General features: G+C 36.7%; 3 protein-coding genes across 4 annotated transcripts; 1 reads left to right on the top strand and 2 right to left on the bottom strand.

Moving 5' to 3' along the window:
• Window positions 1–20335: 20335 nt before the first annotated feature.
• On the bottom strand, window positions 20336–25889 carry LOC134754135 (uncharacterized). 2 transcript variants are annotated; one of them, XM_063690214.1, is made up of 6 exons: window positions 25555–25889; window positions 23943–24086; window positions 23418–23600; window positions 21711–21840; window positions 21090–21250; window positions 20336–20700 (listed from the first exon to the last, which is right to left on the bottom strand). In XM_063690214.1, the coding sequence occupies exons 1-6, from the start codon at window positions 25769–25771 to the stop codon at window positions 20474–20476; spliced, it is 1062 nt and encodes a 353-aa protein (XP_063546284.1). In that variant the 5' UTR covers window positions 25772–25889; the 3' UTR covers window positions 20336–20473. The 2 variants fall into 2 exon arrangements, with proteins under 2 accessions (XP_063546284.1, XP_063546285.1); XM_063690215.1 differs by having other exon boundaries at window positions 23418–23582.
• A 5352-nt stretch (window positions 25890–31241) lies between these two features.
• LOC134755187 (thioredoxin-like protein 1) lies at window positions 31242–41035 on the top strand. The gene is made up of 6 exons (XM_063691698.1): window positions 31242–31422; window positions 31506–31662; window positions 33113–33223; window positions 33643–33792; window positions 36156–36289; window positions 37821–41035. The coding sequence occupies exons 1-6, from the start codon at window positions 31325–31327 to the stop codon at window positions 38029–38031; spliced, it is 861 nt and encodes a 286-aa protein (XP_063547768.1). The 5' UTR covers window positions 31242–31324; the 3' UTR covers window positions 38032–41035.
• LOC134755168 (ubiquitin carboxyl-terminal hydrolase 39) lies at window positions 41028–53787 on the bottom strand. The gene is made up of 10 exons (XM_063691672.1): window positions 53645–53787; window positions 53415–53572; window positions 50839–50953; window positions 50282–50457; window positions 49346–49571; window positions 47496–47619; window positions 46798–46957; window positions 45402–45592; window positions 44667–44819; window positions 41028–41162 (listed from the first exon to the last, which is right to left on the bottom strand). Exons 1-10 carry the CDS (start codon window positions 53688–53690, stop codon window positions 41057–41059), a joined length of 1455 nt encoding a protein of 484 aa, XP_063547742.1. The 5' UTR covers window positions 53691–53787; the 3' UTR covers window positions 41028–41056.
• Between the last annotated feature and the right edge of the window lie 18302 nt (window positions 53788–72089).

Here is a 72089-nt window from a genome sequence, read left to right as displayed (position 1 = left end):
GTCCTATTGGGGCACGACTTTTAGAGTATTGCCGTACCAGTGAATCTCCATGACTATCACATTATCATTCTGTCGTGCCTACACCACGTAAAGTACCTACGAACAGATTTAGCTGGTTGCTATTTATCTGTGGTCGAATTTATTTGCTCGCCTCGAATTCCAATATTTCCAATCTGTTGTCCGATCGGTTACTTCCGTTCAAAACTGGCAAAACAAACCCTTTTAAGGATAATGCACCTAAACTTCTTTGTGCAAAGTAGGTAGTGCTAATTATTAAAAATCATTCACTAATATGAAATGCGTTTTTGTTTGGCGTCATAATTTAACGATATATCCCTGAAATCGAAATGTTTAGAGTTTTAAACGACTCGCTACATACAGACAAGTTCATTATTCGTTTTATCTCAATGGAATGAAAAAATATGTATTGCTTATCATCGACTACCTACTTAATTATATATTACGTATTAATCAGACTTCCAATAGTTTGCAACCATTTAATTGCAGTAGGTAGGTAAATTCTACGTCAAGCTGATATGTGCAAATATAGCACTTTCTCTGGTAACTTTGAATAATTGTCTCGTCGGTATGCTGTGGGTGTCTGATCCGAACAATGCGGCGTTAAGAATACGTCCTGTATTCTTTTACTAGAAATGATCGCAATGTTAGTCTTGCATGCATATTATGAAGCGATATATAACTCAGTAGAGTTGTCATGTGAAAAAATTGAATATTTACCGTTACCATTACCGCAATTATTCCTATTATTTCTAAACATTTCGTGGGCGACTAGCCCTCTAATGCGCCCTGATATGCTGTAGCACACACATTTTATATTCAGAAATATTAAACGACTTATCATACCTATAGTATTAAGCAAATAGTTATTTTAGCAGTAACAGTACTTTGTATAGGTACTTTATATGACTAACACAATAACCGTCTAACATACTAATTGTATGTTAAGCTTGCAAAAATTACCTCATTGTGCGAGTTTTAACATGACAATGACCATACTGTTATCAGCCGTGTGTCATATCTATTATACCAATAAACCAAACACTGAATGCAGTCAAAACCTCGTCAGACACAACAATTTATAACGGTAAAGCAACGCGGTTACGTCTCTCGCGATTCGTCACAAATATAACAATAATGCTAGCTCGAATCGACAAGGCATTATGCGTTCGTAGGTCTCGTAATCTTAAGCCATTCTACGATTTATCGTCGTGTGACAAAGATACTATGTCGATTTCACGGCACCATCGGTATGGGGTATGGGGGAACGTTCGAAACAAAAGCGTGCGGCTGCGGGTGCTACTTATGCGCGATCTGGATGGATATGATGGTTGCAGTTTTACCGTCTATCGCGTCATGTGTCACTCGCAACATACTATTTAGAAACGACAAAAACGATGACAGACGAGAAAAGCGCATCCATATTAGATCAGCTGGTCGTGTATTCTCATGATAGCGCATGTAAGTTCTCCCGCTAACCGGTGTATATTTACCTCAAGATCCGTAAACGAATGCTTAATCTGAGAGTTCTCTTATACTGGTTCTAGCAATTCGAATGACCCCAGATCGATGTTTGACGAGAAAGCTCTTAGACGGTGTATGCGAAGACCTTTGCGTAAGCGTTGCGTAAGTTTATAGCTGTAGAGGTGTTATGATTGTTTTTAACTGTGGAACTTTTTGGAGATGGGCTTTAGCGTTACAAAACCACTAGCATCCTTGCGAAAGGATTGGTTGATTAGATCCTAGGTAAAGTATTCATTGATTATATTTATCGAGTCGCGTAGACTGAGATGTATATCGGATAAATACTAAATAACACGAACTCTTATCATATTTCCATCAATACTTCTTTCTTAAGAAATTATTTTGCCCAAGACGATTAAAAAAATAGTAGCGCCGAAAGGAATACATTAGTTTATTTTGCTAGTAAATTGGCTGCATTTGTTTCGTAGAAGTATAAGAAGCTATAAAGTTATTAGGTAAATTTTGGTTATACATAAGTAGTAATAAATAGGTTTAGGATCCCATGCTGGTACTGTCTACAACCCCGACTCTGGTACAGTAAAATCCCTTAATACAGACGAATCAATTAATAGCAACAGCATTGCTTCAACGAGGAAGTCGCATAGCCTTGAAAAATCGCACCCAAGAATGCAATTCGAAGTACGAATTGCATCTGTGTTCATGATTAAAGTATAAAGGATGACTCACGTTAGACCGGGCCGTGTCCGGGCCAGAGCTTCCGGCGCTTACTTTTCTATGACATGACAGGTGATCACGTGATGCCTTCCATAGAAAACGAAGCGCCGGAAGCTCCGGCCCGGCCACGGCCCGGTTTAACGTGAGTCACCCTTTAGTCACTGAAAAAGGCTAGTTCTCACATTTAAGGATATTTGGGTCTTCATTTTGTAATTAATATTTCGTATTTGAAGAATTAAAAAAAATTATATTATGATATTAGTTCTTATTTATTCCTAGTCACATTTCACCTGAAAGTTTAGTGTTACCAAGTGTTACCTACTTATTTGAAAAAAGTTCAAGATTATCGCTGTACAGACTCCCTCGTCTGGTTCTAGGTCCCTATTCCCTAGTAAGAGTTTGAGTTTATTAATCTAACTTTTATATGGACCTACCAAGTTCTATCAGGCTTATTAGGGTTTTTGATTATTCACGTTTAATTTAAGAATGTTATATTTTATAGGATGTTTGTTTGTCTGTAGTTGGTCAAACCAATTTGTCAGTCAGTAACAACCAGGATAATTATACTCATCCCTTTCTTTTGGGTGCTAGTACTAGTGTAAGAAAAAGATAGTATGATTCTCTCTGTCTATGTTTGAAATGAGACAGTCCTTTGACAAAGTATAGGTAGGTATAACTCGCTTCGCTCGTGATTCATTTATAATCTTTCGCTTTCTCGGGACTCAAAATAAACACTCGCAAGAAAAACCAACTTTCCTCTCTTGTTGCACAAATAACTATTGTTTTGTTTTTCGATTTTTTAAATGTATTTGTACATAAAATGTAAATGTTATTGATAAACTTGTCACTTAAAATGGACTTTTACTTTTTTTTTCGTAAAACTAAAGATAGATATAACTCCGTAATAGATAGATACAGTCTAAGGAAAAAACGTGCCTCGAAAATCAAGAAAATTTGATTCTCGTTCAGAGGGCGCTACTAGTTTTGGCCTACAGTCGTATAGATGGCGTTGACGGTTTCGTTTGTTATTTAACAATTTTAACGCATATCAGTGAAAGAACATGGGTCAAAATCATAAAAATAATTAATGCAAATAAAAAAAAAAACATTTATCTATAAATATAGATAAATGTTTTTTTAAATAAATACATTCTATCGTATTTTTATAAATCTACATTTTTAGTTTTAAAGTGTGTCGACAGATGGCAGTGAATTTACTGGGGTTACAAAATTTACTATGACAGTACCGCTCTAGTATAAGTTACTCTATGGTAAAACCTAGTTTTTACAAAGTATTACTTGTCACTTTTTGACATCTATCAATAAGGATACTTTAGTCTACGTCCCATAACCAACATCGCCATCAAAAATGCGTTTTGCACTATGTAACAATAAAAACTTGTTTTTTAACCGACTTCAAGATTTCAAAAGGAGAAGTTTCTGGTTCATAACTGACCATAATTAAATCTCTATGGAAATCGTTACCGCTAGTCGCTACAAATTATTATTTTTTCACAAAACAAATTATGAGTGCCTAATTTAAAATGATACTTTTCAGAAATGCAAATCGCCACACTATGATTGTAAAAACCAAACATGTCACAAAAAATTACATATTATTTTCATTTATTGTGCAATAATCAGTTTTTTGTATGAAAAGCTATAACGATTATTTCAAAAATGACTTCCTCGTCTATACGAAAATGATATATAATATAACTTGCCCTAGTTGCTTAGAATAGGAAGAAATATAACGTAAATTGAACCTCGGGAGCCGACCCTCTCCCTCTTCTTTTTGGGGGGTAAGCACGGTACGATTTCCGGGCCAAATCAGCTGTGTTTAACCTAAGGAATAATCGTCCCGAGGGGCGTCGCCTGAGACAAAAGTGCATACTGCTCCATACCATACTTTTCTTTTTATATAATAAATAAATAAATCATTTATTCTGGCGAAATAAACCCTATTTTAAATTTACTTATTCTGCCAAACTGCAAGACAGTTTGTTGGCAAATGGGACTCCCTTAAAACAGATACATTTAATACAATTATGGTTTAACGGCATTACAGCAAACACCAATGCGCCGATGGTAGATGGGTAGTCTTAGCTAATTACATACTAAGTACATAGCCTACATAGGTACATCTTAGTGTTTACGGTAGTAACTTCAATTTCTGCACCTTACTTACCCTACTAGCTTAGCTAACCTGTGCTCAATCCAAATTTAAACTCCGTGCGACGTAATTAATTGTCAACCACGTCATGCCATTAGGTTCATGCTCTAATTGACTACATTCTTGCCCGCTGACCAATTGTCTTCCTAGCTAACTTACGTACCCAAGTGCTTAATCATCTAATTATGGTCACCCATTTATGAAAAGGAAACCTTACCGCTTTCTGATAAAGGTGAAAACTGCATAGTTATATGTGAGGCAGGTTTAGCTACGCTGTTCACTTCAAGGCTAATTTCAGCGTATCGACGGTTTATCGTACGATTGTAAATCCGTGTGGTGCTCAACTAAACTCGACACGTAACTATCACCAAAGATAGATATAACTCCGTAATAGATGGATACAGTCTAAGGAAAAAACGTGCCTCGAAAATCAAGAAAAATTGATTCTCGTTCAGAGGGCGCTACTAGTTTTGGCCTACAGTCGTATAGATGGCGTTGACGGTTTCGTTTGTTATTTAAGAATTTTAACGCATATCAGTGAAAGAACCATGGGTCAAAATCATAAAAATAATTAATGCAAATAAAAAAAAACATTTATCTATATTTAAATACATTCTATCGTATTTTTATAAATCTTTATTTTTAGTTTTAAAGTGTGTCGACAGATGGCAGTGAATTTACTGGGGTTACAAAATTTACTATGACAGTACCGCTCTAGTATAAGTTACTCTAAGCTATCACCATTTAAGGATAATTTTGTAACTGCATAAGTAAGTTGGATACGAGTTGGAGAAATGAAGCGGTAGGAATCTAGGTATGATATCTCCGTCAATGAATCCAGTTGCAGTGAAAACTGCATTCGATAATCCGGTGGCCTTGTCTTGTAACTATTTGTATGATTACTAATAATATATTTGTTTTAGAAGGCTCTCTAAACTTATGTTTGATTGCTGTCCGGCGGATGTCTATTTACAGAGTACCTATTTAATAGTATAACCTCCTCCTTTTTTTATGTCGGTTAAAAATGCGCTTAAGGTGAAGGAGTGTACTGTACTCGTAGTACGCTCAAGAAAAACAAAATTTAAATAAATTGAGCATCACAAATATACATACGAGTAAATAGTTGACTTGTATGCTTTTACCTACCTCTAAAGCCATCTGTAGGTACCATATTATAGACTTAGAGGAGAAAAATCGACAATTATTCTTTCTTACACCAAGAAATACTGCACGCAAACAAACTAACTGATAAACTGGGTCCATATTAACTAACTCGTAATTCAAATTGGCATAACGTATTACGCATAACTTTTAAATCACATAACATTTATTTAGCATAACTGAGTACGCATAATGTTAATGCGCATAACGTAAATTTCCAAAACGATGACTTGGGATAAATGTAATAAGCATAACGTTACTTTGCATAATTATTAAATGGTATAAATATAAAAGTAAATATTATGAAATGTGAAGCGATATCGGATATATAGAAAATGCCATGTAAAATAATAAGTGACTGTAGCACGCACTACTTATACGGTCTTACCCAATTTACTATCAACTTCAAACTTGAGGCAGCGAATTCACTATCAGAGGAAAAATCTAGTTGATTTTAAAGACCCAGACAATGTTGATTTTTAATTGAGAGTAGACCTAATAAAGCAATTTGATTTCGAAAGGGATGTTAGCTAATTCATTTTGTGACGATTAAAGTTATAGTAAATAATGTTATGCATATTTCAATTATGTGGATTGATTATTATGCGCAATAAGTGTTATGCTATTTTATTATTACGCCTGTTCAATGTTATACACAATTATGTTATACCAAATTTGTTATGTGAATTTATATTAGGTATGGCAATTAATTTTAAGCGTATTAAGGGGCACCCCAAATATTTACTTAGGTTTATTATGAAATAATAACTAGTCTTTGTCGATATTATTATCTACGTAAAAAACTTAACAAATTAAGGTGTAAGTATCTTTAATTTAATCAATAATCAGTCACTTCGTTACCCATTTCCGGGTATAAGCCATAAGGTTGGCTGTGTAGAGCATGTCCAATCAATGTCTTAAATAATTTATGTGTTAAGTAATTTAATAACGATCATAAAATCAGACGACACAAGGGCGTGATTAAAACAGAAAGTGATCGTAGGCGTCCTGCATTGTCTACCAACAATAGAGGCATCTGTGCAATAAATCACAAAACTGCTGTCAAACTTCAACTCTCATCCTACTGCTTGAAGTTTCAAAATCGTTATCAATTAATTTTTGAACTCAAAATAGTCAACACTTAAAATCTGCAATATAAACACAATCTTAATCTGAAGCATATTAAGTCTAAAGTCGATGTCAATTAATCTGCTTTTCGTCTTGTAGACTAAGCCGGGTGCCAAAGCATATTAAGTCTTATGCAAATGAAATTAAGATGTGTGTAGGTAATAATATATATGCAGTTGCATCACTGCATCCGACGCAAAGACGCATTAGTCATAGGTGATGAACACTGCGTACGAGTCGTAATAGATATCGTGAAATTCCAATATGAGATAATGAATAAAACTGAAATTATTATGTATTATCTGTCTAAAAAATGATGTTCCTTTTGGTTGTAAAACTATGTCTACACGCGGAATTCTAAAAACGGCACGGTAATGCCCCCGCCAAGTCGAGCAAAACAAAGAGGCACGGCCGTACCATCCTCTTCTCGAAGCCATTCAGGCCATTTTGTACGTCCTGTAATTTTGTGCTGGCTAAAGCTAGAGCCCTGAATTTTCAGTGATATATAGGGCATAATATGGCTTAGATATGTTCCCAAGAATATTCAATTTGAACTCGTATTTAAGACACTCACTCACTCACTCACCGATCATCATAATTCTAAGGTACTTCTAGCAGACCCACGAGCTTCAAATTTTAAACATAAGTAGTTTTTAGCTTACCAAGCCAAATAAAACTTACAAATATTATAATGACAGTCACGTTTGAAAGATTTAAGATCTGCATAAGTAAGTTTGTAGTCAGATATAAATATATGCTATTACAAAGTTATTTTTGCAGTTTCTACAAATAAAGTCTGCAACGATTTTGATAGCACATTTAGTAGGTAAAGTAAAGGTCTAAGATGTACGATGTGAGTATGAAGATGTTTATAGTATGAGTATAATATGGCTACGAGTATGGTAAGGAATGTAAGGATATGAATATGGTACTTATAGGTATGAGTACGAGTATAGTGTGGGATGGGTATGAGTATAAGCTTTGAGAAAAGTGATAGCTGACGTACGAGATCCCACCAAAAACATTACATGTAAAAAGATGTAAGTCTCGCAACGCAACTCTTCTACTACAAAGTTTTGAGATGTAATGTGAAACCAAGTCGATTATTTTAGTCAGTGTCAGGGGATGTTAAAACCGTATCCAATATTAGATATCTTTAGTTTTTAATACATATAATGACTAGGCCGGCCTTCCCCTATATGTACTATGACATAATTTTTGGCTAGATGAGGCTTGGAACTCGCTAAAAGTTAATTGGTAGTAGTGGAACAAGCAATTAAGTTTTTAACATACCTTCGACCTCGCAGGTCCATCCTTTACATGCGAGTCAAACCAATTATTCCCAAAATGAACTGGATGGTATTGAGCCGTGATCGATTCTGGACAGGCCGGCCTTTGCTGTTTTTGTCGAATGTAGATAACATTATTGCTATAATTAAGACGCAACGGCAGAAGGACGAGTTTGACCGATGATTATTATTTATTCACATCATCCTTATAAAACAAACAGCGTGTGTCAGTCTGTAGGTATGTATGTATGTTCGCGATGAACACAAAAATTACTGAACGGATTTTCAGTTTATTCTGTCAATAGAGTGATTCTGAGGAAGGTTTAGGTGAATAATTTGTTAGGCCAGGTTAGCTGTGTTACAGATGCAGTGCATAATTGTTTGCCATCGTATTAGTACTTATTGCTTACCGGGCGGCTCCATCACCTAAATCATGGCATTTAGGTAATGGAGCCGCCCGGTAAGCAAAAAATTGCCTGTGTCGGGAGGCACAGCTCTTCCCTAGGTTAAAGCAAACTATTTGTACAAATTAAAATTTAAAATCTAAAGATTAATTTCTAAAACTAAAACAACAAAAATGACCATTTAACTTACACTAAATTTTAACAAACTTATGATATTGTAACTTAAATAATTTATAATAATAACTATAAATGCATGAAAAACGTGTGTGTGTGTGTGTGTGTGTGTGTGTGTGTGTGTGTGTGTGTGTGTGTGTGTGTGTGTGTGTGTGTGTGTGTGTGTGTGTGTGTGTGTGTGTGTGTGTGTGTGTGTGTGTGTGTGTGTCAATATCATATTTTTAAAATCTGAATGCACCTCCGTGTTCCCGTCCCGAGTCGTTGCTCCCGCGCACTCAGCGCATACAGAGCGGCGGCCATATTACGAGACTAGCAAACCTGGAGGCCATTCAAAATTATATCGACTGGCATCATTTAGATGTCATAATATAAGTTTGAATTAGCCTCCAGAGTAGATTCAAACAGAAGTCCATCCTCAAATAACGCTCGCGTCGCGCTTTAAAAACCAGGAAATACGATTCAATACGATAGTTCTTAAACTGCCTGAAGGTATGTAAGATTGTATGACCTGTCATTGCAAGATTTTGCATCACTCATTATTAAACACTCGTTACCAACGAATTCCTTAGCTGCTCAGCCTTGTGCAGGTTTAGTAATGACATTTGCCTTACTTCATTAGGGTGTATGCACATTATGCACTTAAATATTAATAGTTATCAACTTATCAATTGGATAAGTTGATAACTTCGACAGTCTGCAGAAGAAGTACGTAATAACTACGTAAGGTGTTCTGAATTATTCAGAAAAAAACAACAGAAAGAAAAATGAAAGCGATTAGCGGAAAAGTCGCTTAATTCTTTATCTTTAAATTTTATCCAATTGATATTTTTATATTTTGTGGGACCCAATTGGTTCTTAGTTGTTACTTTAGCCCACAAGTCGTCTGGCATCGGCATACGGCAGCAGAAGTTTCTTGCCCAGTCCCATTTCATCTTAGTCGGCTGTTTCACCTCCGTCACTTATTAGAGTTTTGGAGTGTCAGCAGTAGCGGATGAAATAACGCGTCAAAAGTATCTGCCATACTGGAATTATTTCTCAAATATCAGATAATATCCAACGAGCTGCAAGTGTCTATTTGATATGCTCATTGCCTTTGCAATAACATTGGCTCCTCGATACATATACTCACTTCGATGAACTAGTTAGTAATGGGAGCAAGTTATTCAAGTATCAAATACGGCGCCCATTGATATAGGGAAAGTATTTATGTAAATAACTATGCTTGTTTACCTTATGTAACCTTGCTGCCATTAAGATGTTTAATCTTGTTTGTTATTTGCAAAATATTATAATTGTTTTACTTAAAAAGGATAACAGATTCCATAATTTGTACTACTTTCATGGTTTCAATTTAGTCCTTCTACTTCTGCGTAATAAATCTGTCGCTCAAAGCTGAAAAGTTAAACTAGGCGATCTTTTTTTTTCGGTGGATTTTAACTGATCGGTGATTGGCCCTAGTCACACCTGATGGAAAGTGAAGACAGGGCCTACTTTCAGTTGAAATTATTTAGTACCTATATAAGCGGAGCTCCAGCCAATCTGGCCAACAGCTATTGATGTCACAAAAAACCGGCCAAGAGCATGTTAGACCATGCTCAGTTTAGAGTTCCGTCGTACCGTTCGTCACAATAAGCTGCCTTGAACTGGCGCTATTAGTGAGCATCATGTACAGTTAGATTTAATTTAGAGGTGACGATGTATATGCGTTTGTATTATATTTTCATCGTATATATAAATTCAATATTCACGTTAGATAAACGTTTAGCTTAGCATACATATTCGTATATATGTTCCTAAATCCAGGTTGACTACGGAACCCTAAAAAGGCAGAAATTGAAAAAAGCGTCCTACACAGATTGGTTGGCATTACTTTTTACACACAGTGAACTGAACTATTAGCAAGTACTTAAATGCATCAAAAATGTAGCTGTAGGTAATCCTGTAAAAAAATTATGTGATCTGATTCCACTGGCCTTTAAGCAATTGGGAGCATACAACAAAGTATCTTCTGGACTTCTTAGGGCGCTTTTCTTGTTGAGTTGTGACATCCGAAGGTCGCGGGCATCCATCGCACTAATGCACCTGACTTTGAAATCACGAGCGTGCGTTTAATTGAGTATTAGAATGCAAGAAGGTAACGCGAGGTAACGGTGTCGAGCCCGTGTGTGGAATCGCCTCCTACGGGAGCTTGCACCGAATTTTAATTTCTACAAGCAAATTAGGACAAATAAGGTCTAGCTGGTATAGTCTACTTTGGAAATAACTGCGCTTCACCTTCGTGATGTTTCTAAGTTAAAAAAAAATTCTTCTGAAATAAATTCATGTTCTAAAGCATACGTACATGAAATCAATTTTTTTACTTTTGTTCCCATCCCGTTAATAGTTTACATATTTAGAGAAATATGAGTCTATTAAAATATGTACGTCAGCTCAGGTGAAAAAGGATGCTAGTGTTATATGGAACTTATATCCTTTTTAACCTGAGTTGCGTTAGACTTATACCAAAGAAGATATAATAGGATAGAGCGGTACTGTCATAGTAAATTTTGTAGCCACAGTAAATTCACTGCCATCTATCGACACACGATTAAAATTAAAAATTAAGATGTATTAAAATCAGGGACCGGCCCGCTATCCCTTATCCGGGTTTTATAAGGGTATTGATTGCATAAGGCTTAACTCACCATACCCTTTGCCAGACGAAACCCTTTCATTTTGCTTTTAAAAACCCTTATATAAAGCTAACACATTTGAGTAATCGCTAGCCCAAATACCCTTACAAACACCTTGCATATTGCTTATAAGAGTTAGGCTTCCCTTTTAGCATATAAGCGTGCTAATTTAAGTCGTCTACCTTGTTCATAAAGCACACATTACTTCGAATCCGAGCGATCGTCGGCGGCGACGGGGGCGTTCTTTGACTAGGCACGTATTTTCTTTCCTTTTCATACACTAGCGTAGATATATACTAATCCTGTCTCTTTCACGCAAAGGGAAACCTTTATAAAAAGCGCTTAAAGATAAGGGTAACCCTTATTAAGGGCTAGCCTTATTTTTGGTTAGCTTTTCGGTAAGGGTTAGTCAAAGGTATGAATGGGCTTGCAGTTCAAAAGGGAAAGTCTTTCAATGTGTTAGCCGTGTTTAAGGGACGCCCATTTAAAGGGTTTTATCGCGGAAATGGTTGTCCGGTCCCTGATTAAAATGCCATAAAATGTATTTATATATAGGTATGGATAAAAAAAATTATTGCATTAATTATTTTTATATGATTTTGTTCCATGTTCTTTCACTGATATGCGTTAAAATTGTTAAATAACAAACGAAACAGTAGGCCCTCGGAGCAGGATTGCGGGCACGCGGCGCAATCCATTAGGTGCTTGCGCAAACCGTGGCGGTTTGCGGTGCTATAAGGGGCCCACAGACTATCAGTCCGCCGGACGATATCGGCCTGTCAGTTGTTCGGAACTGTCAAATTTTTGTTCTAACTGACAGGCCGATATTGTCGGGCGGACTGATAGTCAGTCGGCCCCTTTACGTTCGAATTGGCCTGTAAGAAATTGTAACTGAAGGGAGCCGTGCACTAGCGCCATCTGTTGATTCTGTGAAACAAGGTTTGTTAAAAACGTCTTCGGGGAAGTGACAATCGTTGATAGAACACGCCAATTGAAAGTGAAATAGTGTATGGAAATGATCACACAGTCACCCCGACCCGAGACATTTTCTTTTCGATATCGGCTTCTGTCGATGTACGATTGTCACTTTTGCACTTACGTACTTGTTAGAACGTGACAGGCATGGTGACAGGTTTTACTTACATTCCTTCCTTTGTTAGTTACGTAAAAAGTGAAGCTAACAAACTGTACATTGATTTATGTTATGTCCGTATTTTTCAGTCTCATTCGTTTATGGAATATTCAAATTTCGAATTAAATATTCAGGAAAGGTTTCGGTACAAAACGTTGTTCAAAATCGAGTTGCGAATCGAATTGAAGTGGTCATTAAAGGCTGTCAGACCATTACCGGCAGTAGAAAAGAGCGGTAAATTTAAAAAATGTAGGCGTGAAGGGTTATCGTCCCATAGAAAACTTGATTTCGCACCTTTTTCTACTGACAAAGTTGTTTGACCGGCTATAAAACTTACTAATAATGTTTACATTAGTCTGAATACGTAAGAAAAGAGGTTCTGATAACAAATATAACTTAAAAATAAGTTTTCTGGGTAAGTAATGCCTATGCAAAAGTTAAAGTTCTAAGAAATATAACTAAGAAATAAGTTTCATATGTAGGTACATATGTAAAACTTGTCGTTTAAAAGAAAATTTAAAAAAATAACCTTAAGAATAAAATAAGAAAATGCTTTATACATAAGTATATATTATATATACTGATGTGTATATATTAAAAGAATACCACTTGTCTTTTCCTTCTTCATCATGGACTTATTATGTCCATCAATCCATTAGTTAATCTCAATATTTATTGAATAAGTATATTTTTATTTGCATATATATATATATATATATATATATTGTTTTTATTTAAATCACATTATTTTCCGAATTGGATTGGAAATCATTATGCAGTAGGTCTAATTTTGTTTTAACTACTGGCATGTTACAGCTCTTTAAATGCGCTGTTTTAATAGTAATTTGTAATGCGTACCTAACACTCGAACTAATTTTATCGAGAGGTGTTATTGAACTTATGTTCGTGTGGTTCTCACATACTAAGTGTCACGTGATCCCAATCACTAATGACCAAATTACTATCGTCACGTCATTGACACAATGCAAGTATTGCATGCAGTAATCTGACTAATCAGAACGTCACTTATAATTCTTATTAAAACAGGAGCGACATTCAAAAAATGGTAATTTTTTGCCTATTTTCTTGAATAACTTCGAAACTCTTTATCCTAAAATTATAAAAAAATATGTTTGAGATTCTCACAATGAGCTCTTTCATTTGATATACCTATGTAACACGATACATTTTAAAAACTTTATATTTAAATTTTCTAGCCCAAAAATGGCCCCCATGTTTAAAGTTCATTTGTTTACGTTACATGTCCGTCTTTAGGTCACAAATAGACTGTCACTGACAGACAGACAGACAGACAGACAGACGCACGAGTGATCCTATAAGGGTTCCGTTTTTTCCTTTTGAGGTCCGGAACCCTTAAAAATGTTTAAAAATGTATATCGTATAAATACTTGAAAATAATTACTAATTGACTTATAATTATCGCTGAGTTCAACTATAGCGAAAAAAGAATTCAAAATATTATGCTCAATTATTAAAGTACTGTTTAATATTGTATATTGTTATTATTGTAACATAGATTTCGATCTAGTTCGCGTGACAGCTGCTTGTAACTTCATAGAAAAATTAAAACACGTACCATCATAACTCTACTGATATTTCGATGGAATACGATTACATTAACTATCTATTATAAAAGACTCACGTCTTCCTATCGTGATAGACATAATATTCATAATCAGGGAGTTTTGACTAGACCATAGTCCATAAGGCGGCATCAACACATTACATCTCAGATTATTGCGATTTTTTTAATCTCCCTCCCCCTTACAAGGAGGCAAAATTGTTGTTTAATCGCTCGCTAATTAAAGCGAAAGATTCCTGAACCACGAGCGTAGCGACCGGCTCGAAAAGTAGAATCTTAAGCGTTGCGAGGGTTTCAAGGCACGAGGGTTAAACAAATTTTGCCGCCTATGGAAACACCTAATTTTTCACGAACGCGAAGAAAAAAGTAACCGTAAAACATCAAACAAAATCAAACCAAATCAAAATCAATTGAGCCTTTTAAAAATGTATCATTTAAAATCATAATTTAAAAACCAATCCTACCAGCTAACATAAGGAAACAACTCAAAATTTGCATCAAATTACTTTAGTAAGTAAGTAAGTAATCATTTATTGTCAGATTGTGCATGTCAGTATACAGATGTTACAATAGTATCTTATAATAGTAAGTGTCACAATCAACCGGTTTAGGGTATACAATAGACTTATTCCTAAAATACAATAGTAATAAATATATATAATAGCTAGATAAATTACATTCCAAAGACAGAGTCAATTCAATATTAGTATAGTTTACATTACAATTCAAGTCAATATACATTATAATTTACATGTCAAGCGATCGATTTTGTTCTGTTCTGAGAAAAAAATCATCGAGATTGTAAAAACATTCAGTTAATAGAAAGGTTTTTAACTTAGAGAAAAATTTGTTGCTTGGTAACTCTGTCCATGACATAGGAAGTGCATTGTAAATGCGGACAGCCATGTGGTAGCAATTTTTCTTATACACTTCTAATCTACTTTTTGGGACAATCAAAGCTTTATGTGTGACTGTGCGCTTTCCAATGTTACATTTCTGATCAAATAATTCCAAATTGCATTTAACGAATTTACACATTTCTAAGATGTATAAGCTCGGAACTGTCAAGATTCCATACTTTTTAAACAACGGCCTGCATGACTCTGACCACCTGACTCCCGCTACAAAATGCAACTTGCTCATCAGTTTTTGAACAATCAAGAGGGCCTTGTTACGAGCTGGTATAGTGAAAAACACGTTAATCTGAGTTTGATTAAGTACATACGATTTCAGTATCAAAAACTGGCCAAGTGCGAGTCAGACTCGCGCACGAGGGGTTCCGTACCATTACCCAAAAAACAGCAAAAAAATCACGTTTGTTGTATGGGAGCCCCACTTAAATATTTATTTTATTCTGTTTTTAGTATTTGTTGTTATAGCAGCAACAGAGATATATCATCTGTGAAAATTTCAGCTGTCTAGCTATCACGGTTTATGAGATACAACGTGGTGACAGACGGACAGACAGACAGATAGACAATCTTAGTAATAGGGTCCCGTTTATACCCTTTGGGTACGGAACCCTAAAAAGGCCTTAAAGATATGTACGTGTTTACAAAAACTGAAATTGACCCTAACTCAAGTTTCCTCGTAATTATCAGGTGCATTGCACACCTCCTCGTGTGGTCCCCAGGGCTTTATTTAGGCCATAGAGTAACTTTTACTAGAGCGGTACTGTCATAGTAAATTTTGTAACCCCAGTAAATTCACTGCCATCTGTCGACACACTTTCAAACTAAAAATGAAGATTTATAAAAATACGATAGAATGTATTTAAATATAGATAAATTATTATTTTAATTTGCATTAATTATTTTTATGATTTTGACCCATGTTCTTTCACTGATATGCGTTAAAATTGTTAAATAACAAACGAAACCGTCAACGCCATCTATACGACTGTAGGCCAAAACTAGTAGCGCCCTCTGAACGAGAATCAAATTTTCTTGATTTTCGAGGCACGTTTTTTCCTTAGACTGTATCCATCTATTACGGAGTTATATCTATCTTTGATTTAGGCAAAAAAATCGGACAGACTGACATACCCTGTCAAGAGTCTCAGACACGAGGATTCGACAACACATCTGGAAGATATAGTTGGTCAAATCAAATTGGCAGTAAATAAGAACAAAAAAAAACTATACGTCCTTTTCTTTTGAGTGCTGGTAACAAGGGCCTGACACTCTTTGATAGAGAAAGATAGTTTTATTGCGATTCCTATAAGAGGAAAGAGAAAATAGTGCCATGCTTTGTCCTTATCACCGACCGGGCTTTTTTTTCATGGTCGGGTTATGGCAGCATAGGTAGGAGGGGTAGGAGGCGATGGCGAAATAGCGAAATATATAAGTGAAAGAGAAAAAGGATTATGCTGCCATACATTAACCTGTCAATACATGAATATGTTTTTCTCTTACCCCTGGTCGCTCGGTTTCATGTCTATAACTACTATACTATGACTGGTAAGTACTAGTGTAAGACAAAAATATGATTCTCTCTGTCTATGTTTGAAATGAGACAGTCCTTTGACAAACTATATTTACGTGGCGTAGACACCGTCGTGTATACCGAGCTTTAGGCCGCACAAATGGGCACGTCTCTCAGCAATAATCGTTCCAATAAGCGGTGACATGTACGCACTTCCGTGAAAACCGGAAGCTGATGTAACACTGTCCGGGCGGCATTGACGCGAGGCCGGCCGACTTTCAAAGAAGACCTCGGGTATCTAATTAACCGGGTTATTACTATAAAGAAAACGTGAGGAAACCAGAAATCCTAACCGCGAACACCGAAATTTCGATTTGCCTCTATCACTTCAATACCCCAGAAGGATATTGAAGTAGATAACGAAATTTAGATTTTCAATGTTCACGGGAATCGGCTGCACAGACACTTAATGAGGGCTATCGTTTTTTTGCTGACCAGTTGGCGCCTCTGTTGATGGTGGTCCAAAAGACTAAAGAAAAGCTGTCAGTCATTGAAGTGACAAGTGACATTTGACATTTAGAACTATGGAAAAGACCACCATCTACACTAGCGCCCCTAGCGGCGAATTCATACGCGTTAGCCCTCATTGTACTCGTACGCGACTACGCAAAATGAAAACACTATATAAGAGATTTCATTGCTTATATATGAACATTCAATTCGGATGTGGCAGAATAGGTACCTTATCTAATATATCTGACCAATATCTGACCCACGGCGCGTGACAGCCACTGAAGAATGAGTTTAAATTTGAATTTAAACTCGAGTATACGGTTATTCTATCCATTAAATGACTTATCCAGTGGCTATAACGTATGCACGATATAGAAAGCACGACAATCTCTTATGGCAGAACTGTTGCAAAAGTGACCAGCTTTCAGGTTTAAATAATAGTTCCTTAATCTCTCCGGTGGCGCTAGGTAGGCTCATGGATATAACATAAACTATAGAGGTATAATAAAATAGAGATGAAATGGGGAGGGGCAACAAATAACCCGACCAAATTACGTAGGTTGTTTTTGACGCACAATAGGACACCCGTCAAAGTGCCAACATAGCGATAAACATCAATGAAGTTTTACTTCAATCGCGCGTATAGATTACACGCACACACTTTTTTAATTTTGCCGCATTGCGTATGTTCTGTCCCTCACGGGCGCACGTGCGCACATCTATATAAAATACTAGGTCTATGACATTTCATTTCGGTGTATTGTGGCGCCGCCTATTTAATGTTTTTTGATGGACACTATTCATACATAGATTTTGCTCCTTTATAGGCCCTTTTTCTTCCTTTTGAGGTACGGAACCCTAAAAAAGGTAGAATATATTTCTAAGAAATGGTTTCTGAATGAAAGTCTTACTCCTTCTTAGTCACTCCTTAGCGTCTCAACTTTATTATCAAATAAAATATGTAAATTTAGTTGCAGTGCTACAAATAGACATTTATAACTGACATGCCTTGAGCGACATGTCAAACACAAAATAGGACTATTTATGACAGCTTCCGTTTCCTATCCAATTCTGTCCAATACCGAATTTTAATTACGAAACAAGTACTTTTTAGATTTTATTCAGTGCTTGCTTATGTAAATAATTAGTCAATACAGTTAATATAAATTAACAAAAGCTATGCTAAATAAATTTATTTATCCAAATTGCCCCATTACGGCTGGTCCAAAAGAGCCAAAACTTACAGCAGTGTTTGACATCTCGCGTGGATTTGCTGAATCAGGTAAAACCCAAAACTACTCTCATTCTTTGACCCTTGACAATACGACAGAATAAGTAAGTAATAGTATTATCATACAGAACGGCCACGCACCGCCCCGCCCCGACTCGAATTACCTCACCCCGCGACAGCAGATTGACGGCCGTTTGCCGGCCGCTCAGCACTATTTTTGAGCAACTTACTCACACTATGACGCATGACACGTGTACAGACTACAGACATAGAAAGGCAAGTGATTTTTGATGTATAGCGTGTCCGCCTTGTGACAATACTTAAAGTGTCAATAACATTATTTACGAGTATTAACTCTATTAACTACTTGTATATACTATGTCTATGTTATTTATAGAATTTTGCTTCGGAGGATCTGCCACCTTGAGGCCTTAATCCTAATTAATAACATTTCGCGAAAAAAACAGGGGGGTTCCATGATGCCCCATGAGTTTTCGCACATGACACAAAACGAAAATTGACATTGACACAGGGTTTGCTACTGTGCTGTTCATACCCTACAAGTTATGGTCCAATTAACTTGTTTTTTTTTAAACTGTTAGTGTGCAGGTAGTTTTGGCGTGTTTTTTTATCCTATGTTATTTAATTTTTGGTAACAGCATTATAAACAAAATATTATTAATCGCAGGTACATAATTATATTGTAGCCACATTTTTTAACAGCCGAGCTACCTAGAGTATGTGCGGAAAGAAAAGAATTGTAGAATGTATGAGCTTCCTTAGATTCCACGACTCTTGTCCTTCCGCACAGACTCTATCACAATTTGAATCTTGACAATCTAGTTAGAGCATAATGTACGTCAACAGCGCCATATATCATTTGTCGAAACTGCGGGTACAAGAATATTGTGATCATTTCATTTTTTTTTCATTTCCGTAGTCAACTAAGTTTATATATCCATACCAAATTGCTGATTTCTATCTCTAACGATAGCAGAGCATAGCCTCGGACAGACAGACGGACATGGCGATAAGGGTTCCTAGTTGATAGTTGAACCCTAAAAAGCACGTCATCTATGTGTTCTACTACAACAAAAGAACACTTGTAGGTATTTTCATTAATTCTGAAACCAACCGTGTTCGTTTCAATTCAACCAACCAATCAGAACAAGATCGGATGACGCGAAATTGACAAGACTTCGCTTTGTGGTCAATGGACTCACTTTATGTACAGTCGAAGGCAAAAATATCGATACAGACAAATGACTCAAAATTATGTGAACACGACTTTATTGTCTAAGGTGTAAGAGCGTACACATATTTTTGAAACTTTGGGAATGTATATATACTTATGTCCTTGACTGTATAACCCGACACTCCCGACAGACATGATTAGATTAGATTAGATTAGATTTATTTATTTCACAACATATAATTACAGTACAAATTACATTAATGTCAATTTATAAGAATCTTTATATTGTGATCGTCAGAATCAGAAATAAATTTAAATAATTGCAAGATAATCAAAATAGATTAATTTCATTAAATATACATTATATGAAAAATTACCCCTGAGAAGGACCGTCAAATAATAACAATAATAAACAGAAAATTTCAAAAATAGGTATGCGATTATAAATTATTCAGTTATGGTCAAAAAAAAATCACTTATTGAATATAATGGATGGCATGAAAGCAAGAACTTGATGGACGCCGCTAAAGTAGGTACTTATCTATTTATCCTTGCCGTTTCGTTTACCGTTAGAGAATTTCCGATGTTGAAGAAAGGTATACCTACATTTCTTCAGAAATATATCACATCTATTTGTTCTGTGTTACACCATTCAGAACAGCAGATATACCATGCTGGAAAGTGCTTGAACTCTGTCTTTTCACCCCTCTTCAACTCGCTATCTTGCTATTAAGGATGACTCACGCCAAAACGGTCCGGGTCCGGGCCGAGACGTCCGACACTTCATTTTCATTTCATTTAATTTATTTTGTTGTAAAGTCATGTACCTATTGCCATAAATAAAGACCTTACGGGCACTAAGAATGGTGCAGTCTTTATACTATATATGTCAAATGCATGTACATAGTAAATCAAGATGTTATTCAATAAAATATAAGTCAGACCATAACACCCTATGTAAGGGCACACAACATTAACGTATTTTTGTAGAAATCATCACGTGATCACCGATCTGCCGTCATAGAAAACAAAGTGTCGGTCGCCTCGGCCCGGATCCGGACCGGTCTAGCGTGAGTCATCCTTTACTCCTCAGTTCACGGTCAGAGGATAATCTATATTGCTTTCCATGTTTGAAGAAACTTTGGCGGTCTATTTCTTCAGAAGAGTGTCTCTATGATGAACCTAACTACACCGCTCAGAGTCGCAGCAGCTACTCCGCTGAGATGGCTATTACAAACGACCGCCGAGGGTCCAGCTTGCACTCGGTTGTACACTGTGTTCAAGTATGTGGTGAAGCAGCCGAAGGGTGTCTGTTGTTTTATAAGACGGTTCAGCCAAGAACGCTGAAAGAACTCCGCGTGGCCGGCCAGGGAGCATGTGCACACTGAAACAAATATTATTTATTAGGAGCCTGTAGCACAGGGCGGACACGCTGTCCATCAAAAATCACTTGCATTTCTATGTGTGAACGGCACGTCTGTACACGCGGCTTACGTCATTGTGTGAGTAAGTTGCTTAAAAACAGTACTGAGCGGTCGGCAAAAGGTCGTCAATTTGCTGTCGCGGGGCGAGGTCATTCGAATCGGGGCGGGGGCGGTGCGTGGCCGTTCTGTATGATAATACTATTACGTCCCACTGCTAGGCAAAGGAAAAGGAGAAATATTTCCTAACGTTATTTTACATTCTCTTGCAATATACCTATGTCTCTGCAGTTTTATCAGTCATCCTAGTGACAGAGTAACATGTTCTGTCGAATTCGCACAAGTGTCTTACTCTGTTCCATCAACAGGTCGGGCGACTTGAACTTGTTCATCACTATGTACGACGCCTCCTCGTAGATGCTGTTGCACATCTTGTCGATGAATGCCGCATCCAGCTGCGGTGAGAACGCGTAGCAGCCTCTGCTGTAGCGCGCCACCAGCAGGAATAATACCCTGTGAGGAATTCAAACAGAGTAACAAGATGAAAAAGAAGATTGTATATGGACATGGACGTAGTTAGAGTAAAAATAGATGGTAACTCATGTTTTTGGATTCAATCGTTTACACAAGCTGTACGACCCATATTTTCCTGTGGATGAGACAGACGGGACACTGTGTAGGAAGGTGCACTAGGTCAAAGATTGGACACGACCCAATAAATTTTTGTTAAAAGAAAACTGGTATGAAGAAAGCCCAGAAAAGTTTAATTTTAAGCCAAGCCTAAGGCCGAGCTGCAGAAGGGCCGAGATCTAAATTTAGTGGACACAAGACGTGTGCTCTGATACAGCCTATTCATTCATTCTCGTTTTTCATACTTTTCCCACCGTTTCCTCTTGATTGAAACTTTCTATAAAGCAAATGACAATTTAACTCGTTTTCTTGTTTAAGATAAAACAAATCACACTACACTTACCTGTGTACTAGAGAGTATCCAAAGTCTGAGCCATTCTCGACAAAGCTCAGGCACTCGTTTGGAGTAGAACACTTATAAGGGTGTATGCCTGACTTCGCAGGGTTCCACCTCAGAAAACTCATGCAGGCATCTGAAAGCGATATTTGCTAAAATAAGAGCATCTAATAAACTAACAAAAAATCTTATGCAATCGAAGACAAGGACTACAGGAAAGTTGCCGCGCATATCGACAAAATTACAAAAAAAAACTATCATGGCTCCTCTACAAGATGGCCCAGCGCTAGACCAGCGAGATGGCCATGCGATTGTTGCGAGCACGCACTATGGATTGGGCCACGTGTCTTAAAGTTAGTGGGTCATCCGCCTTCCGACACCGTGGCTATCCCATCGCCATCCCGCCGCGCCATAAGCCATCCGACACCACACTCTCTCTACACGCTGGCCCATCTTAGTGGGCCAGTATGATGGTCTATCGTGTGTACAGTGAAAACTTGCAAGAGAGATAGACAGGGGTATGTAAAGCAGTAAGTTTGTACAGATAATATGTTTGGGCTGATAATGAACTCAACTTTAGTAAAGAGTTGTTGAGTTTGCAAAGAAAAGGTTACATTGGGTAATAAAAACTTGCAGCAACCAGCAGATTCCTTTTTCGCTATTGTACGTTATATAGACGCTCAGGGTGTCTAGCCAATGTGACAATCGCTTGCTCTATGACAACGAAACGCTTTGAGTCTCTCTATAACTCTTTCATTTCATATTAGTGCGACAGTGACAGTTGCGTTTCGTTCGCTACGGAGCGTAAACAATTGACATGTTTCCAGCCAGTTGTGTCAGGGATACAATACAACACTAGAAATAAAATTAATCTTAAAAAAAAAGTAAAACCGACTTCAAAATGGATAAAATAAAATATTATCTCATTTTATATGCGCTAGCAAACTGATACGTTTGAAGTCGGTGCCAAGTCAAATCTTAAAAGCGTCAAATTGCCGTTAAACCGAATGCCAACCCTGGTATAGTTCGATAAGAGCAAAAGCTGTATTGTAACCATTTGGCTTAACACCGACTTCAAACGTATCAGTTTACTAGCGCATATAAAATGAGATACTTAATATTTTATTTTATCCATTTTGAAGTCGGTTTTACTTTTTATTTAAGATTATTAATTTTATTTTTCCATTTTTTGTTTTATCTGTCTGGCCAAACTGTCATGCTGCTAAACATTTTTGCACTTCGGGTAAGTTTCAAGTTTCCAGATTTGAGTAGTTGGATCTCATGGAACTATGGAACCCATCATAAGAACTTCCTTCAGAACTTACTTGTGTTTAACAAATATAACGAAGAGGACTTAAATCGCCAAAATTGAAATATGAGTTGTTAAAGTCCCGTTCTGGTCATCATCAGTAGTTCCACTTCATCAAATGGTACCGTTGGATGAAAGTGCTTGGTTTGTTGATGAAAATACTAAAATCGATATATGTATGCCTATAAGATTCGAGGAGTTCCCTGGATTCCTAATGGATCCTTCATCAAAACTGGGTTTTTAAAAAACCGGGACCACCTAGGGACTACATACATTCAAACATAAAATAATTTTCCAAATCAGTTCATAAATGACGGAGTTCTGAGGTAACATACATACAAAAAAATAAAAATACGGTCGAATTGATAACTTCCTTTTTTTGAAGTCGGTTAAAAAGGGCATACCTGACTGCTCCGGGTTCGGTATGCTATTATCAAAGTCCAGTATCCTCTTTTCGTACCAGGTCCAGTTGGAATATTCCTCGATCAGGTACTCCTCAGTAAATCCACGCAGGTGAACGTCGGGCACCGTGTTGAATTTCTGTAGTCTCTCCGCCCAAGTGTCCTCATCTATGAATAAATAAGTAACTGAAAAAGAGGTAAATTTGAACGGGTGCACAGATGGCGCATTAGAGCCGAGTCCGAACTTATTTAATGGCTTGTTATTACTTGTGGCAATAGTATATGAAGACGTATTTTAACTTTATTAATTTAACATTTATCGCATAGTATCTCTAGAGGTATAAAAGCCAGATGCAATGTACGTCAAATTAATATCAAATGATTGTATTTTTTTTATTACAATTCGGAATGAGCTCCAGTCATATCATAGACGCCTGCTACAAAACATAAGCATTTTTTGTGCGCGTGAAACTGAATAGGTAAATCCACGAATTATTACTAGGCGCTTAACGCGCTAATCGCACTTACACTCATAGTTATCGTACTTGTTGGTCCTCATGTACTTAAAGTAGCTCAGTAAAACTTTATTTTTGTTCAAAATCCTGTGTATTTGCAACTTCAAAGCAAGCGGTATGCTTGAATTCTTTCTGAGCATCACATTTTTCAAATTCACTGAAAAGGAAAACTTTTTACTGAAAGCACATAATATACAGTATTTATTGCTACGAGTATTAACATTTATTTTGCTCAAAATATAATTCTTTTTTTCAGAAGTGAAATGATAAACATTACATGTGCGTCGACGCAAACAATAAAATTAAGGTTCAAGTTAATATCTAAACTCTGAATTCCCGTTTATAATGTGAAAATCGAAATCATAACCCTCCTTTTGCTTTGCCGTAGTCGGGGGATTAGTTCAGATATCCTTGATGGCGACTGTTATTCTGAAAAAGCTAATTTCTGCCCAGTAGCGTACTTAGTGTGAATTAATCTAGCCGTGGGCACCGTGGGCGCAACCAGATCTGTGAGGCCCTTTTCAATGTGTACCTATTCCCATGTAATAAAAAACGAGTCGGACTCGCGCACTAAGGGTTCCGTACCATTACGCTAACAACGGCAAAAAACATGTTTGTTGTATGGGAGCCCCACTTAGGTATTTATTTTATTTTGTTTTTAGTATTTGTTGTTATCGGCAACAGAATACATCATCTGTGAAAATTTCAATTGTCTAGCTATCACGGTTCATGACAGCCTGGTGACAGACGGACAGACAGACAGTGGAGTCTTAGTAATAGGGTCCCGTTTTTACCCTTTGGGTACGGAACCCTAAAAAAGGTTGGCTTTGCGAGGCCGTGGGCGAGGGCCCTATTCGCCCACGCCTAGCTACGCCACTGTTTCTGCCCTATAGGGGCGGAATCGATTATCCTAATGAAATAAGTCGCCTTTTTGAGTCGTCTATGAGTATTTGGAAAAGTTGGCTTGTCGGCTATCACGGGTTTCTATAAAGCGAGGTAATAGACTAGCAAGAACTTGCATGCAATTTACTTTACATTGCTGACTACTATGGTAAACTACATTCAAAATGTTTATCAGATACCGCAATGTAAGGAAAATTGCATGCAAGTTCTTGCTAGTCTAAACCTCACTTTAGGCCAGGATTACACTCGTAAGCTTTACTTACGTAAGTAGGGACAAAGCAATTTGCTAGAATGAGATAACGATATTCATATCTCATTCTGTAGTATAGCTGTGTCCCTACTTACGTAAGTAAAACTTACGAGTGTAATCCTGGCCTTAGGCTCTACTAGAAATATTGGTCAGAGGTTAGTAAATTAGAGTACCTATATTTATTAAAAGTTGTAAGAACGGAGGCCATCTTCAACATTTCTGTTATTTAATTTAATCGCGTTAAAAAAACCGGTCCATTATAAACCACATGGCATAGATTAAATTTAATATCGACGAATATCAACAACTTTCAATAGTCCTGTTTAGATAATTGTCGGATATCAGGGTGCGTAGCCAAGATGCCAATCGTTCACGGCTGTCAACCCTGCTTGAGGTGAACCTATCGATTTTAACACGATCTAAAATGTACCTAAGCTTTAAACACTAAGAATGCTATTATTATATTTATTACCATTTGCAATGAACAGTCCAAGTCCGAAATTTCCGTCCATCTTGTTCTGTGGTGTTCCCGCACTTTGTACTATTCTCTCCAAGGCCCTCAAGTACAAAGGCAGATCAGCTTTTGTGGGGAAAACATGGGAGTTTACCGGGTTGACACTTCGGTTCAGTCCAAGAACCAATGGAAATACGAGAAGCAAACATTTGTTTACTATTTCCATGGTGCACATATTCGGTGTAGCGATGAGCGAGTACGATAGGAAACTGGTGACCGTCTTAGAACAATCGTAGTTTTATAGCTTTTGCTGGAGAACAAAAGATGACCGGGTGACTAATAAAAATAGAATAAAGTTGGGGCAACTCTGCCAGCGGAAATGTAGTCACCGAATTCCCAAAGCATTTCGTACCTTGTCACAGTGAAAAACAATATGAAATTCGGCGGAGACCTTAAACTATTGTCACAGTGACAAGGTACAAAATGGGTCGGAATTTAATTATTTAACTGTACTTAAATCTAAATGTTAGTAGGCATAGGCAAAGGTTGGTTTTCTTTTAGAAGTCTTTATTACTAGGTACTCAAAAGTTCCTATGGACATTTAACGAGTACGGAGGTCCTTTTAGATGAATGGGATTATATTATTTAGTATCGTTAGGGCAATAGATCCTCTGTTAGTAGCTTCACTACCTATATAAGGTTTCAGAAATCAACCTCATACCTATTGGTATTTTGCGATTGCAGTGATTATTAAGTCCCCGGCAAGCTCGGTTCTCCATACAAACGTAGTTACGCTCTCATTTTAAAACGACTAGCTATAGATTGCTCTGAAACTTTGTACTTACAATGGGATAATTTGTAATTAGTTTATGTAACTAGACACCATAGTAAAAAAATACAGCGAATTTAAGTTTTTCATACAGAACTTGTTTTTGCTCTATTTCGTTTGTTTAACCCTTAAATGCATGATTTTTTGTAGAACTTTTTAATAAATTGAAATAGATGTGTCATGCTGTATAAAAGTAATAAATGTGATTTTGGATAGCTGCATATTGAGCCACGGACCATCAAATATACGATGCATATATACATCATTATGCATTTAAGGGTTAAGTTACCGCGTATCATCCCCATAGCTACCGCCTATAATCCCCGTAGCATCCGTTTTAATGGTCAGCTTTGAATTTCGAACGCTCGATTTCGCCACTCGAAAATCTGTGGAAAACGGCGAAATTCTATTTTTGAAATACGAGCGATAGAAATTGGGAATCTAGTGGTATTGACCACTATTTTTCAATTTAAATTCCCAGTAGTGGAGATATTATTAAAGGCAGAACACGAAATCGAGCGATCGAAATTTAAAAATTGGCCCCCTGGTCGACAGCTTGGCTGCTTGGAGCTTTGTATTATGTTAAGAGGATAGGGGACGATCGATTCTCCATACAAACGTAGTCCTCATTTTCCTCCCCCTATTTTTCATAATGTCAATCATAGCTAAAAAAAAACAAAACAAACAGTAGGTATAGAGAGTTAAATAGAATCTTTCAAAAATTTGTATGACACCTGGGGCCCTATTCGAGATGCACAACTGTCAGTTTCGGCTTCAACATCAGTTCAACAGTGGAATGAATCATTTGTTCATCAACCGTGGAAAGTATCATTTGGTACAACCAAAACTCATTCATTGAAAAAATTATTCAACAAAAATCAACTTTGTTTTCTTACTACTATACGGTTTAAAATGGCTCTGAACTCGTCGTGGTTCGGTTTGGTTTCATTGTCACCTAACTGTGGATTGCTAATGTCAAATTTACCTATTCGACAACACACGATTTCTTCCATTCAACTGAAGTTCAACACGTAACGTCACTTAACGCATGTCGAATACCGCTCCTGTTTTTCGCTCCTAACTCTTCATAGCTATGAATAAAATACATCAAATTATGTAAAAATATTTTCAATAATGTTAATAACCAGAGGAAAATGGGGAATACGTTTATATGGAAAACCGGTTTCGAGGCGGTCGTCCCCTTTCGTCTTAAGGGGCCCACTGACTATCAGTCCGCCGGACGATATCGGCCTGTCATTTGTTCGGAACTGTCAATTTTTTGTTCTAACTGACAGGCTGATATCGTCCGGCGAACTGATAGTCAGTGGGCCCCTTTAAGTAAGCCAAACTTTAATATATAGGTATGTAAACTAGTTTAAGACCCCAAACTCAGCTACCTCCTACTAGTAAATCACCGCGCTACTTCTTTACCAACCTTGAGATAAGTCCCAGTTAGCAAAATAACGTCAGCGACGTCATAATGACGGCATTATTACGTCATAATGACGTCGCTGACGTCATAATGATGTCACTGACTTCATAATGACGTATAAATGCTACCGGGGGTGGTCTGACCCTGACCTAGTGTACGTAACCGCTTAGAGTGGGGCCTTAGGGACCTCCTGCGGGGTGACAGATCGGCGAAGCCGAACACCCCCTCATAAGCCCCTCCAGCCCACCTAAAACCACATTCAATTCATTTTAATAAACGGGAATAAAGCAAAACGCGTTTATTTGGCGATTTGCGTATCTACAATACTATATAAAGAAAAAAGGGCGTATGTACCTTGATGATTTAAGCTTTTTGTCATTGTATATAGATTATCATTTCAATGATTGTTTTTATTATTGTTACTAACGTCTGAGATCACGTTTTGGCAAGATGATTTAATACACTGCTTAGACACTCGTCAATTCATCATCCTTAGTCTAGCTTAGTAGCTAGGTGAAACGCTAAAGATGTTTACCTACTCGTTGGTATCTTAAACAATAGTCATTTGTGCAACAAAAGAGGAAAGTTAGTTGGTTGGTTGGTTGGCTCCAGGGAGTGACGAAAGTAGGCTTGTTCGCTCCTGAGGTGAAAAAACCTTAGCATACTCGCGAATTGACGATTGACTGGCTTAGCATAGCATAGATCTTTGGCATCGGAGAACAATATCCACTTTGGGTCGTCCCGCCAAAGCAGTAAGTAAGTAAGTAAGTGTAAGTAGGGAGTATCTTAATAGTTATTTGTTTTACTAGGAGGCAAAATAAAATTGTTGTTTAACCGCTTGTGCTAAATTAACACCCGAGAAATGGAATCTTGAGGGTTGTGAGGGTTTCAAGTCACAAATGTTACCACCGAGTGAAACACGACATTTTTCACCACACCGACGCGAGGAAAATCCTAACTGTAAAATAGCATGTGCTAGTATATGCCCAACAAGGTATTCAGAATTCCAGACGATCTGAGGCCAGTAAAATGTAGATTGAACAGTACAAAAAATGCCCCAAGATAATGGCTAAGAAATTATATAATAAGTTGCCAAAAGAAACTAAAGCCGAAACTAATATAAACACCTTTAGTCGCCAAGACTCGATAAGACATTGTACAGTGTAAAGATTGTAAAGGAATACAAAAATAGGTAATGAGTACTGATTCCACCGCAAACCGCAAACATGTAATTTAAACTATATAAGTAATTACCTATATCTGTAAATTGTAAATGAATAATGTCTAAGGTATATACTGTTAAATTATATTATATTATCTGCTAATTCTATAAATACTTTAATTGATCATGTGTATATTGTACATAATATATATTGACGATCTTAATATGTATTCATTTTTATATTCGATTGCAATAAAAACATGTAATACTTATTAAGAAATAAATGAATCCAAGACGAAGCTACGAGAGTTCGAAAATACGGCGAAACGTGCCGAGAAAAGATATGCACTGCCTTTTGCCCTTTGTCTCGTCTTGGCGGGGGCACGGCCGTGCCCCCAGATCTAAATCTAGATCATAATAAAATGAAAATGTAACAATATTTTTTGTATCAGACAGACCTTGCGATCTGTAATCCCATGCCCACCTGCCTAAAAATAATTAATTTCGTTTCTATGACAGCGACTTGAGAGATATTTGTTTTAGGGAAAAGGAAAATTAATTGATAGGGTTAGGCCAAGATAAGCCTATACTTAGTCTACATCAAAGATAGATATAATTCTCCTCTTTCGTCTACATCGATTTCACGCAGTGCGTTATTTTAAACGTTAAACGTCAAATTTCTATGAAATGAGGGCTACCGCGTTTAATTTCGCTGCTAGGGGCGCTAGTGTAGATCCAGGTCTTTTAAAATGTCATATGCATAGAAGTTTTGGGGGTTTCAAGCTTTTTTATCGGGAATTTTCACTCCTTATTCATAATTGTGGTAAATCTTTGTTCATCTTTGATTAATCATGGTAAACAATAGATATAGTTCAATAAATGTTAGTGGTTTGAAAAAAGTGCCAACAAAAATATAGGTATGCAAAATTAAACAGGTCGAAAAAATGGCACATTTAGAAGTTAAAATACTTTTGTGTATATTAGAACGTATTGATTTTATAAAAGTAAGCATAGAAGTATATTTTGAGATCTGTTTTCTGGACCTACATCTACAGTGGCGCCAACTGGTGAGCACAAAAACGGTAGTCGTTATCGTGCCGCTGTGAATATAATATTTTGTTTGTAACTATGTATAATAGGGTATTTGACTGTATTTAAATTAAATTATTTTACAATACATATAATGGTGCTACTTTCTTGCACTAGTGCGTAAAGGAGCATATTTCGTGCATATGTCGAAAGTTTAAAGGGCCATATGTTCTGTAAAACGTTGTACGATACAAGTGCGGAAAAGAGGAAATTCGAAACGAGTGGCGATAAATTAAAACACGACCGCAGGGAGTTTTAAATAACTATTACACTATGCATGAAATAAAAACCCCGTTATCTAACGCTCAGTTTGGGCCTGGTTTGGGGGCAAGCTAAAGTAGTGATGTTGCTTCAAGTAATTAGTCGACTTATAAAGAGTTATTTGTCGAAATAAATTTCTTCTTTTGTGAATGCTCTTGAGATAACTCATTCGTTGCATTTATTTGTTCGGATAGGAGGGCGACAATTTATTCAATAGTACAGAGATGACATTAGGTAGGCGCTTAGTATGTATAACGTCGGGGGTAAGTATTAATTATTTAGTACACGATTAAGTCCCGTTTTGTTAATAATAACAAGCACTACGAGCAGTTTGTTTTTATTTATAATTTTGTGAAGAAATAAATAGTACTTTTTCTTTAAAATATAAACCCTTTTTCTTTAAAATATAAACTGCCCCATCACTTGCCCCCAAACTGAGCGTAAAGGGCGCTCCAGACTACGCGGCGCGAAGCCGCGAACGCGAGTCTGGAGTAGATTTCGCTGATTAGCGAACTAGACTCCACACTCGCGTTCGCGGCTTCGCGCCGCGATTCGCGCACGAGTGTGGAGGGCCCTTTAGATAACCACCATAAGATTAATAGAGAAACGTAAACAGCAGTTAATTTGAAAAAAGAATCTTATTTGACTAGTATAGTTGGTCAAACCAAATTGGCAGTAAATAAGAACAAAAAAACTATACTCATCCTTTTCTTTTGGGTGCTAGTACTAGTGTAAGACAAAGATAGTATGAGTCTCTCTGTCTGTTTGAAATGAGACCGTCTTTTGACAAACTATAGTCAAATACCCTACTATCATACTACTATCGATTTGCAAAAATTGTCTATGTCTATAGAATATGATACCTGACAACATCGTTAAAATGACACGACATACATTAACTGCCTTTACTGGTAACACGAGCATGGCGTCTGTCAACCATTTTGAAGTATCATTCCCTGATTGTTGTCGTTCGAAGTCGGGCGTTTGCTTATTATATTAAATATTTATACAAATTATGGGTTTAGCCACAGTAATTGAGAATGAGGGTCATTTCCAACACGAAATGGCCAACGCCGGCACAAAACTGGTTGTCGTAGACTTCACGGCGACTTGGTGAGTTGTAACCTAGAAGTTTCAAAACTACGGAGTCATCGTGGTTAAGGTACGGTGTTAGTAACAAGTTTTAATTGTTATAGGTGTCCTCCATGCCAGAGGATCGCGCCTTTCTTTGAGCAACTGCCAGCGAAGTTCCCTAGGGCGGTGTTCCTAAAGGTGGACGTAGATCGCTGTGCGGAGACGGCGGCCGCGCAAGGCATCAGCGCTATGCCTACTTTTGTTTTTTACAGAAACAGAGTAAGTGTGTCTTAAAGTAATTTATTAATTTTTTTAAACTGACAAATCGCCCATAAAACTGTTGTCTTAAAGCAGAAGCTGAGGTAATTGGATTTCAGTCTTATTTGAAATTAATTGTCCCACTTTGCGACAATGCTAAAAAGTACATAAGCTAATACATGAAGATCATCATGGAATCCACAAAATTGTGGTATAAACCCGTGATGAAGTCTCACACTTAAAATGAAAAAAATTACTGGGCCTAATTAATTTTGCCTTATTTTTTTGGAAAACATGTAGGATAGTGTCAAATTCTGTAGATGCCTTGCGAATGTTCTTCTTCTTCTTCTTTTTCTAGGGGCTATGTAAGGCTCCAGAGCCTATGTATCACTGCGACCATCTCTGATCTATTGTGATCGCCACCTACTACAACTCTCGATCCAAACCTGCAACTTCAAACAGCTGCAGGATTTTTTTGGTTTCGAGAGACTTTAACTCCTCCGGGCGCAATATATGTCCACCCATGATCAAGTCACGAGTGCGCATTAGGCAGGGGCACTCTGTGAGGATGTGTAGGGGCGTCTCCTCTGCCTCCATACAGTCTGCACCGCCCCATGTTATACAGTGAAATATTTGTTTTGTGAATCAGTATAGTAAGGGAACAACATTTTTATTTGTAAAACAACAAATTTCTTCATTTATTTTCCCAGATATTGCTATTTGCATCTTGAGCTATCGTACAAAATTTATAAGTCTCATTGCAAAACATGAGAATATTCATTTCATGTTATGTGTAGGGAAGACTGAGATGAATTAAAACAGAGGTAGGTTGAAACAATGTCAATTTGGAGACATCTATATAATTATAACTGTTGTCAAGCTGGAAAAAACGATGTTTAGCTTCGTCCCACCATCCACTGGTCCCTCTATATCCGTCCTTGCCTCAAGGCGATTATAAATACTACAAAATTGATGTTGATTCAATTTACCTCTGCTTTAACTCACTTCGGTCTCCTTTTACTTCTAATGGCACTACAACCCTTTAAGGGTCTTAGTCTCCTCCGCTATCTTGCTCCAGTTGTCACAGTCCTTGGCAAGCTTTGTCATGTTGGTGTACTGTCTCATAACCTCTAGCCCGCCAGAGGGCTTGGTGTCCCTTTTTAGGGTTCCGTAAAACGGGATCCTATTACTAAGAGTGCTGTCTGTACTGGACATCTGTCACTAGCTGTCAGCTAGACAGTTGAAATTTTCAGAGATGATGTATTTCTGTTGCCGCTATAACAACAAATACTAAAATCAAGAATAAAATAAATATTTAAGTGGGGCTCCCATACAACAAACGTGTTTTTTTTTGCTGTTAAAAAAAAATTGAATCTTTAGTTAGACTAGAGAATTTCATTTGCCTTGGCAAGTTCTGACACACGCGGCTAGAGTATAAAGTTATGGTTGTGTTTTTTTAATTATGTTTCAGACAAAGATTGACCGGCTACAGGGAGCTGACCCGGCAACTTTGGAGAGCAAAGTGAGACACTACTATGGTTCTGACGATGCTGGAGATGAGGACAATGCCGTTGCCGGCCATGTAAGTTACTGTTTCTTTTTATTCTTTGAACACCACACCAATCGTGTACAGGGCGCGACCAGGGTTCGCAATTATCCAGATAATTATAGTCTTTGATAATTATCCCAGGTATGGATGGTGCTTTATTTTCTTTGAATTCTTTGATAGTAAAAAAATATGATTGGGGCCTTTTTTGCTATGTACAAATAAAAACTGACCTAATATTGATTAGTTTTTTTATTAACCATTGAAATATAACATAATCATCATGTAACAATCTAATTAGATTTCGTAAATTTTAGATTATTATCAAATCGATAATTATCAGGCATAAAATCACGGTAATTATCAAGATAACTATCATTGATAATTATCCTTTCGAATCCTGATTGAGGCACAGGGAATTGGTTTACCAGTACTTATTAACTAAAACATTGCAGATGGACCTCGGAACTTTCATCACCAAGAGTGAATGCGAGTGCCTGAACGAGGCCGACGAGCACCCTCTGGCACATGCCCTGACCAGCGGCGGAGGCTACCTCGCGAGCGACTGCGATGAGCAGCTCATTATCAACATCGCATTCAACCAGGTAAAGATATTAGTTGGACTGAAGTGTCTAGTCAAGTGATCATACCTTTGGTCTTAACCAGCGGCTAGTGATGGGAAGATGCCGAGAATATTTCCGATTGAGAGAATATTCTAAGTAATGTTACGGAAACATTTCCAAAACTGGCAATTTATCTAAAAGCGCGTGTTTTTTATATAGAAACTACATTTTTTCTTATGATGAAATATTTTAGAAATACAAGGTCTTTATCCTATCGTTAAAACCAGTCTCATTTCACTTGAATTTCATGAATTATTCGTAAATTTCCATAAATTACCGTAAAATTCTCATAAATTGCAATGAAATTTCCTTGGTAATTTATGTTTTTTTTTTTTTAATATGGTGTATAAATAACATTTCTGTATGTTGTTTGTCGCAAAAAAAGGTAAAAAAATGCATTTTAGTGATTGGCATATATTTAAGTGCTAGGTTTGTTAAATCAAATTATAACTGCATGTGAACGCATCAATTAGTCCCCTCGATGAGACTGATTTCTTCGAAAGTTCATTGTTGAGGTCACATGATATCCCTAGTTACCTACTAACTTTTTTTTGGTACAATAGTGGTACCGTCAAAGGGGCATAACTGCCGTAAGTTTCTTTAGAACATACGCTCTTCTTGTACACACGTTTCCTTTGATTTTTTTAAGATTCTTAAATTGTATAAAAACATAAGACAGCAAAACAAATAAAGTTTAGCTAGAAAAATAATGAAAAATTCTAGGAAACTGTTGACTCAGGTTCATAATCTCTTAAGACTTTCGGTTAGATTATCTCCCAAAGTATTTATTTAAGCAGGAAATGATCTCAAATACCTTGATATCATTTTTAAAACCCTATTCAATGATGGGGCGCAAATTTATGTACGTAAATTTTTCTATTAAAATTAAATTTTCAAAATATCCCTAACTTAGAAACCCTTATGTATTATATTTTCCATTTGTAATATTACTAAGTGTCTCTTTTGACAGCTCTACTCACTAAGAAAAGTGCAATATAATCATCAAAAAACGTAAATTTCCCTATTTTTCACGTCAGGAGAATATAGCGGAAATATTCTCAGTAAATTACGTTACCGAAAGTTTCCCATAAAGGAAACTTTCCGCTCGCCCATCACTACCAGCGGCGGTGGTTACCTCGCCAGCAACTGCGATCGTTAACATAGCACAACCAGGTAAAGATATTTGACGGACCTAAGACAGATTACAACCAACTTTTGATTCACGCCCTGATACCTCGCCAGCGACTGCGATGAGATGATGCATCAACCAAATAAAGGTCGATTTTAGATGGAATTAAATAATTTTGTTGTTGAAATTCAGAGCGAATGTTTTAATAATTTCGATGGGTATAAATGCTGCTTTGAAGTGAAATCTACTAGAGTTAGACCAAGATAAGTCTGCAACGATTTTGATAGCACACGCAGTAAAAGTGTTATTCTAAACTTCAAACTTCTATGAAATTATGAGTTATAAGATAACACTTGCACTGCGTGTGCTATCAAAATCGTTGCAGACTTGTCTTGGTCTAACTCTAGTAGGTACCACACATAATTATCGTTTATTGACAGATATTAGTGATTCCAAGAGCACTTACGTAACTCCTGGCCCCTATTTCACCACGGTGACAGGTGCGACAAATGTCGACATCATTGTTACTGACGTTACGGGCCTCCATAGGCTACGGTAACCGCTTACCATCGGACGGGCGGATGTGCTTATTTGCCACCAACATTTTAAATAAAAAAAACTCCATTATATCGCCAATAAATAAGTACTTATTTTGCGAAGTTAATGACAATTGTCACGAAATTCCGACACAGAACTCATTTCCTGTCAAGAATTACCGAAAATTCTTTTAATCTTGTGACAATTGTCATCATCATCGTAATAAACTTACCTGTTATTTGCCGATATAATAAAGTTTTTTGTAAATAATACAATTATGGTGGCAAACAGGAATACAGCCCGCCCGATGGTAAGCGGTAACCGTAGCCCACGGAGGCCTGCGACGTCAGCAACAGTGATGTCGACAATTGTCGCACCTGTCACCGTGGTGAAATACGGGCCTGGTAGTCCTGGTTGATTGACAAGCTGTCTTGCATTTTCAGCTTTCGATTTCTAGTTTTAATACACCTGATAAGGTTTATGGGAATTATGCGTCATAGACAAACGCACACAAAAAATCATACGTTATCTCTTCTGTTTCCGAAAGTTTGCATTCTGGAGATTTATGTAACTTATATCGGCGAAAATCGGTAGGTTTGGAATGCATCAAATTAGTGGGTTTTTGTGTCTCTAATTCTTATCTTTCGGGTTTAAATAATAGCTTAATGTGTTGTTTCAGCTGGTGAAGCTGCACTCTGTGAAGATCAAGGGCCCCGCCGACAAGGGCCCCAAGTCCGTGAAGCTGTTCATCAACCAGCCGCGCACGCTGGACTTCGACCAGGCCTCCGGGAACACCTCCGTGCAGGACTTGGAGTGAGTAATTCGAGTTAGCTACGCTGTTGGACATGTTCAAATGAGTACGAACACTCGTACACTTCATATTTTTGCTTAACCTTTTGGACGTCAGATTGAGAATCGTAACCGTGAACTAAAGCCACGGCAATAAAACAAAAGATAACACGCATAACGCATTTGTACATTGTTGTATATATTTTGTGCAATAAAGTTTAAATAAATAAATAAATCGTAGATTCCAAAACGAGATATCGATGCTATGATTGTTCTTACGTAATGTTAAAATTGAAGGGACCTAAAAATATGTATAAAATAGGTATGCCCAAATTTAAGAGCTAAAATAAGGCGTGTTTAACACTTTCTGAACGTATGCCTGTTTTGCATTGCTTGATATACGTGCGTCTGTTTCTTTTAATGTTGATGGATGAAAATAGTATTGTCCCCAAAGCTTATTGATCTGGTTCAGAAATAGAGTCCTCATATAATAGTAACGCTGCGTTGCTATTTGGTCTAGCCTAGTTTACGCGTCTTAAACGATCGATAAGTCATGTAAGCTGTTATTGAACGCGCATATATTAAATAGCAATAAACTAATTGAAATGCACTGAATACGATGTTGATGTTTCTCTTTATTAGATCTTCGATGAATGTATTCTAAACTAATACATACTAAACAAATGCTTATACCCGTATTTAAAATGTATAATTTTTAAGTTAACATTCCGTTCTTCGTGAAATGTCTATACAAACTTTTACGTATCGTATCCCGGAACGTGGGTCCGTAACTCCGTACTCTCACGATCAGTTTAATATATACACTGTGGCTACAAAATAAGTGCATTCCCGTTGCCAGGGAGGTTTTGGGATTATACTGAGCAACTTTTACTATGGGACCAACCCCAAAATCGCGAAAAATAATGTGGCTTTTTCTATTCATGGGAGGGTAAATTTTTTTTCGCGATTTCGTGGTTTGTACCATAGTAAAAGTTGCTAAGTATAATCCTAAAACCTCCCTGGCAACTGGAATGCACTTATTTTTTAGCCACCCTGTATATGACAGGCTAAGACAAGGAATCTTGAAATTATTTTACAGTACATATGGTGCTACTTTCTCGCACTAGTGCGTAAAGAGCACTTTTCGTGCATATCTCGAAAGTTTAAAGGGCCATATGTACTGTAAAACGTTGTAAGATACACGTGCGAATAGGTAATTCGAAACTCGTGTCAATTTAAAACAGTCCCTGCGGTCGTGTTTTAATTTATCGCCACTCGTTTCGAATTTTCTCTTTTCCGCACTTGTATCGTAAATAACTATTTCATGAAATCATGGCTATCACTATGAAATTAGAACTAAAGTCAAACCCAGGGATTTATGCATGTTGCTAGCGCTTACAATCATGATTTTGTCTACAGTTGTCTCTTAGTTACAATATTACATACCTACTGACTATATAAACCTAATCTCATCAAAATATATATTTGTCAATATGATTGACTATGCCGATCTAACTCGCAATACTTACATTAACCTTACATTTCCACTTCGCAGGCTCGCTCCAAACGACGTAGAAGGCAACCCGGTCCCCCTCAAGTTCGTAAAGTTCCAAAGCGTCCAGAACATCCAGCTGTTCATTAAAGACAACCAGTCGGGCGGCGAAGTCACGCAGATCGACCACCTGGCGTTCTACGGCACGCCCGTCGCCACCACCAACATGGGCGAATTCAAGCGCGTCGCCGGCAAAAAGGGCGAGGGGCATTAATGGCTTAGGCTTGCGCAGGGTGATACTACTTGGCAGGCTTTACTAAATTCACTGTTTTTTTAGTCCGTTAATTTTAAGGGTGTATTCCTGAGCTTAAAGCACAGACCTGTAATTTTTATGCTTACGCATAAAGACAGTTGAAGTGTAGGAAAGGGAAGCCATCTCGTATATGAACATCCCATGAGTGTGAAAGGGCCAGACCACAAATAAGAAAAAACGTGACCATATTTGACTGACAGGCCGGCCGCTGTCGGCCAAGAGCGTATCACTGCAATTTTTAATTTACAAAATATCCACAAATCAGGAAGAAAACTATTAATACAGTGAAGATGGGGATTTGATTCTTAACTATACCGACACATCTTCCTTCTTAAAAACAAAAATAAGAAATAAGTACTAGGATATACCTAAAACAAGAATGCATTATCTTATTTTATTCTAGTAATAGAACTTTAAACAAACCTATGCTTCTACATAGATTTTAAAGGACCTATACAATTTTATTTGTTTTTTTTATATATATTGAATACATTATTATATTTTTAGAATTATAACAAAACAAGTATTTATTGCATTTAGATATACATTTTTTTATGTTTTATATTAAGGTAAATATATACTTGTTTATGCAGGACATATCTTATTTATATTTTACTAATTTTACATATATTGTTAACTTACTAACGTATCTGTTTTATTTATACAATATTATTTGGATGCGTTTTAATTTATAATATTAATATATATTATAAATTAAAACGTTACATTTATTTATTTTTACATACAATGCCTGCAATACCTAAATAAAAATCAAATTTAATGAACTAAACTAAACCATTCTTAGGAGATTTGTGCATTCCATTTTACTGATTTTAACAACATACATTATTAGGTAGGCAAATACCTACAGGTATCCAACAGGCAGGCAGACTTGAATTCCAGTTATGTACTCCAATTGCCCCATCTATTGGGAGGCATCACTGTCCTGCCGGAACGAGTTACATAAGCATCAGTTTGGTTTGTATTTACGTTAACAATATTTCTTCCTGATTTGCTTATATTTTTCAATTTAAAAATTACCGTGATACTCTCTTGGCCATCCGTATTCTAATTAACTCCATTTTGGAGATAACCAATGATTTATTTTTATCTGATAAGGCCCCTACGAGCGCGTACACTTGCTTTAGGGCCTGTTTACATATTGATTCGTGTTTAGCTACTAAACGCAAGTACTATCTGGGACGATCGATATTCGAAATGTCATTGATATGTCATAGTTTTCAATTGTTTGGTTTATTTAAACATAATGTCCGTATTACAATAACGATATTAATTATTTTTTGATGAAAAAAAAAAAACTATGCCATTCAGTTTCCTTACATGTCAGTCATACCCCGAAGTTACGGAGTTAAAAAAACATCGTGTATAAATAAATTCTATTCATAAAACTGCTTCTAACAAACACTCAAATCTCAATGGTTAAGGCTCTTCCTGACTTATCGGTACAGTATCACTAATACGCGGTATTTTAGGGTTCCGTACCCAAATGGTAAAAACGTGACCTCTCCCATACAACAAACGTGATTTTTTGGCGTTTTTTGCGTAATGGTACGGAACCCTTCGTGCGCGAGTCCGACTCGCACTTGGCCGGTTTTTTCCTGATTGGCGCGGTGGCTACAGAACGGAGCGCATCACTGCCAATTAATGAGGTAGCAATAATATTGTCGCACCGATCCCTTACTGCCAAGTCAGGAGGAGCCTTGGGCCAAAATAATCGTGTCTGAAATAGTATTGATGAGCGTTTATGAATAAAATTAGTATTTTAAAGGGTATATAATTATATATCTAGTAACTGCTGGTTAGTATCACACCTCGGGTACGCAACACAAAGGGTATACAAACTTTAATCATATTGTAGCGCATGAACGAAGGAAGCAAGTGTTATGTTTGCAGCGCCGTTGAATTATCTTAAAACAGACTATAGTTTGAATTATTATGTATAATTACGAATTATTATGTATAATTATGAATTATTGTGTATAATTATGAATTATTGAATTATTATGTATAATTATGAATTATTGAATTATTATTATGTACATATAGCAGTTGCTGAAGATTGCAGCGTCTTGATTTTCTGTTTAAAGTTCTTATTTATGATATATTATTATTCAATGTTACAACATTAGTTAACATGTTAGGAATAAGAACCTATCATTTAACAAAAAAAGTAGGATTTCTTGAAATATGGATTTATTAATTTATAGTTAGTGTATTTTAAAAATATTGACGTGAACTTAATTTTAATTTTATAATCATTTTGTAAGTAATTATTGTATTAATACCAATAAAAATCTATGTATTCGTAAATTTTTCGACATGACTTGAATTTGTTTAACAAACAATTCAATGAATTGTGTTTCAATGGATATGTTTAAATATTGCCATATCTAATGTAACAACATTAAAGATACTGCAGCAAAATAAATAATTGACCGGAGTTATCCTCAGAGCGCCCAACATGCATGTTTGTTAAAGAAATTCAAGTTCTGTCGAAAAATTGTCGAAACACAAGAAATCCTACTTTTATTGTTATATGAAGATTCTAATTCCTTTGGGCCATGAGGTAATGGCTCTACCACATTCCGGAATCGAACCTAAATGAGGTGTAGATACTTTGTATCCTAATAAGAATCGTATTAAATGGAAATCTGACGTAATGAGTCGTCTATCGTGAACAAAAACGTGTAGTCTAAACTTTAGTACCCTGACGTGTTGCGTACCTCTGCCAAAGCCAAGCTTTCCAATTATTGTTATACACAACATTTCCCAAACTGTCTAATGTAGCAAAAACTGAATGTAATATATTTTGTGAAATGATTAATGGATTATTATATTATTTAAATGGAACATTAGGTATTCACAATATTGTGTAAGCGTAAGGGTCATAACGAGGTCCGCAGTTTGTTAATTTGTATATGCATTAAATAAAGATAATATTTTACTGATGGTTTTATTGCTTAGCCTAAGGTTTGGGGTCTTGGTTGAGCTCGTATATCTGAATGTAGGCTTCGGTGAGCGTGATCATCTGCGGCAGGATGCTTGTCACGTGGAGGTCTTGCATCTCGTACCTGAAACATGGATTACGTTAACCTCTTGTCTGTCTATGAATGATAAGGATTCTCACCGAATATTTAGTCATCATTTTGACATTTTTCGTAAGTAAATAAACGAAAACATTGCGAGAACATAGTAATTTTGATCTGATGCTGTACCACTACTTGGAGGATAATCGTCTCCTCACAAACAACACCTACCGTCGCAAAAAACGTGCTTATCGAGTCAGAATAATACATCATAAAGTCACGACTGTCTAGTTTCAATGGGTAATAGCTAAAGAAAACTTAATTTTCACCACCAGCTGGTAAAGGCTCTCTTGATTGATCAAAAACTGATAAGAAGGCAAAGTAATCGAATGCTAACTTTCTGTTATTTTCTTGTTTGCTGGTAGAATTGACGTTTAACCTTTTGAACGCCAAGCATTGACGTAACTCGACGTGACACCGCAATGAAGCAAAATAAAACCTTAGAGAACAATAGTGATTACAAAACAGGATATCGATAGTTTCACTGATTTCGTTTTTGACATACTTAGATTAGAAAAACCACTACACAGGTGTTTTACAATATAATATTAGATAATTCTGGCTTTTAGCTCTACTAAAAACCTTTAAATAACGTATTTAAATATCAAAATGTACTTGTAACTTCCACTCAAATCTCTCAATAATGCCACATCACTACTTGGTGGTGACGTCAGGCATCGGACGTGAAGTGCCGTCATGGGCGCACGGAACACTGATAAGCGCGCGTTACTCAGAGATGTGCAAACCCGTTGTCGATTATTATTACCTACTAATTAGCAAACTGCAGTATCGTTACAATAAAATAAATGCATAAGGGGTTACATTATCACAAAAGGTCAGTACCGTCTTTCAAACCAAGTTGTTTAAATTAAGCACGAAAACAAGTACCGTAACAGCACAAATAGCAGTTATTTTAGCAAAAACAACTCCTATTACAAAATGTATGGGATTAAGCCATATCTATTATTGATGGCGCTAGCGTGTTTGTCGGAACTGCGCGAAACGATTTCTATTAGGAGATTGTTACTTTCATATAATAATATTATTCCTCCATGACTCGGTCACATCACTAGGCGACGTCAAGTGCCGTTTTTGGCGTGGCTAGCTATGCTATTTACTGGGTAAGTCGTATTATAACATAATGTTGTTTTTTTTTAACCTTCTATTCATAGTTGAATTGTAATAAAGTTATACAATAAAGTAGAAGGGCAAAATAAAATAATGCAAATACAAACAAAGAAATATAGTTATTTATTAAAGAGTCTTTGATAAATTAAGTTTGGACGGCAAATGACGTCGGCGGCGTGAGTGGCACAAAATGTTGACGACGTGATTTACCGTCTTTGGCGGTCAAAAGGTTAAATTATGATTTTGAATGATAAATACTTAATAACATTCATTTTAAATCGATTTGCTTTCATTTTGTTTGATATTTTACAGTTTGTATTTTCCTAGTGTTGGTGTGGTGAAAGATGTGTTTCGCTCGGTGGCAAAAAATTTGTAACCCTCGCATCACTCAAGATTTTTACAAGAATCTTTCGCTTGCTCGGGTATCAATATTAGCACGAGAGGTTAAACAACAACTTAGAGGTTAAAACAAATAACTGTTTTTTTACTGTACGTCAGTGGTAATAGCTATACAACTATCTTAGTGACCTAAGGGTGGTTTTCTGTCCAATGTGTATTTGCCTCTCACATTTTTCTTAGTGAGAGTTAGATGCAATGCACATTGGACCAAGATATTGGACAGGTGGTGGTGGGTTCTAAGGGACCTGACAACCCGGGCAGTCAGCACCGTTGTAAGGGAAACTACACGAAAGATGAAGAAGACTGCCCTATGCATCCGTCCTTTGTGCTTCACCTTCAGCTTATTTATTTCTCTATGAAGTTACTGGCCAGTTCTCGGCAGTTAAAGTCTACCAATGGTCAGTACAGTCCAGTTTAGTGTGTTACTATAAGAACTGTTACTAGTGACGTTATGGAGCTGAAACCTGGGTTTTCCAGCGGGCGTTGGGGAGAAAACTGGTGGGGATCACACTGGGAAACCGTAAAACGAATGAGTGGCTGAGACAAGAGAGCAAGGTCACTGATGTTGTAAAACGCGTAACCAGTTTGAAGTGGGAATGGGCTGGTCACATAGGACGAAAGACCGATTCGTGGAGTAAACGATTACTCGAGTGGCGACTATGTGGCGAAGAGCGTCCTCAAAGTAGACCCCAGATGCGTTGGGATTCAAGAGGACTGCGGGGAAGAAGTGGCTCCAGGCAGAGATGGGCAAAATGTAATCGACTAACGATTAAGATTACAAGAATTAATTGCGACTGACGATTGAAAACGACGATTGATCAATCTTAGTTGTATAGAGTGCAACTAATTGATTGATTGATTAATTGATTGATTTCGGACAACTAAATTTTGTAATCGACTAATTAGTTAGACTATTTTCTCGCGACTAATGTTAGAAGCAAATTGAATAGAATACCTCGGTATGGCTATGTTGACAGACTGATTAGGACATCTTAACGGATGTTTAAAAATAAAATAGTCATGTATTACTTACAATATTTTGACCGTTTCTAAGGAGTGAGATCTGTTCTCACTATTATTTTGCTACTAAAGTAAGTAAGTTTAATGACCACACGTTGAAAACAAAATAGACCGCGTAGACAATAAACAACATGCAGATGTGTCATTCAATAGAACGTGTTATTTTTAGAAGATGCGTCGGCACTTGCACCAAAATGCAACAAACAACTTCCAGTTCCAGGTAAGTAGGATTATCCCATTGTTTTGTCACCGCGTGACACTAAAAAGAGTTTTACTATTGTCAGAGACAGCAAAATATTGATAGTTTCTATGTCTAAGATTTACTCAGTATCGTATAATTCAAAGTATTAATAATGCACCAACCTACTTTATTGTTTGCGATTTGTAAACAATGCAGTTTTTCGCTATTTGTCGTTATTACCAATATATCGTTATAATAATATTATGGCATTATTTGCATTGTCGTTCAAACATTTCAAATTAAACGTGTATACATAATTTTAGCTCAATCGGATGAAGATATCTGCTTCAAAATAAGTCGCAAAATTCTACCCAAACTAACATAGTTACAACATACGAGTACCTGCGTATGTTACATACATACGTACTTGTAATTACATATTGCAAGATAAAAAATGCAAAAACGGGCGACTACGTAGTTTTAATATAGATTTAATCGTGAAATTTAGTCGATTGAAACTAAAACTAGTTTAGTTGTTAGTCGAACATTCTCACAACTAATTTAATCGCAACTAAATTAATCGCGATTAAAAAATAACGATTGATATTTTTAATCGATTGATTAGTTAACTAAAAGATTAATCGATTAATGCCCATCTCTGGCTCCAGGTCGCACAGAACCGTGACGAATGGCGCAAAATGAAGGCCTACACCCGAAGGGTAGAAAAGGGCTACAGAGAGAGAGAGAGACTAGTGACGTACCATTGCTGCGTGGGTTTGTGCAGCACGTGCGCGCGGTAGGTGCCCTTCTCGGGCGCCCCGTCGTGCACGATGTTCCCGACCAGCTCGTATGTCGTCCGTCCGTTGTGCTTCGCTTTGACCTCTGGCGTGAGGATGTCACCGAAGTCTACGTTCCTGTGGCAAATACAAAATTATACTCGCGTGACAGTTTGTTTACATGTGGTTTACATTAAATATAACTACTTTCTATTAAGGGCAAAATTTTAATATATTTTTTTTATTATACATATAAAACGGCCATATACTAGTATACTAGCTTACACACAATAACAGTTGGCGGGGGCCGGTGTCCCTGAACTATCCTCTTTTCGCGTTCCTTTTAAAAGGACAAGATCGAATTTTTAACTGTAATGAAATAAAAGAAGATCCCCAGTTTAAAACTTAAAAATAACTCGTGGGTCTTAAAGAGGATACAGTAGACTATAGTTCGTTTTTTTAGCATTAGAAAGAAGGTAAGCAATCTTGACGTGTCTTTTTATTAAAAATAACTTTTGAAAAATAAGTCACAGCAAATATGTTATAATTATAAATCGATCGTTTACATTATTTTGCTTTCATAAGTAATATAAACTAATTTCTTAAAGCGTTTTTCAATAAAAAGACAAGTCAAGATTTCTAAAGACATTTTTTCTAATGCTAAAAAAAACGAACTAAAGCTTAGTACAAAATTTACATAGGTAATTAATGCATATTTACTTGACAGGAAAGTTGACAACGGTAGGGTTCTTCTCCACAAAGAACGTGTTCTTGGTGAACCGCTTGATGTACAGTATGAGGTAGGGCGGCAGCTGCGTGATCTCGAACCGCTTCAGGAAGTTCTCCTTGTACGTCTTGTATTCTTTGGACGTTTGCCCGTTGAATTTGGAGAGTAGTTGGTAGAGGTTCACCTGGGTCAAGTATTAGAAAATTACAATATTGTCTTATGTGGTATTATCATTTTGGTGGTAAAATTACGACCAGAGCTTAAAGAGTCCACAGCAAGTTCGGCTGAATTACATCTTACCACACAAATGGAGTTTCGTTCTCATTTTAAAACTACGTGTTGGATTCTAATGAGATATCTATGCCTGTAATTAGTGTATATAGCTCCAGCTAACAAACGAAACAGAGCAAAAACAAGTTTTGTATGATAATCTTAAATTCGCTGTATTTTTTTAACTATAGTATCTGAAGCTACAAAACTAATTACATAGTTTCAGAGCGATCTAGCTAGTTGTTTTAAAATGAGAACGTAACTACGTTTGTATGGAGAACCGAGCTTGCTGCGGACTCTTAAATTTTATGAGTCTATATTAGAAGAACTCACGAGTTTAATGAGGTTCTAAGTGCAGAACCTCAACTTTAGTGTTTTTGTCGCAACTCTTTTTGAAGTGCGACTGAAAAGGACTCGAGTCCATCATAAACACTCCTACATAAGTTTTGAAGGTTTCACATAGGGTCTCCAGAACATTATCTGTGGTTAGTATGGGAGATGTTCTCGCTCGAATAGTTTCATCTAATTAAGAGCCTGTACTAAAAGCGTCACTACTACAATATTTTGTGATTCTTAATCTTAACCCCCTCCCCATTTTCCCTCCTCTTCAATTTTCAATTTTCCAAACGGAATCCCCTACTCTTCAATTTCCCAAACAGAATGGTCAGAGAAAGCGTGGATTTCCGCAACCAAAGACAAGTAAAATGGCTGCTTATTTTTAAGTATACCCTGGCGAAACTATACTATTGTATTGAGTAGAAAAGGCGGGAAATTCAAATTTTCTATGGAAAATCAAGCCTTTGCGCCTACATTTTTTAAAATTGGCCGCCCTTTTCCACTGGCGGAAATGGCTTACCGAACTATAAATAAGCAATTCGCGTAATGCGAGGCATTTTAGCGCGAAATTTTAAATTCGCGTTAAAGCGAAACCGCGCATTAAGCCCGGTTCACATTTGATGCACACTCTGCGTCAGACAAATGTGCACGCAACCATATCAAATGTATGAAACCGATATGCGTCACGACACAACACAACGCGACACGTCAGACAAATACTGAACCGGGCTTAACTGGGTCGCGTAAAGCGGGGTATAACTGTATTTAGTTTCCCACACTGACCTGTGGAATAATATTCTCTCTGAACTCGTCGGTGAAGAGCGGCGTGGGCGGCAGGTCGCACGTGAGGTACAGGAACGGAGACTCCGTTATCAGCTCCTTGTACTCATCGCTGTTCAGGTCGACCCGGGCTGCGTCGTCCGCGTCAGGGGGTGGGAGTTTTCTGTCAACATTGGATAATTATTGGGGCTATCTTACACTGACGTAGGTGTATGATGAGGATCAAGATCGAATGTTTGGTCATCTTTTAGCATATTTTCGAGTAGATACGATTTTTTCTGCTTTATACAGCTAGCACAATCGAAATTTGAACCAACGTTTATTGACCACCGCACACATATGAAACGTTAGGAATTGCCTTAAGTTCTGCTATTTAAGCGTCTTTAACCTATTATGATACCTATATGTATGTATTTGTCGGAAACTGTTAATTGTCATTCAAAAAGGCTTTATTCTTATTTAAAGACAAAGATGACGTACAGCGTCAAATACACAGAGTATTCAAAGTGGCCAAATAGTTCGGTACACCATACTAAATATATAGTGTACCAAACTATTTGACAAGTGTCCTTGGCATACTTACCTCGTGTATATCCTGATGTGGCCGAGGAATGGCTCTTGGTGCCGTTGACCGCCATGTGACAAGGGCTCGCTACATTACAAGTTTTAGTGGCTGTCCGAGGTGTCTCCGGTCTACTTACCTCGTGTATATCCTCATGTGGCCGAGGAAGGACTTGTATATAATGGAGCTGTCCGCCTTCTTGGTGCCGTTGAGCGCCATGTGCAGGGAGTTGAGGAACCAGGAGAGAAAGTCCACGGGATCACCTGAAAATATCACCAACGGTTTCTTAAATGTTTACAAATGCAGTTTTGTTGATATTAAATAAGTGGGTAAGATTAGGCCTAGGGCTCTTATACACGGACACAGAATATGTGTGGTAGAGTCAGCATCAATAGTAGCGGATGAAACAATGTACCAAAAGTATCTGTCACCCTCAAATACTTATCCAAATAGAATAGAATAAAATTTTATTCGAGAGCACAAACAAACGAGATATTACATAATATAAAAAAAAACTTAGAATAAGATTAAAGTGCCACGAAATTGCCTCATCTCAGCATGTTGCTGGTAGCTTCCAGCGCTGATCTTCTGATGAGACCGTCAGGTGAGAAGAATCTCGGAAGGTAACAGACAAGAAGAAAAAAGACATAAAATAACATACGGTGAAATGAAAATGAAAATTGTTTATTTTTTTGGTTAAAACATTTCACAATTTACAATTTAGTTATGCTTGGAATCTCCTTGTAAGTATTGAAAATAGTTAAACAAGAAAAAGTTACAAAGCAAGAAGATACAACATAACGACTAAATTAAAATTATTTATATAAACAAGCATCGTACTTATAACACTGTATCGGGCCGGTCCAACCATACCTTGGCTGAACATTACATCTGCATATGCAACTAGCGCCAACGGTAGCTACGAACTAAAAGGCATTGACAGCCCACACCAAACCAATCTCTCTTCTCTCTCTCTCTTTAGCCTTTTTCTACCCTTTGGTACCCTTAATTTCAACCAAACCAATATAAATAAAATAAAAACCAAACCAAACCAAAATAAATAAATAGAGACATATTTATCTACAATTCGCGTTCATAAGTATCTGCTGCAGTCTATTTGTTTTACATATAGATAAATACATATCTCTTTTTTGTTAAGCCATTAGAAAACGGTAGATACTTTTGACGCGCAGTCTGGTCCGCTCTTTTGATGAGCTCTTTTGACTTTTAATTACTCATCAGTCTTATCACGGATTAAAAATAAAATAAAAAGTTAAATTATATATAGTGTTTGTTAAGACAATTAGTAGATTTATTGTAGTTGATAAAGAAGTAAAAATAATAATTAAAAAGGATCCAATTCGAATGTCATAATTTAAATATTCGCCGATAGCATCTTACAATAAACAGTTCTGAAAAGTGGCCATACGGTAGGCTAGTCAAATTGTGGTAGTTGGTGCAGCAATAGCAGCAATCAGTCGCAACGTTGCAAACACATCTACAGTATTTCGCAAGTCACATACTTAATAAATGATATGCTTAGTAAAATTTCTAGGCAAAATAATTCATTCAGCATTATTAACACGTTTAATAAATTTTAGAGTGATTACCTAATGCTAATTTTCCTCTAAGCTTTCAATTGGAAACGAATATGCATTTATAAGGCTTAAGTTTACATAACTGTCCAGACATTACTCACTTAAGAAATCTAACTTTAAACACGCGTTAAATTCTTATTCCTTCGCCTAGCCTGTATTAATATTATTTTACTAATGAAATAGATCCTAATTAGGACTTTTCTACTCAGATGATGATAATGGTTACATGTTGGTAAATATCACTCTGCTTAATGAAGTGCAACCTCTTCTTTGAAGAACAGCACAACAGCGTGCAGCATCTCGTGCGGCGATACGTACGCTTTAAACGCGCGCGGGTTCCACAGCTTGCGTATAAGTTCGCCGAACTGTTGCACGAACAACAATTACTCACTTTGCTTAATGAACTGGAACCTCTTCTTTGACCACAGCACAACAGCCTGCAGCATCTCGTGCGGCGATACGTGCGCTTTAAACGCGCGCGGGTTCCACAGCTTGCGTATCAGTTCGCCGAACCGTTGCACTAGCAGGAAGAGCGAGTCACCGGGCGGTCGCTTCACGTTGGCGTAGTTTGCTTCGCGGAGGAAATAGTTGCGAAGGGGCCGGACTTGGGCGAGGCACTGGAAATAAGTATTTGTCGAATTGTCTGTACCAATTAAAAAAACTTCATTTTCATTCATCTTAAGGCAATAACAATAATAAACCCAAACAAGGGCAGGGTAGGATACAGCGTTTTAATGAAAATCTGTTGATCATTTTACGGTCTTCATCTTCACTTCACCTTCAAATGATACTTTCCGAGTGCAAAAGCAAAATTAAGACACCAAAAAAGAGTTTTTGGGTATTGGGTGGTAAGTACTGGCGGATCCGAGTCATAATTTATGAGCCCTAGTTACCTACGAGAGCGCGAGTAAAACTAAACAATTAGTTTAACTTTAGCTAATAATTTTGCATGGCACAGCTTTACTGCGTCAATAATCGGGAATACATTACCTGTAGGATTATTTTATTTTATTTTGTTGATTAAATAAGTAACACAGCGTTAGATTAAAACCAAGGAACTGTGAAACTATTAAATAACAGAAAATACCAGAAGACAAAGAAAACAATACTTACACATAAAAATTAAATTAACAAAAGATTGGATTTGGGCGACGACGTAACGGTGTGGCTCCGTAGCGTTGTCTGACTCTGCGTAGGATTAGAATAACATTGCAGTAATCGTTAGCTTTGATTTGTTGTGCCATGAGCGCGCGACTGCTTGTTGTTGATACCTCATTTCAGTAAGGTTTACGAACGCCAGTAAACTTTGAGCAGGTACGAGTGTTACCTGTAGGATAACATTGCAGTAATCGTTAGCCTTGATGTTGTTGAGCCCCACGATCCCCGGCATGTACATGGTGCCGTCGATGGCGCGCGACTGCTTGGTGTTGGAGTCCATCTGCTGGATCTGCTCCGGGGTGAACACCGGGTTCAGCACATACTTGATGTCGTTCAGCGATGAGTCTGTGAATTGTTACATATGTTATTATCTTCTTTAATTTAAAGCGCATTTCATAGAATTGTCTACAGTAAATTTATTGTAAAACACTAATTATTTTTCTATAGCTTCAATTTTCAAAATAATCTTATCCTTTCTATCAGAGTTTTACTAACCAACACTTCCTAGAAACCTCTGAAGAGAATATACACAAAAATAAATAAAATATTATAGATAATGCTGCTACACCCTTCCAGGGTACATGTTCACATAGATAATTATTATGAGATGGATTAAGTAAATGCACAAAAAACTCCAAAATTCAGAAACAAATATTGATAAACACACTTACCGGGATTTGAACCCTTCAGTTACACAGGCAGTTGCTTATCATGTTTTTAACTTACCAATAACCTCATAGTTGTCCGGCAAGCAGTAGAACTTGAGCGTGTGCAGGTTGAGGAACACATGGTGCCCGTCAGCCACAGAATGGGTGTAAGCATGAGTATTGGTGCCTCTTCCCTGCAAGAATCACCAATTTATTTACAACACTCACAGATGTTGCACTACACAAGAGCATAGACATAGTATATACAAGTAGTTATAGACATGAAACCGAGCAACCAGCGGTGTGAGAAAGACAGTTTCATGTATGGCAGCATAATCCTTTTACCCTTTCACTCTTATAAATTTCGGTATTTTGCCATCGCCTCCTTGCTATGATGCCATAACCCGACCATGAAAAAATGCCCGGTCGGTAATGAAGACAAAGCATGGCACTATTTTTTCTTTCCTCTTATAGGAATCGCAATAAGACTATCTTTCTCTATCAAAGAGTGTCAGGTCCTTGACACAAGAGGGTTTATGCTATAGTCACCATGCTAGCCCAATGAAACAGGCATATTACATTTCCTCACAATGATTTCTTTGATAGAAAGGTACTTAAATGGTAAATATCAAATGGATTTTGTTTTCTCACAATGCTTCCCTTCACAGAAAAATTAAATGAAATGATAAAGATTAGTGCCTCATAATTGAATGTGTGTTTCATAAATCTTTTCCCTGACTAAGAGTGCCTTCAAAATAAAGTGTAAAATGTAAAGCAAAGAGCACACTAACCCGATGTATTCACTGCTAGTAATTTATATCAAAGTAATATAACACTACACAGTAATATAACAATATACCACTTGAACAAGCGGGCTTCAGACGGGGTTTTTCAACAGTAGACCACATACACTCGTTGGAACAAATCATAGAAAAACACCAAGAATTCAACACACCACTTTATATAGCCTATATTGATTACAAGAAGGCTTTTGACACCATACTACATTCAGCCATTTGGGAAACACTAGAAAACCAACAAGTTCACAACACCTACATAGCAGTAATTAAAAAGATTTACATGAATAGTACCAGCAAAATACAACTTGACAAAATTGGCCCATCATTTCCCATTAAGAGAGGGGTAAGGCAGGGAGACCCACTATCCCCAAGAATTTTTATAGCCGTGCTAGAATCAGTTTTCAGACAGCTAGATTGGAAATCACTTGGCATAAATATTGGAGGAAAAAACCTGACACATCTAAGATTTGCGGATGATCTGGCCCTGTTTGCAAGAAGTAGTAAAGACTTAGAATATATAATGAACACATTGAACATAGAGAGCAAAAAAGTTGGACTTGAAATGAATTATAGCAAAACTAAAGTTATGTCAAATAGCAACAAAAATCAGATAACTATAAAAAATGAAAATATAGAGTATGTCGACCAATACTTATACCTGGGAAAACAAGTAAGCTTCAACCCAAATGCAAACGAACAGGAAATTGAGAGAAGAACTGAAAACACCTGGAATAAGTACTGGAGTCTAAAAGAAACCCTAAAAAGCGACCTACCTATCAAGCTTAAGAAGAAGGTAATGGATATGTGCATACTCCCAACAATGATCTATGCATGCCAAACATGGAAATTCACTTCAAAGGCCAAAAGGACCATAGTTTCATGCCAAAGGGGCATGGAACGGAGTATACTTAAAATAAGAAAAATTTACAAGATCAGACATTCCATAATCCGAGAAAAAACTAAGCTTATAGATGCACTAAGCCAGGCCCAGAAACAAAAATGGAGATGGGCTGGCCATGTTGCCAGACTCCAAGACGAGAGGTGGACTTTTCACACAACGGCCTGGAAAGGTCCAGACGGAAAGAGGAAGAGAAGACGGCCATTGGCACGATGGTCGGACGACATAATTAAAACAGTGGGGGCCAACTGGATATGGGAGGCCCAAGACCGAAGAAAATGGCAGATTCTGGAAGAGGCCTATACCTCTTAGGAGGGTTCTGGAGTGATCATTAGATATTAGACATTTAGAAAAATTTAGATTGTTTCATCCCAGAAATAAAAGGCTTTTTTATTTATTTTATAATATGTTATTACGTCCATAAACCATTCATTTATTTGATTAATGGATGATTTCAATAGTATAAAAAAATCCTTTTTTTCTAAGATCCACCATTATGAAGATAGGAGGGGTAATAATCGACAATTTTTAAAGGCATTAGAAAATATAAGTCACAGACACTTGATAGGTGCGACAACTAGCAAAGCGAGGAGGGGCATGTTAGGTTAACTGTGACCAAAACCATCTTATTTTTATTGTATGATGTTAACTAATTACGGAATGCTAAATTTAAGTTATGATTTACATGTAAATACTAAAAATACGATAAATAAATCTTACAAAAAGTAGATACATATTTGTGTTACACCTATCTCCATAATGGCTGATTTTAGATAAAAATTGTATATGACAATATATGTTTGTTTTCCTGTTTTCTTAACAATGGTAAAAGAAAACTAAAAAATAGAAAAGCAAAACAAAATTCTTAGTCCTAGTCTCGCCCCCTCTTTGCTATACTCTGCCGGATACATAGAATGAGATACTGGGATTCTTCAGAGTCCACCACTGTTCACTAACCTGGAAATATTTCCCGCATATGAGGCAAGCGTACACGTTGATGCGAGTCAACGACACAGAACACAACTTCTCGAAGTCGAAATCCAGTACGTGACGGTTTATGGTGTCCAAGTACGGACACTGGATGTGAGGCATCTTCACAGGCGGCGCCGAAGCCTCTGGAATTCATGTAAAGTTAATGAGCGTCGTAAACAAATAGAAATGTAGGTTAGGTGTGTTGGGAAACATACCGGGTTCGGCATCGGAAATTTTTCGCTTTTTTGTTTCATCAGACATTCTTGTTACGACGCGGTTTAGTTAGAAATAGATTATATTTATTAAAAATAGCAGTGTTATTCGGCAGCAAATCTGACAAACCAGACAAACTGTAATGACATTTGATTTGACAGTGTATCCTACTTAACTGACGTTAGTGACAGTTACCTAGCACAGATAATCATGCGCGTTTAATCGATTCTATAATCGATGGTGGTACTGGTAATGAAGAAGTTGAAGAAGCGCCGCGATTCGCGCACGAGTGTGGAGGGACCTTTAAATAGTTCCGTTCTGGTCTTCATCAGCAGTTCCACTTCATCAAATTACTTTTTTAAATTAAATGCTTGGTTTGTTGATGAAAATACAAAAAACGCTATATGTATGTTGCTTTTTCATTCCTTGTTTCTATAGTTTGTCAAAGGACTGTCTCATTTCAAAGATAGACAGAGAGACTCATATTATCTTTGTCTTACACTAGTACTAGCACCCAAAAGAAAAAGGATGAGTATAGTTTTTTTTGTTCTTATTTACTGCCAATTTGGTTTGACCAACTAATAAGGTACTCTACCTTAAAAAATATTTAATGTCACGTACACGTTTCACGTCGCGCGCGCATCCCGGAAATGACGAGCGGAGCGTTAAATTAAAATTAAAACTAATAATGAATGGAGTTAAAGTTCCTAGTTAGGACTTTTTTATTGTAAATTTCCTCTTATTTGGGAATCTTTTATACCAATTTCTTAAATGTTAATAGTTAATGAGATATTGGCCAAAAACGAAGTACCATATTTTTTCATGTTAATTCTTTTATAAGTTTTGCAATTTTTTATGTGCTAATAAACGCTTCAAGTATAGTTTGTTAAGGGACTGTCTCATTGTCTCAAACATAGACAGAGAGAATCATACTATCTTTGTCAAAAGAAAAGGATGAATATAGTTTTTTTTGTTCCTATTTACTGACAAGATTTGCTTGACCAACTATACATTTTACTAGACGATCTAAGGTGGTCTCGTACCTAGACTCCTATAGAGATGTCATGAAAAGCAAGATTTCGGTGCCATATAGAGTCTGTGGTCTGTGAGGACTCTTCTCTTTCCGCACAGACTCTAACATAAATATATTACATATAGGTTGGCTGTGGAATGAACTCCCTAACGATTTTATCTTAATTTACTAAAATATATGCGGTATAAAAGGAGAATACAAGTTTTGAAATGATGAGACACCCCCTGGAGTTTAATGCGAAAGATATAAATAAAATATACTTATAGTTGGTCAAGCAGCTCTTCAGTTGAAAAAGGCGCGATATTCAAATTTCCTATGGGACCATAACCCTTCGCGCCTGCATTTTTTAAATTTGCCGCCTTTTTCTACTGACTAGATTTGCTTGACCATATATATTAATACCATAACTAGTGTAGATTTATTTTGACTGTGCAAGTCCTAAAGAAAAAAATGTAAGAATAAGACCAAGATAACTCTGCAACGATTTTGATTGTATAAACTGTGCAAGTATTATTTATACGTCATAATTTCATAGAAGTTTGACGTTTAAAATAACACTTGTACAATCTGGGCTATCAAAATCGCTGCAGACTTATCTTGGTCTAACTCTGTCAATATCAAAATTGCATTACAATCTCATCACAATGCGTTTATTTTTTGCGCGGTAGTTTTAAGACTATTAAATTTTGTAGGATTTTAAACATAATGGTTCTTAATGCTTGTGTAGATGTGTCCTTTTGACTGGTGATTTAGCAATAAGTATAAAAAGTAGACGAAATAGAGTAGAAGTAGTTAGAGAAAGCAGAGTAGACGGATCAGAGACGTGGGCGCTAACGATGGGCCTCATAAGAAGGCTCAAGGTCACGCAAAGGGCAATGGAGAGAGCTATGCTCGGGGTTTCTCTGCGTGATAGAGTCAGAAATGATGATATCCGCAGCAGAACTATGGTCACCGACATAGCTCGCAGAATTGCAAACCTTAAGTGGCAGTGGGCGGGGCACATTGCTCGCGGAACTGATGGCCGTTGGGGCCGGAAGGTTCTAGAGTGGCGTCCGCGTACCGGAAGACGGACTGCCGGTAGGCCTCCAACGAGATGGAGCGACGACCTGGTGAAGGTCGCGGGAATTCGGTGGTTGCGAGCGGCACAGGATCGGTCGGAGTGGCGAGCCTTGGGGGAGGCCTATGTCCAGCAGTGGACGTCTAACGGCTGACATGATGATGATGATAAAAAGTAGCATCTGTTATAAATAAAGTTTTTATCTTCTTACTATACCTACTAATACGCGCTTTTTGATGCACGCCTCGCATATTTGCTTTAGTTTTATTATATCTACTAGTACATATATCAGTGTTAAGGCAGGATTCCATCAGTGTGCGGCAATGTGCGGCACAAGCATATTCAGTACAAAAATGCTTGTGCCGTACAGTGCCGCACTCTGGTCGAATCCCGCCAAAGAGTAGTATAAAATCCCGCCTTTACGGTCTTACAGTGACATGACTGTCATAAAAATCTACGACGATCTTTTTGTTTTAAAACTCATAAAAATTTAATTTTAGCTACAGACATAAAATCTGCTTAAAGAGAAATTAAATATTCACGTATTTCTTTTTGAACTTTACGTATTTATCCTTTTCGGAGATACAGACGCAACTAAGACCTAATTTTAATTCGCAAACTCATTCGAAAGTAATTGGAACAACAAATTGGAAATCTAATCAGCCGGTCTCATAATTTCGGTATAAATTATAGCTCAACTAGCGACCCGCCCCGGCTTCACACGGGTTACCCTTAACAAATTATACACCTAAACCTTCCATAAGCATCACTGTTGATAGGTAAAAACCGCATGAAAATCGCGTCCAGTAGTTTTGGCATTTATCGCGAACATACAGACAGATGCGGGGGGCTTTGTTTTATAAGATATATAGAAGTTGTGGTGAGTCGATACTATGTAAAGTCTATGTTACATAAGAGTAGAACACTGGGCAGTGTTAGAGACTTGGTTCGGCTCAGTCGAGTACCGCGCCTCGGAGCGAGCGACCGCGCCCGCTTGAGAGGCCCCGCCATTGCGTAACTCTCGTGGTAACTTGAACGTCGTAACCGTTTCCATTTATTTGAATTTAGAATCGGGTGGTTAAGTTTTTTCATCGTTTAGTCTTTATTTTGTCAATAAATGGGTTATTTTGGCTTTTGTTTTATTTATTTGTTGTTATACTCGGTTTGTTACTTTATTTATTTATTTCAAAAGTGTACGAACTAAACATAAGAAATTGAACAGGTATCTAGAAATAATTTTTTACGGCTTTATCTAGGTAGTTAGTTGACGAAATATAATTTGCACCGATTTAGTAACATTATGAACAGAATAGCCGGATATGATTTCATTTTCCTTTTTCTTTTGTGTTTGAGGAGTAGGTACAAAAAGCTCAATCGTCTCAAACCTATCAACAGAGATAGGTACAATTAGTAGGTATTCATATCTTTGTCTTTAATTTTTGTAATCTTATAAATTTAATTTGTGAAAATTAATTACCTAGATTTTAATCTATGAAAGTGCGAAAAAACTCCCTGAGATTAAAACGTTCCTGTTATTAATAAATTATTTTCAATTTTCAAAATGTATCAATAGGCATGTCTTGGGTCAGTGTCGAGGTCGTTTGATTTAAAATTTAATAATCTCCAAAAAAACTTAACAGCGCCTTCTGGTAAGTTATAACTACGGAACCAAACCATTGTTGATGTTTGTATTATGAATCCTTTACAAAAGATTGTTATTCAATCTGCCCATCCATTTTGAAGATAAATGGCAGCATTTGACCTAAACACATAAACAAAGCAAACAATCTCACTCTCATAATAGATAGATATATAATACATATATATTAACACATTCACCGCTAAGCTTGGGGCGTAGCGCTACGTCGTAGCCGATAAAATAAGTTTCCCGGTATGTTGCGAAAATGCTTTGTAGAGGCAAAAAAATGTGTCGTGATTAGCGATGGATAATAAGGTAAGACTAGACCAAAAACACGAATGGTTGATAAAAGTCTTAAAAATATAATAAATCTAGGTTAACGACAAGTAACGATTAACATTCCGCGTAGTCGGTACGCACGAAATAATATTATATTGACGGTCAAGGTCACAACATGAAGATTAGTTTCATCATAGAGTAACTTATACTAGAGCGGTACTGTCATAGTAAATTTTGTAACCCCAGTAAATTCACTGCCATCTGTCGACACACTTTAAAACTAAAAATGAACATTTATAAAAATACGATATAATGTATTTAAATATGGATAAATGTTTTTTTATTTATTTATTATTTTTACGATTTTGACCCATGTTCTTTCACTTCACTGATATGCGTTAAAATTGTTAAATAACAAACGAAACCGTCAACGCCATCTATACGATAGTAGGCCAAAGCTAGTAGCGCCCTCTGAACGAGAATCAAATTTTCTTGATTTTTGAGGCACGTTTTTATCTTAGGCTGTATCCATCTATTACGGAGTTATATCTATCTTTGGTTTCATCTAGATATATAGAATACAATCTAGATTTGTATTTTCTGTATCTAACTTTTCAGAATAATTTCCAAGCTACATGTATACTTATACGTACAAGAATTTCCTCCTTAAGGCCCAGAATCATTTTTGTAGTTTTGAATTTAAAAGGCTTAGGCACTCTATTAAGAACAGATTTTTGTTAAAATTAGCTTTATATATAATTTCTTTCTATTTTTAGTTATTTTGAAGAAACATTAGTTTTAAGCCACAGCTATTGCTTTTATATAAATTCTGTTACCACCTACGGGAGAGCGGTGTCTCTCGACAAAAGTGTCATTGTACGCTTAAAAAGAGGCACCTGCCCAGTTATAATTACGTTTGTTTGTTTTTTTTTTATAATCTTTGTTTTATTCCGTTATACTTAGTCTAAAATTCGATGCGAATTTGTCCTTTCAAAAGGACACCAAGATATAAGAGGGTATACAGATGTAAATACAAGTCTTACTAATAGGTATTGGTCGCTTTTATACATCAGCGAGGGGTATTACGTCCACATCTACGTTTTACCGACCGTTGCGATTCGTATGCAGTCGTATTTAATTATAGTAGCTAATTAGTTTTCAAGCTGTCCCTTACGGCTAACTCATTGCCTATTGTAAGTAAAACCGCACGTGATACATACATGCATAAAAAAAGGTTCGGTCATTGGCGTATAATTCTAATTGGTACATTATTTTATATAATAAAACACATTTTTTAATACCTAAGGCCGTGCCAGGATAAGCTAAGTGATTCTGCCCACACCGAGTTTGGGCTTGTAATTTTTATGGGTGGTCTGGCTTTACATTAGTAATCAAAATACAACATTTCAGCCCCCAAAACTTTATTCTTTTAAGGTATATTACCGTACAAAATCCTACGTACGAGTGTGCTGTACTTAGCCCTTGCTGATTCTGTGATCGGTTACACTCGGACCCAGGTAGCACAGTAGAAGTATAGCACCCGAATAATATCTGAGTAATAGCAAGTAACTGGCATTGCTGTTACTTAGACATTATTCAGCTGATATACAGCTACTGTGCTGCCTGGGGAGTACTTATGGTTACCTATAAAACATATAAAAAAAAATCTTACAAATAAGATTATTGAAGACACTTGTACCTAAGCATATCAGAAAGAAATACGAAACAGACTATTCCCTACTTTTCAAATAGTGTAATATGCTCCCAGTTCAAAATAACGACACAAGCTATGTATACTAAGAATACAAATGATAAGATATAGGATATAATATTGTTTTTCTTTATTTTCTTGAACCCCCCATCGGCATCTAAACTGTAATTTGTTTGTTTATTCAATAAATTTAAAAATATATAAATATGTATAGAAATTGATAAATGGGATGTTAATTCTTGCCTCTCGGTTACTTGACTTGGTGACATAAAAAGGAAATTCTAATGGAATAAATTAATCTCCCCAATGTCCTCCAAAGTTGTTATTCCCACAATCCAGGCGTATTCTGATTTTAACAACAGTTTATGAATTCGATCTGGATTGGTTATGGATCTGACTGCCAGCGTCAAGTGACGTTTTTGGTGGAAGAAATGTCACTTTTGACACTGACAGATCAGATCCATAAGTTATGGACCATAACTGATCCAGATCATTCATAACCTGTTATTAAAATCAGATAACGCTTGTTCCTTTAGCAAAATTTAATCTTATTTTCACTTCGGCGATCAGGAATATTGAACATTTCAATTTTGCGATAACCAATCAAGCTTGCTAGTTTTATTTTGCGTTCCTATTCGTTGAGGCTGATTGCTTATTCGGGGAATAAACTACCTACCTAAATACCTACCAAATACCATAGAAGACATGAATCAACCAATGGCACACATCCACATCCCATTTTCGCTCCGTTGGAATAAAACCAATACCATTAGTTGATTCCCGCACATCTTCTCATCTCCGCCTCAGTGGAAAGGCAGCTTAAGATCTACCAATCGTTCATAATTTGTTAAATCTTAATGCTAATGACAAATTATAGTAATATAAAAATTTCATATTTCTAATATGTAAACATAAGCTAGCAAACAGTTGAAAAATTATTTATGAAATAAAATTTTACAACATTTTAAACAAACAAATTCCTCAGAACAAAGAGAATAATAGTCCTTAATAGAAAAATTGTAGTCATTCATTGCTAACAGATAAATAATTGCGGCCCTATACAATAGTTATCTGTTATTTCTTGGTGTAACTCTAGGTATTTTCCTCGACACGCCAGTAGCCAAGTAAACAATTTTAATCAAAGTTCTGCTATTTTACGACAGTCATTACAAGCTTATTGTAGTCATAACTCTACAGTTTGCGACCTACCCACGTGATAATAAATATTTTGACATTGTTACCAACATAACTCACCGAGGCTAACTTAAACATTGCTGTGGCTTTGTATTTTTAATCCCTGCTGGAAAAAAGGGGAAGTTTACCTTGTGCATCTGTGGGCTCTGTTAGAGTTAGACCATGAAAATTCTGCAATGTGCGTGTCCTATCAAAATCGTTGCAGACATATCTTGGACTAACTATAAATATGTTGGTTGTTTTTTAATTTCAAATTAAGTTATTTAACCAAAGCTGGGAAATAAGTTTAATTTCTTTGATACATTTTTACATAAAAGACTAAATAATAACTAAATGTTTTGTGATATGTAAAGCTTCATACTTTCGTCGTCATAGTTCTGAGGATTTGGTATATTGGTTGTTTTCTTAAAATTTAATGTTACCACCAAACCAAATTGCCACCATTCTATTTACCGTTTGTGTCTTGTTTTGAATAGCCGAGTGAGAAATACTTGAGTAATATTAAATTTTACAAATTAAACTCAAATTGATATTTCTCTGACATTGGTTGGAGCATGGTATTGGTTGAAGCAAGATGTCAAAATGAGATTAAATTGAGTTCTGTTTTTAGTTCTAATGCTGCTACTAGGCAGTCTTGTACATTATGAACGGAATTAATGCATAAAATGGCCACGCACTTTTGCAGCTGGGTGTACATAAGTATATATGACTGAATAATGTTACATTCAGAGGAAATTAGTAGATGCGAATAGAGGAAACGTTCGACCTAGTTTTCTGAATTTTATGCTAGGAAAGAATTTGTAACAAATCAAGTAATATTCAGATTCAATATACATTGCAATGCAGTGTAGCACGTGACTTTTGGAAATGTATAGACGAGACGCCAGGTTATACTATACACGTTAGGTTAAAGTTCTCTCGAAATTAGGAGTGATAAACGTACTTTAAATCTTTAAACTACTTAACGGGTTTTTCGGTTTAACTCATGACATTAATAGTTGTTAAAAATGCTTTTCTCCATAGCAAGATCTTATTTAAACGTGCATCCACGCCGCAGTTCAATTTTGTGGAGCAACACGGTAACATCATGTAAGTTACCTAATGTTAACACGGTAACATCATGTAAGTTATCTACTGTTAACACGGTAACATCATGTAAGTTACCTAATGTTAACAGGGTAACGTCATGTAAGTTACCTAATGTTAACACGGTAACATCATGTAAGTTACCTAATGTTAACACGGTAACATCATGTAAGTTATCTACTGTTAACACGGTAACATCATGTAAGTTACCTAATGTTAACAGGGTAACGTCATGTAAGTTACCTAATGTTAACACGGTAACATCATGTAAGTTACCTAATGTTAACATAGTAACACACAGTGTTGCTCCGCAAAAGTTAACTGTGGTGTGGATGCACACTAAAGCCGGCCGTGTTAGCTAACCGGCGCAGACTGCGAGCTCCATCTATCGGCGCGGACGGCGGTGGCGTCAGGAAGGAGATAAACTACCCACGTTTTTTGGATATTTATTTGAATTATATCGTTACTATTTCGAACTTGTAATGAGACCATCTCTAAAGTTATCGTTTAATATCAAATTTAGAAACACTGTTGCCTAATTCATATTTATTTCTATTTGTTTTGTGTTATCACGAGAGCTCAATGAATCGAAAGATCAAGAATAAGCAATCTTGATCCGTTCCAACACGAATCTTGAACCAAGAGTATTTCAAAAACCCTCCCGGGAACTGACGGTTACTGATTGATATTCCAGTGATGGACATAAACAGTAAACAGTGAAATGGAGAGAAAAGGAGACGACAAGCACCGATCATCTTCACACGAGCACGGTAAGTAAAAAGCTACCATTGCATCTTGTTTTATAAATACGTTTATTAATAAGTATTAAACTAAAAAAAAACGACCAATACGAATAAGATGGCCGTACTTTGAAGACCGGATTACAAATTAGAACCGGCGTTTTTGAAGCCATAACCTCTTGGCCATACAGAGGCGTTACAAACTTGTGGCAATTTTTAATATGTAGAGCTATGTTTTTCCCGGGTATATTAATTGAATTCTGAGTCAATTAGGGAGGCGAAAGAGGTATTCCGGGCAGATTTATTGAATTCTGATTCGATTCGGGAGTAAATGTAGGCGAAATCAAAAATATGTATACATATTTTCCCTAGGGACAAATACTATTTTTTCCCCGCTTGGCAGGTCTAATATGAAGCACTTTTAGAGCATGAGAAGTGAAAAGAAATATAGGCAGCGATTGATTATAAATTGTTTTTTTCGTTTGCTGAATAAAAGGCTTTTATTTAATAAAAAAAAACGCACGTGCCTGTCTAAATACAGTAAGGTGTTCAAATGGAAAGAAGAAAATCAGTTCCAATTTTTATCAAGAAGTTTCATTGGCGATACAGGCTTGGGGGCTAAAAGCCTTCGCTTGTTTTGCTCCTAGTAAGTGGAACAGACGCGGCTATAAATGGGTACGGACAGTAAAGAACGGATTCGCTTCTTGTTACCTATTACTTAAGGCATACCTTAGGTATATAGCATGCAATATTTTAATATTGTAATATTTTTAGGGTACCGTACCTCAAAAGGAAACAACGGAACCCTTATAGGATCACTCGTGCGTCTGTTTTGCAAACTATAATGTGTTATGTATCAAATGAAAGGGCTTATTGTGAAAATCTCAAATGTATTTTTTATAATTTTTGGATAAACAGTTTAGAAGTTATTCAAGAAATTAGGCAAAAAAATTACCATACCCTCTTTATCTCCGAAACTACTACGTCTAGCATTAAAAAAAAAACACAAAATAGCTCTTTACCCATGAATCTAGTATAACTGGATCGGTCATGAGGAGTGGGGGAAAATGAACGAACGGGATAGTCTTATGTATCTTTCAGTAGGAGTAGCAGAGAAAATGCTGTTATTGTTTGTCCTTGTCATAGTTTCACTTTTCCACCGCTGCCACAACCGAGGTTGTGGCAAACAAATAAGTACGTGACATGTCATGTTTGTTCGTTGCTTGTTTAATTATCGTTGTTTTGTATGAAATTGTGCTTTCTCTTATGAAATATAGTGATGGTTAGCGTTTTGAATGCTTGAACTTTGATAAAATACTGGTGAATTGTTCTGTAATCGGCTGTAATAGCCGCTCTGAGCAAAAATATGAGATCATAATCTTTCACACGTAAGTACGGTATTTTACACCTTCCTCTTAACGCAATATGTGAGAATAACATCGTAAAATTACGTTACACTCAAAGCAATGTAGAATCAAACGATTTCAATAAAAATATCACAATTATTTACGCAAATTAACAAAACATTATTTGTAAAATTATCCGCCCAAATTACGTAGGTAGGTAGGAGTCTGAGGTCAGCCATTTTTAAACTTCTTCTTAATTTAGCTGCATAACAATCATGTTAGGGATACCAGATGAAAATATCATAATTTTATGGGTAATTTTGACCTCGAAGTTTTTTCGTACTTCTAATTCCAAAAAATAAATAAACAAATGTTGTTAAGATTAAATGTGGTGTACATTAATTGGTGTGATTGCGATTTGTGATTTCTTTAAATTAAAACCCATAATACATTTTATTTTACGTTTTATTTACTAAACATGTTTAGTTTTGTACCACCTGCTCGAATTATAGGAGGTATTTCATTGTTTATACGCCTAAAAAGGACGGCCCATTGACATTTTATTTAACAATTTTTTAATACCGTCAAACAAGCTAACTTTGCCTCCAGGGTAATCGCCCCAACGTGATATCAAATATTGGGGTAATTTTTACCAATATGGTATCCCCACGTTTATGACGTCATCTATGTCTATCCCTTACGGGCGCACGCGTATAGCTTGTCTATGTAATGCTAGGTCTATGTCTTTACCTAAAGATGATAGTAAAACCTATAAGAAATCTACAGTCAAGCGTGAGTCGGATTTAAGAACAAAAATGCGGTTACGCAGTTTTAGGGACACAGCCGAGCCGCAATGCTTTACGTGAAACGTGGTGTAGCAGCTATTGCGAAGGCCGAAGCCCGAAAGGTCCCGAAGAGGCGTGCCTACCCGTGGCCGAGGCCGAAGGTCGAGCTGCGGGGAAATTACCAATTGTACTTTTAATATTTCACAAAATATAAAATGGTACTTATTTAACCTGTTGTTTTTTTTATTCAAAGTGAAAAGTAGAGTGCATAACTCGGTAATAAAACCCATTTTAACCTCGCTGTGCCTATCGACCCTCGCCGTTCCGGCTCGGGTTGCTATATGCACACCTCGCCTAAAATGGATCATTTTATTCCCTAGTCATACAATCTACTATTTTAAATAAAGGCAGTTTTGTATTAGTACAAAAAATACCCAAAACTTAAATCGGACCCTGGGCCTCGGAATAATCGGTGAACATAGGTGTACCTACCTAGGTACATAAAAAAAATTGCCACAACCGAATACAGAACCTCCTCCAACTTGGAATTGAAGTCTTTTTCTTAAATGCTAGTATTATAATTATAACCTCAAAAATAGAAACGAGAGTTTCTTTATTCTACTGTTTCTCTCAAAATTGGATTGTCATACTATACTTAGTGCTTACTGTGCATACTAAACTAGGTCGAGCCTGATTCATATTTTGAAGCTTAGAAATTATGTACTAAAATATATCATCACACAGTAAAATAGAGGGTGGAGCCGAAAACGGGGACACATTCCTAATTGTATAATGTGACCTATTTATGCAAAGTCGGTATTGTGTTGAGTAAATATATTTTCACATCACCTATTCGAAAAGGGAACTTTTCTTCCCTGCTAGGAGGGATCAAAGTGGCACTTTTCTGTTCAAGGACATTTTGTTGCCAGTATGAAATATTGACACAAAGACATATGAAATTAGTATGCATCGATTACAATTTCTTTAAAATCGATTACGTGCATACAATTTTCTAACTTAAATAATATTTTGTTGTAATTGTAAACAATAAATGTAATTAGCGTATTTTAAATTAATTAATAGCATATTTAAATTAAGTAAATTAATTAATTAGCGTAATATTTACAAAGAAACGTAAAAAACATTAGTTTAATAATTTAATTTTTATTTTGACATTTTAGGTCTCCTTAAACGCAACCATACTTGTCTATGCAATTTAAAAAGTTTATATTTAAAAAGTTTTGTACAAATATTTCACAAAGCATAATTATGCGGTTCTGTATTGTGTATAAATTTGTAAATACTTAGTTTAAATCAATGACTTTATAATAATAAATATAAGTGATATTAGTCTTCATAGTGTTCTTCCGAAGATTTGGTTCAAAAGGGTACTTAAGAGCTAATTTGTTACCAGAAAAATCTACAAAAATAATGCACTTGATTTTCATTGTATCATTTTTGGTATTTGCTGCTGTCTTTGAAAAGATATTAGGTACATAATTATGAGCTGTAAGTACTTTTAATTTGTCAGTACAGTCACGTCTGAAAATATCGATACGGACAAAGTGCCAGAAGGTACCTACCTATACTAAGGTCGTGTATACATATTTTTGGCACTTTGTCCGTATCGATATTTGCTTAAAATAATAATGTTTTGAAACCTAATATATGTATGTAATTTCCTCATAGGTGATGTGAAAAGCAGTATGTGTCACATGGTAGCAAAATTATTTTCACCTTGGGCGTTAACACTTGAACCCCTCACTACGCTCTGGATTCTATGTTAGAATCCCTCGCTACGCTCAGGATTCTATTATAGAATCCTTCGCTTCGTTTAGGATTCAATTGTACGCCCTCGCCGTAAATATGTCATTTTGCTCCCTTGTGACACAATCTACTATTAAGCCCTCTAGACTAACGATTAATAAAACATTAAATAAACTCGGAATAAATAAACAATGGCTGTAATTAAAATATGTTATTAAAGTTAGCAATAGAAAATTGTAGCCCGCAGTCATTTTGGCTTATATCCATATCCCTACAGATGTAGTGCATAATTATTTTCCATCGTATTTTCACGGAAACCTACGAACGTGTCTTGCTATTTCAGTCAGTCTCGGTACAAAAAGTTTAAAGTACTGAGGTTGACTGAAGAAAACGACGTTTCTGAGAAAATAATAATTTAAAAACACGCTTTCCCTGATTCCGGATGCTGTTCGTCAATACCTTCCAACAAATTTAGGGTACACTCATTACCGAATTCACATTTTACTTAAATTATGAGAAAAATGGGTGCCTTAAATTAGCATAATTTACTAAAATATACAAACTAATTAAATAATAAAACGGTCAAACCATATTTTGAAACAATAAAATAATTTGAAACGGTTTTGTCAGTACTCGTTCAATTGTTCCATCCATCGCGATCCGTCTAAGGCGCAAATTAGCCAGCTCTGCCACGCAGTGGACGGGACAGATATTTAGCTCGCGGAAAAAAACTTAATATGAGCTGTAAGTAATCGACTTATAGCTTAAATTAGACGAAGTTCGGTGAAAGGGACCGTTTTCGTCCATTCGGTAAACCGTACATTTACCTTATCATGCATTTAAAGTTATAAGATAGTAAGTGACATGTAGCACTCGCTTATTACTAGGACCAAAAACTATATTAATATTATCTGTCTGTACCTATACTACTTATTCAATTTTTGTCACTTCCCAGTCAAATAGGTAAACCCCTAGTTCATGGAGACTATATAAAGGAGCCAAATCTCTATGTATGAAAAGTGTCCATCAAAAAACAGTAATTAGGCGGCGCCACCATACACCGAAATACTACCAAAACCAACCTACGTAATTTGGTCGGGTTATTTGTTGCCTTATATGGTTCATGTTATACTCATGTCCCAGAGCCTAACTAGCGCCACCGTAGAAATTAGGAACTATTATTTAAAGCTGAAAGCGGTCACTTTTGCAACAATTCTGCCATAAGAGATTGCGATCCTTTCTATACCATCCATACCCTAGTTATGCCCTAGTTGTTGGGAAGTGACATAATGGACGTAACAGTGTGTAACGTCAGACGTACGTGACACTAAAGGCACGTATAGGCTTAGAGTCGGAAGAAGTCGAATCTTCATCATGCTGAGTCGTGTTTCAGCATAACTGCTTGTGTGAGTGGGTTATTATAAAATGGGTTAATAGAAAAGATGAACAATTTTATCAACAAGGGGGCCACAGGGAATACTTATGTGCGTTTTGGTGCTGTGTATGAGCCACCCAGAGTGTTAGTTTGTCTTTTTGAAGCCTGACTGAAAAGGAGACCCTTTAATGTTTCTTGTATAATAGTAAAGAAAATCATCGCTTCTGTACTACATATTACCCAAACAAACAAGGCCAAGATGTTGATAAACCACGAATTTTATGATTTCTTGTTTCTTTAAGCCCTTTATAAATTCATTGATCATAAACACTGTTAGATGAAACTATTTCACCGCCTATTTTCAAATTTGGCGTGCATGCATGTGCGCTAGTACCATAGACAAAACTGAGTTCATATTAAAAATCAGAAATATCAAAAATAAAAATAACGAATCTTAGGCGTAAGTACCTAACTTAAATCAAGACTTTATGATATATAAACTAAAAGGAGACCGGAGACTCAAATTCCTTACAGCACTCGCCACATTACATTGATCCCATTATCTTTATTACATTATGCTAGTGTTACTACTCGTCGCTTGTCAAGGACTAACCGGGGACTCTATACAAAAACAATTTAGACTACTTTGACTCCATGTTGTGGTTCTCAGATTAGGACAAAGCTCAAAATTTCTTGGGCCGTCGTTTTGACAATAAATCCATTATTTATGTCTGTGTTTTACTCATGCCCGCCGGTAGGTACAGGCTAATTGCTCTTGCATAAATAATATCAAGTTAAAATTTATGACCTTTGAGTACATGATGTAACGTTCAACGCTAGTATTTAACAGTTCATACTAAATACATGCTGGAAAAATGAAAAGCAAAATTTATGTGATTTTTACTGTCCGCGAAGGGGTTAAAGGGAGCTTCAACTCAATTTGCTGCTAACTACTGCTCGCAACTGGGTTTGTTTGAGCTGCTAAGATGAAATGCAATATATAAAGGATGACTCACGTTAGAACGGCCCGGGTTCGGGCCGAGGCAACCGACACTTCATTTTCTATGACAAGTGACCGGTGATCACGTGATGCTTTCTATAGAAAACGAAGCATCGGATGCCTCGGCCCGGACCCGGGCCGTTCTAACGTGAGTCATCCTTAAATGAGTAGTATAATTATACACTAGTACCTATAAATGTACCTATTAGTATTGCATTTTAGTCCCTTGCTATCATAGACATATATATATTACTAGGTAAAGACCGGCCTTACGAGCACTACGAATGGGGCCGATACATTGGAGTCAAAATCGCATTTAGTTACACCAGCGCGCTCAGTCGTGTGGCGAATTGCGCAGTGGATAGGCGTCACCATTGGTGTAAACAAAGTATAAGATAAAAATGAGAGCCCTAAACAAATCTTCAAGAGCGGATATCTCAAAAACTATACAAGATATTGAAAAACTTGACTTAATAAAACTTGTAACAAATTAAATCACTTTTCATTTTGTATGTGGCCATGTCGTTCAGACGCCTAGTTTCCGAGATATAAACGAAAAACCGAAAAATGGAACCTTCAAACCCCACTCTCCCCCAGCACCAGGTTTACGGCCGGGGACTTTTGATATGTTCACCTCCTAACTAGTCCAAACAAAGCTACGAAGTCAAAAATTGTGTTCCAAGCATTTCCCTCTATAGCTTTTTTGGGCATTCATTTCCTGTAGATTATACTGCGATGATACGTGCATGCGCTTATTGAATTAAGAAGTTTGTATTTAAGTATATCTCTCGGCTACAAACTTGTTCTTAAGTCCTCGGCAAGCTCGGCTGAATTTCACCTTCCCATACAAACGGAATTTCGTTCTTATTTCAAAACTACATGTTGGATTGTAATGAAACTTTCCACATACAAAGTTTATATAGCTCTAGTATATAAAACAAACGAAATAGAGCAAATACAAGTTTTGTATGAAAAACTTAAATCGCTGTAATTTTTTAACTAAATACATAAACTAATTACAGACCTGATATACCTTGTCCTATCATAAATACAAAGTTTCAGAGCAATCTAGCTAGTCGTTTTAAAATGAGAGCGTAACTACGTTTGTATGGAGAACCGAGCTTGCCGGGGACTTAATAAACTTAAACTTAAACTTGTTATTAAAATCTTAACAAACTTCCACAGAAGCCGTGTCGCCCGTGTCTGACACAAAGACCTTCGTTATACAAAACCATTTATTTGGCGTATTTTATGCCCGTCGCTAAAGGCAATTTATCTTCACTTGAAAGAATAAACAACACAAGAACGATTTAATTAGGTCAATAGATTGTTGAAACAAGAAAAAGCTGTCGTCACTCTTCTTAGGCAGAAGGATTGAATAATGTTTTATATATTAGTTATTTATGAGTTAATTTTTTTTTCACATTGGAAAATTTATTTCACAAAATACAAAAACAAATTTCAACACATTGATAATAATATCTAAATTACAATTAAATAAAAATTAAATTATAACTAACAAAATAGTCCCCCAGATCTGATTCCTGCGGAAGGGTGCCCATAATGCTGGCTACATTCCCCCGCTGAATGGCAATTCCGATTCTTTGGCCAAGGAATGAGCCAACCCTAAGATCTCTGGTGATGTCAAGGAGCATCTTCTTTAAATCTTTAAACAAGCGAAGCGCATCCTGACACGAAGGTCCCAAATTTAAGTCTCAATCGCAAAAGCCGCTGAAGTAGCGGCTAAATGGGACGGCGCCAGCGCGGCGTAGTTAATATTTAATAAGAAGAAAGAAAATCAAGGCAGTAAAGCATAATGCACAGGAACGCCGACAGTCAACTTGTGGTCAGTTTGTATTATTATCCAGTTTGTCGAAACCATGTCGAAAGATTGTCGTGACGATAAAAAGTAAATAAATGAAAATTGAAATGACTAGCTTCACAATTACTCGGGGTTTACCGATTTCTAAAGGTCTTCATGCTCCGTAACAGCAAGCTATTTTTGATATTACAGTCCATTGTTTAGAGCATTACATACCTACGCATGACACGCGTAAATAACTAATAGAAAGCATGTTAGGAATTTCAATCAGAAGGTAAGCCGCTTTTAGTTGTTAGTTGTGGCTTTTTTATTTTTAGCTACACTTCTTATGTATCTCAGGGTGCGGCGCGCTCTTTCTTTATTCCGTGTGTATCTCGTGCCATGTACATGTGTCACTCTCACACTCACTTGGTAGAAAATGACGGCTACGATGACAGCTAGAGCTACGCATAAAGGTGCCGCTTAGATTCAGACTAGACCAGCGTTACTGGTGCAATATTGCAGAGCGATATTACTGTCGACTGCATTGCTGCAAATGCCAAAAAATCGGCTATCAACATCGATATCTTAACAGCCATTGCGAATCTCATTCAATCATTTCATTCTCGCGTAACAAATTCCAAATTCGAATTCGTTTTCCAATGGCTCTTTATGCATGATATGGCCGAGCTTACGACATATCAGTCTGCACTTATCTAACTCTAACTTATCTAACTTCTTAATAAGTTTGAGAGCAGAGTCCATGTTTATTCGAGCGCACCAACGATGCAACGTGCGAGTCGAGTGGAGAATTGGCAATTGATGGTAGGAATTACCTTTGATTAAATAGGTGTACCCGTGCGTGACTTTTAGTTTCCGGTCTCCTCAATGGGGCTCGCACTAATATGCGAATACGAGCGAGATGCATGGAAATTAAGTTACGCACACGCTAGCGAATATTATGTCAGTGTCAAACTGATGGTAGCCGTACTGATTGCATATCGCTAGGTTCAGTCAGCGTTAAGGACGTATTAAAATAAGATGTACCTACACCGTATCATTTTTTTAAAACAGAATCGGCATTTAATTAAACAGTGAATGGTTAGGGTAAGTTAACCCTTAAACAGGTAGTGTATCAATAGGTATACCAGTTAACAAATGATTTTTTTGACGAGCGGAATAAATACAACTTATACAACGACCAAAAAATGTCATTGCCGTCTATAAAGTGGGTGATTTTCGAACATAAAAAAATGGGAGGTGTCAAAACAAATTTCTTTGACATTTTAGTTGTCAAGTTTAAATCGACAACAAATGGCAGCTTTTGTAAGTTTTTCCCGCTATAAAAGATCGCTACGCCTAAAAAAATACTGTAAGTATTTTGTGTTATATTTTTTTGGTAGATTATTAGATAATGTATGTGTTTTCTGATAACATATTTGATCTAAAAGTTTGTGGTTCGTATTAACCCTCTCCCCGTTTGGGGCACGTTCAAGTGGTTTTAAGTGACCACTGCCCTGCAGGGAGTTTACATGACATTTAAGGGTAAGATTTACCCTCATAGTACAAAAGTAATATATTTTTCACCTCAGCAGCTCGAACAAGCCTACTTTCGTCACTCCCTGGAGTGAGGA

The sequence above is a fragment of the Cydia strobilella genome, chromosome Z (genome assembly GCF_947568885.1).
Source record: "Cydia strobilella chromosome Z, ilCydStro3.1, whole genome shotgun sequence".
NCBI lineage: Eukaryota > Metazoa > Arthropoda > Insecta > Lepidoptera > Tortricidae > Cydia > Cydia strobilella.
The sequence above is the reverse complement of the archived record's forward strand: the minus strand, read 5'-3'. Positions and strand labels throughout refer to the sequence as shown.

What these genes read in the sequence shown, in the direction of transcription:
- LOC134755168 (XM_063691672.1), bottom strand. Translation starts at nt 53,690, where the DNA reads ATGTCTGATGAAACAAAAAAGCGAAAAATTTCCGATGCCGAACCCG. An exon ending in CACATGAGGATATACACGAG is followed by an intron (nt 46,958 to 47,495) that starts GTAAGTAGACCG and finishes CAATGTTGACAG; the next exon opens with AAAACTCCCACCCCCTGACG. An exon ending in GAGAGAATATTATTCCACAG is followed by an intron (nt 45,593 to 46,797) that starts GTCAGTGTGGGA and finishes TACTTGACCCAG; the next exon opens with GTGAACCTCTACCAACTACT.
- LOC134754135 (XM_063690214.1), bottom strand. Translation starts at nt 25,771, where the DNA reads ATGTGCACCATGGAAATAGTAAACAAATGTTTGCTTCTCGTATTTCCA. An exon ending in TGGACTGTTCATTGCAAATG is followed by an intron (nt 24,087 to 25,554) that starts GTAATAAATATA and finishes TTTCCTTTTCAG; the next exon opens with TGAATTTGAAAAATGTGATG. An exon ending in CGACCTGTTGATGGAACAGA is followed by an intron (nt 20,701 to 21,089) that starts GTAAGACACTTG and finishes TATTTGTTTCAG; the next exon opens with TGTGCACATGCTCCCTGGCC.
- LOC134755187 (XM_063691698.1), top strand. Translation starts at nt 31,325, where the DNA reads ATGGGTTTAGCCACAGTAATTGAGAATGAGGGTCATTTCCAACACGAA. An exon ending in ACAATGCCGTTGCCGGCCAT is followed by an intron (nt 33,224 to 33,642) that starts GTAAGTTACTGT and finishes AAAACATTGCAG; the next exon opens with ATGGACCTCGGAACTTTCAT. An exon ending in TCAACATCGCATTCAACCAG is followed by an intron (nt 33,793 to 36,155) that starts GTAAAGATATTA and finishes GTGTTGTTTCAG; the next exon opens with CTGGTGAAGCTGCACTCTGT.